Source organism: Patiria miniata, unplaced genomic scaffold (assembly GCF_015706575.1).
Source record: "Patiria miniata isolate m_02_andy unplaced genomic scaffold, ASM1570657v1 HiC_scaffold_6, whole genome shotgun sequence".
Classification (NCBI taxonomy): Eukaryota; Metazoa; Echinodermata; class Asteroidea; order Valvatida; family Asterinidae; genus Patiria; species Patiria miniata.
In genome coordinates, this window is record NW_024037073.1 from 19540540 (window position 1) to 19601487 (window position 60948).

Here is a 60948-nt window from a genome sequence, read left to right on the forward strand (position 1 = left end):
CGGCAAAAACAATTACGCTGCGCTATATCGGCTCTGTTATATGCAACAAAAAATCCTCATGTGTCATCACTCCCAAACGGCGATCAGCCGCCGTCAAACATCCCCGGTACTATCCCCAAAACTAGGCCCAAAAACATGCGAGGTGACTTGTCTCAACGGTCGACTTGTCTTTCCATTTATCGCACATACGGTCGAGTTGTCTCAACGGTCGAGTTGTCTCAACGGTCGACTTGTCCCGAGTCGAGTTGTCTCAACGGTCGACTTGTCTGACCCCCAATTCAACGCTCCACTCAGTAGAGCTAACACCAACCATGCCATGCAAATTGACGGTAGGCCTAAACCGCACACAAAAATTGTAATTTCTAGGCCTACTTAAAAAAAATATACTTTTTAACATAACAAACAAGGTGTCATTAGAATTGAGAGAAGTACGATTTAGGTTTTTAATGATAAAAAATACCCTTGACTCTAGTCTTATTTGGTCGAACCTAGGGATAAAGGGGCCCGCAACTAGGGCTACACGATCACCAATCGCGAATTAGCAACACCGGGAACATACGCATGGTCGAATTCTTATTTATTTATTTATTTATTTCATTTTCCGGGATATTACAAACAGTGAATCATAGACAAAACAATTACATGTACAAATAACACAGAGTAGTAAACATAACAGAAAACATAACAGAAAACAACACCCAAAAAGCTCCCGCAGGATTACCCAAAAGAAACAAGTTTCTGTCGAGGGGCTCTCCAAACTAATTGGATAACAGTGATTAATACATTTAGGATAAAATTCATTAAATAGAATATTTATAAAATTAAGCAGTTAACAAATAAATAAATAAGTAAATAAGTAAATAAATAAATAAATATATAAATAAATTATATAGAATATAAATATAAATGAAAATAAAATAAAATGAAATAAATAGAATAGAATAAAATAAAATAAAATAAAATTAAAATACATGTAAAATGAAATAAAATAAAATAAAATAAAATAATCATAATGCCACTAACCTGTTGTACATGTCAGCCATCATTTCGATTTCCAACTCTGCCAAGAGCTGCATCTGCTGTTGCTGACTCAAACCAGCCATTTTCAATGGTATTTACGGATATTTAATCAAGTTTTAACTCAGTTCCACAACGGAAAATTATCTCACGTGTGGATTTCCAGCTGATGACACACACGGGATAATGGTCTAGTTTGGTTCCTCTATATGATATTGTTTAAACTGGGCACATAGGGAGCGGGTACCATACTTCAGCATGCACTTCTTTTCTGTGTAGACTTGACTCAAGTCGGACTTAACCTTAAAAGAAAAAAAGGAATGGTGTCGCGGAAAAAGTTGAGGGGGGGGGGGGATTCCACCCCAAACCTACGCAAGAAGGAACAAGAGCGCATTCAAGCTTTCCACATGCATCCAGTAGCGTACGGGGCTTGGTAGCAATAGCATTCTGTCTGAAATCTCGAGGAGGCGACCTACTTTTTGGTCATGTTCGGCGCCTCCAAGCTCCTGCCCCAGACCTACTCCTAGAACTATGAGGCTCCGCGTGAGCTCCGCTCACGCGGAGCCTCATATAGTTCTAGGAGTACCCCAGACCCTGCTCGTCTTGCCCTTGATGCTGCCGTACGTCCAGTTCCGTTCCACCTTGGGCAACGGCCTGTCACGTGGACCAGGCCTCGTGGTCGTCCCCTGCTACCTTAAGCAGGTTAAGGTTGCGGAGGCTGCGCAGCTGTCAATCGAGTGCTGGTCCCTTGCCCTTGACTGGGGAGGTTGGTGGCTGGAGACTGTACGACCCACTGATTGTCAAGTGAAAAGAGTGAACAGGGACCTCGGACAACCACGGGGGTCAACATCACAGGCACGTGGCATCAGACAGTACAGCCTACAGGGAGCAGTGGATGACATTGATCCATGATTGATCACATATAGTACGCGATGTCAGATTGTACTTGACGCAAACGCCTATTCGTAGATGATGAAGTGCAACAGTGACGGTGGAGCAGGTGAGTAGCTTTCCTGACTTTTTAGCCTCAAGTCCCCTGCTCCATGCTTGAAGGAATAACTTAATGGCATGGCGAGAAACCAGCAACGCCAGTTTGAATTTTTTGAAGGAAAAAAATGTTGCAACCTGCCGCCACTTTTTTTTTTCAATTTTATATCATCTCAATGTGGGTCATTCATTGCAAAATGATAATTGAATCTGGGACTGATCTTATGAGAAACATTTCCAATTTTATATAAGAAAAACTTAGAACATCAGTTTGGTAAGAAGGTAATTGCAACCTGACGCCACTTTTCTTCTTCATATTTTTCATTGCAAAAATGATGAAAAAACATGAATCTGGGACCGAGATATATTTCCAATTTTATATAAGAAACACTTGAGAAAATTTTCTTGACTCTCCATTGACTTTGTACACAATCACGGAAGTGGCGTCTGCAGGTTGCAACATTTTTACCAAAATGTTCTTGACTCTCCATAGACTTTGTACACAATTGCAAAAGTGGCGTCAGGTTGCCACATTTCCCCCTAAAAACAACTATATTCCTACTCATTTGTTGCATGTCAGATTCGTATAGTGATTTTCCTGAATACTTTTGTTTTAATTGGTGACAAGTTTTTTGATTTAGAAATGGGAGCTGGGGGAGGGAGAGGTTGGGACGTGTTAATAGACCTATATCATGCTTCCGCCATTTTAGTCATGTTCCCTGTATCCAATAACAGTACTGAATGCATGATAATGTTTTTGTGCAAAAAGGAACCAGACTATTTTGCCTTCCAGCTTCGCTTTGGTTACATTGATTTGAATGGGAAAAAAATCAAATGGCTGCAACATGATAATGGTCTATTAGGGTATTTCTGGTGTTACAGGTTGGTACTAATTTGGGGGTTTGGAAATACTAGGCCTGCATTATACAACACATCAGGATGGGCACAAAATTATTTTAGTCAAATTTAGTGAGGTCGTTCCCTGGGGGTGGCTTGGGAGAACATGAAAAATCCTTGACCTACTATGGGCAGAGGGTTTGGTGGTCACTAATGAGGGCCACAGGGCAATGCAGGGTAATATGGCATAATGTTTGTATTTGCCTCAAGGCACCCCTAGCAATTACCCTTTTTCTGTTCTATAAAAGGTTTTATACATGTAGGTCAAAACACCTTAAAACCAGCTCAAGGAAAACATGATTCTTAAACAACTTGACCAAGAAATGCTTCAATCTGGAAAAAGTATGGAATGTTTTTGATGAGTTATATGTTCAAAAAGGTTGTAGCTTCTTGGGCAGGGGTGTGGTGGTTTCCAATCCCTCATGCAAAGACTGCAAGGAAGTCTAACAATTTGTGAGCGCGTCTTTATTTACATGCAAGCATACAGCTTTCACTAAACCTAAATTTGGACAAGCTGTTTTAAATCTCCTGAAAGCACTACATTTCTAATTGTTAAAATATCTCAAAGGACGACTGCAATTACTACAACATGATACTTTCCAATAATTGAGTAAGAAAGATTACACAGTCTTACACAAATGTATTAAAAAGTTTACAAATTAATATAAAGAGTAGACCTGTTTACGGAATTTCTAACAACGACGCAAGTAATTGATTTTCTTCTTTTTTTTAAACATTTTTTGGGCATTTGCATACAAGTTTACAAAAATGCATTACTTGAAACTCTGTACATGTATACCTTTAAATGTACATGTACATTTAAATGTATATGTATGGTCAATGCCATTGCCCTTTTAAGGTTAACGCAGCAAACATTCTGGACAGTTATAGTATATTCTGTATGATAATACTAGTTGCCTTACCAAGCGATCACAATTACATGAAGAAACCGTGATTTCGGTGTTATTTTTTTCAATATCAATCTATATAGTTGGCCCAACTGTACTAGAAATTTACTTCAATTATAAGCAGCTTTCAGAAAAAAAACTATGTAGCCTAGGCTATACCAATTTGAAAATAGGTAGACCCAGTTGAAAATTCCAGACTTCCACTTGAAATCAGCTAAAACAGTTTGATACTTAGTCAGCTAGTTTCAGAATTTTCCCCAGGCTTGATATCTGTACGGTAAGTACAGGTCAGACATAGGCCCTATCCAAATATACTAATTATTAATCAACTATTAACAACATAATTGGCAAGTACAGGCCAGACAAGCTAGCTTTGCTATGAATGGAGAAAAATATTAGCAAGTAAGCTAAACTTTAGATCTGCAACTATTTAAAATCAAAATCAAAACTGATGGCAAGATTGGAAATGCAGCCAGACAAATTTTTGTTTAAAAGAAATTTGTTTAACTTTTGGTATACTATCTCTTGCACTTATACCAGTAAATTTATACCAACATCAAACTGATTAGCTCGGTAAGTACTTGGCTATCAAATGAAACTTAAATTTCCCCTGTATAAAACTACAAACTACAGTATTTTATTTGCTCTAGCTAAATTACATTTCTTTACGTAGGGTGTGCCCAAACAGTTTAAAACTGGCTTCTACTGGGACATTAGAAATTACTACACAAAAAAAACTAATGGGCCTACATTACAACACAATACACTGCAATAAAATAAAAGCAGCAAATATATTATAACTATTGTAAAACCATTACAACTACATACTTTTACTATTACAACTTTAGTAATATATATGTACATTTGAAATATGATACACTGTACAATATACATTATTACATGCAATTTACATTACATTATTACATTTACATGCAAGTTTCCTTGATAAAATTTTACTTTATACATATATGCAAATTCCTCCGCCTATACTTTATCGTACAAAAAAGTTATAAACACTTACTCTAGATAAACATAGAAAATATACATTTCTCCAATGTATAGCATGCACTTCAATCTGGAAACTTGTATCTTCGATATAATACGTACATCACATAATATCTAATACATACTAATGGTTAATATTCTCATGGTTGATAGACAATACATGATGATTCTGATCCACCCATTTTAAACTTTACAGACAAATTTTGAAAGATGAAAAGGAGCACCTCTGACTAGGCCTGAGTTAGGTTATGAACCTTCAACATTCCACCATCTATTTCATATATCCTGGAGTCTGTTCTAATGGGCAAGTGATGGAAGCAATAATAAACTTTGTCGTTTTTGCTCAAAACAATTTCTCATCCAAATGAAATGGTCTGAGCAAGATGACAGGAGGATGCTCTGAATGATGAGATCAAGTACATCTGAGATGTGGGTTGTAAACAATAACCAATCTTCGAGAAGGTCAGTAGGAATTAAGTTGGTTGTCTGGAGCAGATTTCTTACACGTTTCATGTAAGATTCAAACATTTGCAAAAGTTAATCTTTACTCTTTGCCTACGTCTTACATTTACTTTATATACAGTGCTTCTTTTGCTTGACTGAGTTTAGGATATCAAAAGTACAAAATAACTATACATATTTACATACTGGATCATATCTGAAAAGGTAGACACGAGGATTACGAAGCATGTAATATGATGAGCAGGAAGATTGGAGTTAATGTTATAAAAGTTATTTGTCGGGTTTTCAATTTTGTTGTGAACGCTTTCTCTGTCATGTGAGCTCCTCAGAAGACTTACGACGGAAGGTAAGTACGTAGTCAGTCCCAACGAATGCTGAGAATTCAATAATTGGCTTTTGCCCTTCACTGACGTACATTGTTGAATGTACATTACCCCAATGCAAATTCCATCTTGTGAAGCATAGAATGCTGAGAAGTTGGTCCGAAATTTAAGACGAATGAACTTGGCGGAACCGGCGCACAAAAGTTTCTGCATTCAGAACAGCACCTTTGTGTCGGTAATGATCAAGTAGTTTCTTGAAGGTGTCATGAACTTGCAGAAGGCGCTGGTTTCCTGCAGTAAAAAGGTTGAAAATGAAGACTTTGTTACCAAAGCAAGATAAATGCCATTTTGGAATCCCACCCTCATGGTTGCCCTATGTCAGTTTCAACAGCTGTTATATGGTGTAACAAACTTTAAAAATACAATAAAGCGAAAAAGTTAACCAACTTGAGAAACATCCAGTAGGGCAATATGGCGGGGGGGGGGGGGGGCTCACATGGCTTCTTTTCAAATTTGTGTAGAAGTTTGATTTTATTTTTAAAATTTTGCCCAAAATGTTTGACTGCACACAAAAATTTTATTTTTTGTTGTTGGGGGATATGGACTATTTTGACTTTGATGGCACCATTTACAACCCTATACTACTTGAAAATAGGCTACATTCGCAATTGCCACAGTCAAACCATTTGCACCGCAGCACCCCCCCCCCCTCTCCAAGCTATGCCAAGTTTCGTGAAATCGACCATTTATTGTGTAGCTGCGCCATAAATTTGTTGTGTATTTTCTACACATGGTGTAGGTTACGCACTGTTTCATAAAACTGTTAGCTAGTCTGAAGCCAGTTGGATTCTTGCTAGTGTGAAAGGGGTTCCCAAAAAATTCTGTGTCGGACACAGGTCCAAGACATATATTCTGGGTAGTGAAAGGACCTTAAGGTTCACAGTTCATGATAGCACCTATTTTGCCGTCTCGATTTAGCCACTGGACCAGTAGATTTAGGTTCACATCCCCCCTTCCCACTTCCAGTAATGCCCCCTGCTTGAACTCAAACTTGGCTCTTAGTCTTACCAACAATGATCAGACCCTTCCTGGCTCTCGTCAGGGCCACGTTGATCTGGTTGTCATCCATGATGAAGCCCAGGTTACGGCTCTTCCAACCCAGGGTAGGCTTCTCCTCAATCTCTTGCCTCGGCAGTGAACGCACAGTGGAGAACACAACATAGTCTCTCTCCCCACCTGAAAATTCAGAGAGTTAAATGTGAATTTAGATTTTGCACAACAGTACTAGTGTATTAACCAATGAAAAGAAAAGATTGTTATCACTGCAGTGACTTACTATCTCCCTGTGGCGGGAACTATCTTGCTGCAGTGAGAGATAGTATGTCGCAGCAGCGAACTTGCCGCAGTGACTCACCATCTTGCCACGGCAAGTACCTTTTTCGGAAACATGATTAGATATGGCTTGATTGTACTTGCCACTGAGAGATAATAACCTGACTAATTACTATCTTGCCAGGGTGAGATAGTATCTCACTACGTTGGCTTGCCATCTTGTCTGGCGAGATACTATCTCACGGTGGCAAGGTTTTAACTTGCTGAAGCAAGATGGTAAAATGTTGCCAGCGAGATACCATATTGTTATGGACATTTTATATTGCTTGTGGCCCCCCAATGCTTCCAATAAATAAAACAAAAGTATGTATGTCCCATCCATCTGGAATTGCCGTCTATATTATGGTACACCACTCACCACTCGCTACTCACCTTGACTAGTAATGACGGTACTGACCGTCACTTTCTTGAGATCATGCCTGCCGAGTTCTTCTATTCTGTCTCTTATCCTGGTACACTGCAGTCGATACTGGGATAGCACAAGTATCCTTTCCGGCTTTATCTTGCACTTCGTAATCAAGTTGAGAACTATCTGTACCTGAATGAAGAAGATAAAAGGCAGATTTTAACTTTAAAGAAGTCCAATATGCCAAAAAGACCTGGGTCTGTACTTATTTCAAGAAGGTTACAAGGAGGAAAAGAGATTTCTTCTAGAAATAGAGTTTTCCAATCTTGTCTCAAGTTTCTGTAAGGTCCTCTGAAGAGTCGTTAAGTTTGTAATAACTGTACCAAAAATACACAACATATTTGATCATCCACTGAACATCTGAATTATTGTATTGAATAGGCCTACAACTTTGAGATTTTTTTTTAAACGAGTGCCTTTTTTGTCCTCGAGTTTTCTTTATGGAATTTCTCATAACCGCTGGCAAAGTGCTCTGAAAAAGTGCCACCTTGTCCGATAGTGTCCACCGCTTGAACAGTACCCCATAGGAAGATGTTACCCCCCCCCCCCCTGTCCTTTACACAATTTTTTTAACCCCCACCCCATCCCACTCCCAATACAAATGACCTCTTGCCATGGCACTGCCTAGCATACATGTATAATTTGAGGAATTACATACCACATGTTTGACCTCTTGTGGATTTGCCCTGGAATTCTCATTGGCATCTGCTGACTTGACACTCTGTGTTTCCTCCCTGCCGTCAACGTGGCAAAAGACATTCCGGAAGTCTTTCCCTTCGGCCGGCCAGATGCGTTGCACTGCTTTTGGTTCAGGCCGTCTTCGCTTCACCACTTCAGCTGTCTCTAGCTTGCTCTTGTAAAACGTGTCCGACGGGAACTTACAGATGGTCTCGTGCTATACATAATATATCATTACAAAAAAATATATATTAAAAAACAAAGGCAATGTTGATGTTTATTATTTCGTTACTTTTTTTGGGGGGGGGCATGGGTTAATATTTAAAGTGAGCAAAACTTAAAGTTGGTGTTTATCTGCTTTTTGGGTGCGGCACCTTAAAAATAGATTTTCAAATTGATTTGATAATTTTTTAGCATTACATTAGTTACATGTATGACCTTTCCAATGAGACATAGCACACAAAAAAGCGGCCCGAGAAAAGTAATCAATTAGGCTAATTAATTTCAACATTTTAACTCGGAGCGGGATGCTCCTAGTTTGTTGTGGATAGCGTGCGGAATTTCTTAACTGGGCCGTGCAAAGGCCTGCGAAACAAACAAACAAATTTATTTGTTGTAGGACATTATATTCTTTGAAATTTCATAATAAGAATATCAAAATTTTGATAGGTTCAAGATTTGTCTCGAGCAGGGTTTTGAGTTGAGCAGGGTTGTATACATGTATCATTGTTATACTACTGAAGGGAATATGGATTCTTTGTTTGACTTAACAGTTGTTTTGAGTAATCAGAGTTTGGTTTGACTTATCGAAATGTCACTGTATAGGCCTACCAACTTTAAAGGAGCGAAAATGTAGATTTCAAATAATTGATATTAATTAAAACTAGTGCCACTGAATCAAGGCAGACTGCGAGAAGGGGGGGGGGGGCCGGTGGTGCAAAAATGTGACTTGCACAAAAATTACACACATTGTTATTATTATTAAGGCCTTCGTCGGGCTACGTGATTAAATCCTATATATTTTTTCCAATGTCCCTTACCATTCTGTACTGTGTAGTCAGCATGATGGCATGCTTCTCGTACTCCTCCAGCATGGAAATTTTCATTCCGAGCTCCTCTGCTAAGGATGCTGTTATGATTGGCCTGAAAAAAGTAACATATGAAAAAACTATAAATACACAATTAAGTTCAAATATATCTTTATTGTGCTACAAACTGCATGAAAATTATAGCCCAAAATGCTCACTGTAAAAATCAGTTTATTTTTAACTGCATCAAATATGCCCACACTTCATGGAATGAACGGACAGAGCATTGTAACGGATGTGATTAAAGGTAGAGTACATCATTTGTCATTTGTGCTAAGATCTCATTTCAATTCAAAAGTTGCCGAGCCACATTTTAAATTGTGCCTGAAATAGCAACCGCACACATGTGTACTTTGTGTCAACACCTGCGCATACCCATTCACGGCTTCGCCTAATTAAAAACGAACTACTAACGGAATTTTCCATAAATGCGTTGTTATGAAAATAAACTTTTGTTTTCTCCGAAATGACAGCATGCCAGACAGAACAATTTCACAGGGAGTTTAGTGCCATTACTATAATCTTTAAACCAAGTTTGCTTTTCAACAATAACTTTGTCAGTTACTTTTTGGATAGCTGCAAATGATATATACTCTACCTTCAAATAAGTGTAGTCTCAAAACCTAAAGCTAATCGCTGTTGTCGCAAAATGCTTTGAAGCTATAGTCCATCATTTGCAGCCATCCGAAAAGTACAAATGTAACTGGTGTGATTGTTGTTGAAAACATACTTGGTTGGAAGAAAGTAAGGGGACTAAACTCACTGTGAAATTATTCTTTCTGGCAAGCTGTTATTTTGTAGTTATCAACGAAAGAAGGCCTTTCCAACAATGCGTCTTAAGACGCTCCGTAGGAAAATTTAAATTAGTAGTTCGTTTTGTTATTCGGCGAAGCGCGCGCCAGCATTGGCACGACGCGGCTGCTATAATTCGTCGGATCAGTGCCCGATATCACGTATAGCTGCAATCGGCTCAGTGAGAACGCGTCTCGGACTCTGAATTCAGGCCTAATTCAAAACATGATTCAGCAACTTTTGATTTGAAACCGAGATCCTGGAATGCTGTTTTCTCGGAATATACGGCTGAAGCTGAGCTGAAACTTCATCATGGTTAGTTGTTCAGCATCCTTCATTAGATTTTGAACACGTTTGTTGCTTCAAACGAACAAAATGCACAAATTACAAATGATGGACTTTATCTTTAAAACGGCTGCAAACTATTTCGTCACTAACTACAGTATATGTAGAATTTCCATTAGGTTGCCTCTAATTTAAGAAATGTATGCTCACCTGAGCTGCTTGTGGTCACCGATAAGCACAATCTTCTCGGGATTGGTGGCAGTCAGTGGGATGAGTGTCTCTGGCTTGCTGCACATGCCAGCCTCATCAATGATGCACTGCACTGCCTTGACATTATCCTTGATGCGACGGCTCCCAGCGGCATTGCACGTACACAAGATGACGTGGTACTTCCTCAGCTCCTCCTTCTGGAGAAGGCAAAATAGACAATCAGCTCTTGGCTTCAAATTCACATCCAGTTCTTTTTCAGAGTGTTATCCCTCACATGATAATCAGGGAAATGACAGCAATTGTTGAAATCACAAGTTTCAACAATTTTGAGATTCAGAGTTCTTATTGTTGATAGCACTTTAGCATACATGTATATGGCTTTTCGAAATCTAACAGCTGGTTTCATACATCATGCGAATATGATGTCATGAAAAATTCACTGTGAAATCTGCTCAATGTTGAAATGATGTCTTCAACTTTTGCAAATTTGCAATGTGAATACTTACCATGACGTCATAAATTTGCATTAGCTTTCGAAAGGAGTAGGGACTGGCCTTTAGCCTTAGAAACAAAAAGAAATCCCAATCTTTGAGGAAAAAGTGGTCAAAATTTTGTTTTGAACACACACTGCAGAAACAGGGATGAAAGTCTCAATGCAAAAGAAAAGTCTGAAAAATGGATGAAAGGTCTGAAATATGCATTGCTTTTATACTGATAATGTCTTTCTCTCTGATCCAAAAGTCTGATGAAATCATGCCTGAGAATCTCACCTCAGCTTTGGCAATTTCCTGCCTGTAGTTCCGGATTTCTTCCGCGGAGGCCTTGTGATTAGAATCACTGAAGACTCGGTCAAACTCTCTAATCCTCTCGCTGTGGCCGTTGGATTTCTTCCGGATCAGGTGATGCAGGGCAATGTCGTCCAGCCGATGGTCCACCTTGTTCTCTTGGCTCGTTCTGTTCTGAGAGATGGTGGCAGGATCTCCAGGGATGGGGTATGCCAGGCGCTCAATGGTCTCGCTGTAGACGCGCGCCACCTTCGAGTTGAGTATCTTCAGATAACCTGAACATAGAGAGCAGTGTTCAATGACCAGTCCAAGACTCGGACTCCAGTCCATCTCGAGTCACAATTTCAGTGACTCGGCCTCGACTCTAGTCACCTAGGCAAAAGAATTTGACTTGGACACTAGACTCAACCATCATGACTCAGTCTTGACACTAATTATTTGTGACTTGCGAGTCACACATTTTTTAACCCCTCCCCCAAAAAAAACTTTAGAAAAATCTGATGTTTATTTCAGAAAGTCGTGTTAAAGCAGCGCTAAAAACACTAAGAATGGAGCAAGGAGCAGGTCTTAGCTGCTCCTTACTGAGTAAACTTCGATGACAGTTGAGGAAGCAACACATCTTTGATTTTCAGTGTTTGTGAAAACTGGCACTAACTGTTGGCAAACTCAAACTTTTAAACAAGGATTTTTGGTCGTTCAGATTTATCACAGATAATTCAATTCAGCTTAATGCTTCAATACTGACTCACCACCAACCACGTTGACTGACTCGTTTGAGGGTCCACAGTACAGAACCTGAGGTGTTTTGCCTGATGGTGGAGACTGCATATTGATTTCCGCGAAGAGGGACGCCAGTGTGGCTCCAACAATTGTCTTTCCAGTGCCTGTACATACAATGTAGAATATATGTTAATACAAATGGCAATGGTGAATCACATGGTCAGTAGTACAGTAGCAGATACAACTCTGCCCAAATTTTCATAAATTACTATTTTTAACAGTTTAGGCCTACTGGTCGAGAGCCCGTCACGTGTGTGCTTTTAAACCGGTGATAAAAAAAGAAGACTGGTTTTAGACACTTTTTTAAGGCACCTCTGCATTCTGCGCCACATCCCCCGTATGCGCAACGCACACGCCAATCTCCACACAAAGAGATTTTTTGTGCCATACTCGCACAGAGGGGTATTTTACAAAACATATAGTAAAATTGTTGAACAGTGCGTTGGAAATGTATAACTTTGACTTGTTGTGACTTTTTGCCGAAAAGGTATTTATGATGGGAATAGATATATGCTGGACTAGTATTAAAACCCGGCTAGGGGCCTAGTCGCCGATAATAGCGTCCAGACCTCTGGCTAATTTTAAACGTACTTGTTTAATATTGGCCTAGCACTTATTTATTCCCTTATAAATGGACTCGGACTCGACCTTCATGGCTCGGGACTCGACCAAAATTACCACAAAAATCACTCATTTTCTTCAACAATATAATGACAAATTATTTTGAAGACGACCCAAATTTGCAGTTGCACAAGTCCGGAAATAGAAAGAAAGCAAAGTTTTACCTGGAGGCCCCTGGATAGCAGTAAACTGCTGCTGGAGTGCTCGAGAAACTGCAATGTGTTGAGATTTATTCAGCTGACCAAATGGCGTGTCCATAGCCATACTGGACCTCAGATCATCTCCAACAGTCCCCATATCTGTTGGGTAATAGGGTGAAATTTTAAATGTTGGTTAAAACAAGCAAGATAATATGTATTTTCATGAGTATTATTTTTCAACTTTGGCTATAGAGTTATGTGTAATTGTTTTTGTTTATCATGCAGATTAGACTAGTTACTTTAAATCGTTGGTTAGAAAACATTAATAATAGATCATATCGTTAGCAACTTTGAAATACTTGGTGGTTGAGAACATGTGCTGTGACAAATTCATTCAGTCCTTGATACCATTAATTGTAGTACCGATCCTGCAAGCTCAGGTGGTTGAGTCGTTAGATATCTGCACTAGGTCGTGGGTTCGAGTCCAAACCGAGTGATTTTCCCCAACTTTCACTCAGGAGGTGTAACTTACTGAGTATTTATACGTCGGTGAAGAGCAAAACCTAATTATTGAATTAACTGTAGTAATTTAAAAGAATTTGGACTTTAGTCTGGATTATTGTTTTTCTTAGCGTGTTCTCTAGACATAGCTGCCAACATTTCAAAATCCCAATTAGTAATCAACCCGTGCGGTCATTTTCAACTTCTCGTTTTATCGAAAGCTTTACCAACATCGAGTACAGGTACATGGTTTACATGTACACATACATGTGCATACCCTTCTTGTTGTGAATAATAATGTACTGTAGGCCAAAAGATAATAATAAAAAAAATAATAATAAAAAAAAAAAAAAAAAAATTTAAATTAATTTTGTTTTAATGTCTGTATTTGTTCGTTGAAGTCAAATAAATAATAAAATCAATAACATGTGCGCATATTTTTTTGGAGATGCATGCTATCGATGTTGAGTTTCGAGTTCGTATCATGTTTTTACACACAATGATCTATGGCCACCGTATGCAATAGAAATATCCCGCCAACATACCTTGCAAACGCATGCTGATTTATCTTTTCTGTCCGTTGTGACAAACTCAAACTCCATTACCAATTATTCCAACCATACTCTTATTAAATTCCATGATTAAAATCTCGCACTGATGGGTCTCATCCCGGCAATAAGCGACTAAATGTGCTCACGATCGTCACTGAAAAGTACTGACATACAGTACACACAACCACACATCCACGAGATGCACACAAATGACACACCATTGAAAAACATTTTTAGTCTGGTCCTCAAGTACTCCACTGCGCACACTGCATTGATGTCTATCAGGTGCTTGACTGCATTCTTATTAGACTTGTCACCAGTCCATCCATTATCGCGACATTTCGCCAGAAGTTTTCGGTCAAAAACGATACTTTACATTTTTTTTTTCGTTAGGTAGAAAATGGGAAATTCGTAATGTTTTAGTGGCAAATCGTATTTTCGTAATTTAACAAACAATTCGTAATAATTACGAAAAAATCGTACTAGTTGGCAGCTATGTCTACATGATATTTTGTGATGGTCATGTAAGCTTAGGCCAAAAAAAGGCTTCGGTTTCTGGTCTGCGCGCGCATTGTCGTAGCCACATGCACGTCGGCAAAATTAAAATGTTTTTTTTTCAATGCAAGATGATGTCTCAAAACTGCCAAACTCACTGATTTGACTGGAATCTTGCTGCTGCACAATTTTAACGTGTTTTTAGATGGGGTTACGATCGAGTATCAGCTTTATGTGGCCTCTCTGGGCTCCCATATATTTTGCACTAAATTTAGTCATGCACCATTTGCAGTCATCAGCCGACATTATAAGGGAAAAAAGTAAAAAAGCAAATAAAAAAAAATCCGCATCGCGGCACCACCTTTGGGGCAAGCTCCATACCAGAAACCGAAATTTGTATTTAGGAATACCACACCTGATGTTCGCAAAGCAATCACTAGCTGGCCGGGGGACTACATGAACAAATAACACTTTTTTGGTTGAACACTGAAATAAATTAACCCCAAAACGTTCTGTCTTGGATTTGGGTTTCTTAATTTAGAAGGAAAGGCGACACTCGGACAAGTTCAGACAAAATCTAGGAACTATCATGATGATACCGGTAGGTTTCATACCAATAGGTTGTTTCTTCAACAGGCAGATGTTCTGTGTTAATGGGGTGGCCGTGTCCAGATCCCTTACAGCATTCTCAAGTCGCCTACATGTACATTAAAGGGAATATACATCATTTGCTTTTGCTGTAATTTTCAGAAATGGATGGAATTGGGGGGTTGGAAATATAAAGCAAATATAGTTACACTGACTTTTTGGAGGTTTTGGGTTCGAAAATGCTATAAAAACCAAGAAAAACGATCATTTTCCTGTAGTCTGGTTCCCTGACTCCATACAAGAAGAAACAGAACAGTTTACATACATTGGGGAATTGTAAGGTCAGGGAACCAGTCTAGCTGGCTCGTACCCGTTCATAGGTTTGTAATCGATTGCAAACAAGTGCAATGGTCAATTGGGGCCAGTATTTGAAAAAAAGCCAGTTGTTTCCAACGCTGATCGGCCGATCAGCGTTGGAAATTGATATAAAAATACAACTTTTCTTGAAAATGACAGTATACCAGGTGCCATAATTTTACAGGATGCTTTAGACTGTCATTTACCAACATCCTATTAAGGTATTTCGCAAAAACTTGGTAGTTTTACTTTTCGATGTTTGCAAATGTTGTATATTCCCTTTAAAATAAAATGAGTTTATAATTAGCACAAACAATTCTTGACATTCTTGAAAGCATTTGTTTGCTTTGTCTCAATACTCTAAATTAAGAAAAAATCCACCATAATCATTAAAGGACAGCAATTGAAAATGTGACTATAAAACTGCAAACCTTTTGCAACTTGATAAGCCTAAAGAGATGGTTGAAATGTTGGCAGGATAATTTACAAAATGAACGCAAGATGTTTGTAAGTTGAGCACTGTCATCAATGTTTGCAATTTGGGCAAAGCTTGGGGCCATAGTCCTAAAAGTTACTTGCTGCCAGTGATGTCTTAATATCAAGGGTCAAAGTATTTCAATTTTGCTGTGCTTTTAGATAAAAAATACATTTTTTTTAGCTCCACATCAATATCAAGTTTCAAGTAATACTTGGAGAAAGTTATGTCATTTTTTGAAAGATTTTAAATTGTTTAACACTTAAATCATGGATGTCATTTTAAATGGCTTTGAGTCTGAGAAATGCAAGGGCCCTGTTTTTTGACTGATAATTGTCATGGAAATTAAACGCCATGGAAAGTTGACTTGCCTGTCTTGCTCTTGTTTGGGAATCACCTCAACCGTGCAAGCAAACCTCTCAGCAGACTCCAACAGGATCCTTGGGAAGGGTGAGCTCAGCTTCTTCACAGCAAAGTGGACCTCCCGATTGCCTTTGTAGCGTCTCAGATCTGTTACTGTTGCATGGACCGTGAAAGGCATCCTCTCTGGAATGCCAGTACTTTTCTGTGATTGCATGCCTCTTGACTTGCACTCCAGCTCTCTGACAGCTCTCTTTGTCTCATCAGATATCGGCAGATCAGTGTAACGGATGCACAGGTAGTCCAAGTTCATATCAGGGTCCTTGCTCACCTCTTCTTCATCAGACTCATCCAATTCATCTTTATCATCTGATGTGTTGGGAGGGCTGAACCTTATGTGCCACTCCTCACAGAATGAAGATGGGAGATTGATTCGTCCACACCAGGTACCTGGTGATTGTCCGTTGTCCCAATAGATCTTCACCCCTCGAATGAAAAGACTTTCATTGCTGTGGACTGCATTGTGAACACTCATCACTTCCACGATTGGCAGCCAGATCTCTTTGTATTTCTGAATGCTGTTGCATCTGACTGCCCGTTTTGTTGCCACCACGTCAAAACTCTCAACAGGTTTCATCCTGTGCTCAGTACAAAGACCAAATGTTGGAGTCAGACTGACAAGTTGGACACTAGGCTCTATCACACCCTTGACCAGGGATGCATGGAGCTGCACTTGCAAGACATCGCTCTGCTGAAAACCACGTGAGAACTCAGCAAAGGGGGAAGGGCTCCCATCAGAGTCGAGTGTCTGTGATATTTCTGTTACTGGCTGTGAAGTTTCTCCTACTAACTGGCGTACACGTCTGTCTTCCTCTAGCTGTTTGTGACTTTCATAAACCCTTGCAAAGATATGCCGTATAGAATCAAGATCATTGATCTTGATTCTCTGCAGCAGCATCTGCCGATCAGTTGCTGAGATCTTCATGACAAACTGCTCTGTGCAGAGAATCGATTGACCTCTGATATGCGGGATTGGTGGCCTGCTTACATCATATATCCTCAGCTTCCATGTGAGATTGACTTTCATGCTGTCTTCCAGCTCAGGTTTCTTCACAGGGTTCAGGTGCTGAAGGGGAACATTTTGTGTAGCTCTCGGAACAAAACTACGATATGGATACATCAGCTGCAGACCAGATTCCCCAATGGCACCAACATATGCTTGTAGCAACTCTGGTGTCTGTTTCAGCTTGAGAGCAAAGTGAAAGCTTGCACTTTCTTTCTCAAACCGTTTTGCTCTGATGCCTTGATTGGTGCAGTGATGGCAAATCAAGGATAATTCTTCTGCTGAATATGGCTCGTCCCCCGTATTCTGTGATGCAGCTTTGAGCAGCCTTTGAACCACAACATCAAAGTACCGTCGGATTGGTGATGTGAAGTGTGTGTAGGAAGGCTTCTTCAAGGAGTGGTGCTTCATTTTCTGAGTATCTTTATATTCGCTGGAATTACTGTAGGTTGCCTTCTCCTGAATATGGTGTAAATCAGTCAGAGCCACAGCCAACTGGGGATGGTTTTCATCGGAGCACATGATGTCAGTTATCTTTGACATTTTTCCGGATGGCTCCTCAGGCGAATTCATGATACGCATCAACTTCTCCCCGGTGTTTTTCAAGATGAACACATCCTGATGAGATCTTGTGTCCCTTCCTTCACCATCTAAGGTGGGATGACACTGGAGGCAGAAGCTGTTTGGTATGTCCTCTCTGTGGCTGTCGAGCCATGCTTCAACCTTTTCATTGTCAGGCGGAAGCTGGCTTCTGAGAGGGGTAAGCTTTGGATATTGACCAAGGAGGAACTTTGAAACCTCCTCGTTGGCAATCAACATCATTTCTTCTACCATGGAGGATGCTAATGGATGGCAAAGCTCTCCCTCCTTGGAATGGGAGTAAGCATGACAACTGTCAGACATACGAACCTGTCTTCGCTTTTGGGCTAACTGGCTCAGTTGCCAAACCTGCTGCTCTATCGATCCTTCTCGTCCATAACCTTGGGCCATGATCATTTGTTCTGCCTCTTCCAAACTTAGTCTCTTCTTAGATTTTATGACAGACAATTCATACTTAACGTCTGTAATTGATGCATCTTTGTGCATGGTGACTATGACAGAGATGGCGAGCCTGTCTTTGTCAGGAAGTAAACTGCATAGATTTGTGCTCAGATGTGGGGGCAGCATACCAACTGGCTCAGAAAATGATGGATAAAACGACACTGCTCTGTCCCTTGCCTCCTGGTCCAATGTCGAGTCTTTCTGGACAAAATGAGAAACATCAGCAATGTGAATGCCAACTTCATACCCCCCATCCTTCTCTTCTATGCTCAGGGCATCGTCTAGATCCTGTGTCTCAGGATGGTCCACAGTGAAGACTGACTTGCTTCTATAGTCCTTCCGAGATTTCAATTCCTCTTTTGGTATCTGCCAACCTTTTGGACATTTGCTCACAAGATCCCTGATGATGGAGGGTGGGTAATCATCTCTGATGCCATGGGTGTGCTTCAGAATGAGCAAGCCATCTTCTTGGTTGTCACCAACTGGCAGCTCTTCAGTGACGTAACCAACAGGGTAGCGATTTTTTTCATCCCACTTCAGGAACTTCACACAAAAGAGTTTGCTTTGCCTCTCTTTTCTAGGAACTTTCACCATTCTTTCAAAGCCAAAGCCATTGTTTTGTCTCCTTTTCTTGAAAATTGAAATGGGGACATAGTCAGCTGAGACACCATGTTCCTTGTGAACTCTCTTGACACCTTTACCTGAAATAACATACATTTTGGGAAATGTGCGGTCTTTGGGCACCATCAGGTTGTCAGTGTATTTATCCAGGGTACAGACAATTTTCTTCCTTTTGGGGTTGGTGGTTCTTTTCAAGATGCAGATGACCTTGCCATAGGTTTTTTTCTCTGCAGAGGCATCATGGTCATACCTGTCATCATTTTCGAGAATCTCAACTACAACCTCATCAAGGTTCAATGCTTGCCCTCTGTTTTTTCTGCCACTAATGCAGATCTCGTGGGAAGAATTTTCACCCTTTGGGATTGCAAATGTGATTGTAGACTCGAATCTGAATGAACATATCTTGTACTTGTCTGGCTCACTTTCCACATGTCTAAGACCCTCCCTCTGCATTTCCTTATCCATCATTTTGAAATATTCTTCCTGCTCTGTCTCATCTGCAACATCATCATCAAAATCGCTGGCACCCTCAAGATGTGAATGGTCACGTGTATCTACGAAGAATAGGTCCACAAGATGGTCTGCATGTTTCATTCTGAATTTACTCTTACTTCTTCTGGAGGATTTGCCCCCTGGCCTCATGTTGATGTCTGACAACATCTCTTTGTTTGTCGGCTCCTCACCTGAAGCTGTTTGTTGAACAACCATTTTAAAACTGCTGGTTTTGGGCCCAGACCAATGTCCCTTGGGCTGATGTGGATTGGGATTCTCAGTAGTAGGCAGATACTTGCTCTCTTGTGTCGTGTGCGTGTTTACCTTGGCAACGCTCATTTGTCCAGCTACTCCATCTTGTGCCCTTGGCATGTGTACCTTAGCAATGCTCTCTGGTTCAGCTGTACCATCTTGTGCCCTGGGCATGTGTACCTTGGCAACACTCTCTGCCGCAGCTTCTCCATCTTGTGCCCCGTGTGTGTGTATCTTGGCAATGCTCTCTGGTCCAGCTACTCCATCTTGTGCCCAGGGCATGTGTACCTTAGCAATGCTTTCTGGTTCAGCTGTACCATCTTGTTCCCTGGGCATGTGTACCTTGGCAATGCTCTCTGGTCCAGCTACTCCATCTTGTGCCCTAGGCATGTGTACCTTAGCAATGCTCTCTTGGTCAGCCTCTCCATCTTGTGCCATTGGCAGGTGTACTTTGGCAATGCTCTCTGGTTCAGCTGCAACACCTTGTGCCCTTGGCATGTGTACCTTGGCAATGCTCTCTGGTTCAGCTCCAACACCTTGTTTCCTTGGCATGGGTACCTTAGCAATGCTCTCTGGTTCAGCTGCAACATCTTGTGCCCTGGGCATGTGTACTTTGGCAATGCTCTCTGGTTCAGCTGAAACATCTTGTGCCCTTGGCATGTGTATCTTGGCAATGCTCTCTGGTTCAGCTGCAACATCTTGTGCCCTTGGCAGGTGTATCTTGGCAATGCTCTCTGGTTCAGCTGCACCATCTTGTGCCCTAGGCATGTGTATCTTGGCAATGCTCTCTGGTTCAGCTACTCCATCATTTGCTCTCTCTGTTTGTGCTGCCACCTCCCGCCTTTTTTCCTCATCTTCCTCTACCTCCCTCTGAAGCTCAGCGAGCATGTAATCTTCAATTTCGCTGTCGTCATCATCTGTGCACAAAGAGTCTACGTCAGAATTACTCTCCAGATCATCAGGTACTTGCTGGGGTGGGGCACTTGTCCCCTCAAGTGCACTATCCATCACTTGTTGTTGATCCTGATTCTTGGCAGATGTCTGATTTATCTTTCGATGGTTGGCAGGCAGAAAAGGCACGGCATTTGGATTCAGTGTTTGACGAGCCTCTCTGACCTCAGCACGAATGCCAGCTAAGTTGCTTCCCTGTCAAAACAATAAAAAAATAAAAACGTTGCTTAATGAGAATAAGTGGTGTAGCATTTCTTGGGGGAAGGGATATTTCCCCTTTTTTCCGCAACTTTTTTTACAAGTGCCTTTTTACACGAGTGCCCTCTTTTCAATAGTGCCCTTTTTTCATGTCATGCAAACATCAGCAACTATGTCGCCATGAAGAGCATCCCCTATATTGTCCGATAGTGCCCATTATCATATGCTTTTGAAAACACTACCATAGGGGAGATTGTGTTCAGCCCCCTCCTCCCCCCCATCCAAGCAATGTGCGATTGCCTTTAGTCAAATGTTGGTAAAAACTTCATCCCAAAACTTCTTGATCCTGGCTCCCTGATGTGCATTATGATGCATGCTGTTATAGGCATTAACTAGCGATGCAACCGTGACCTGTGGTCTGGTTCAAAATAGCTATTGGAACAAGACCAAAAACATTTTTCCTGTCCCACGCGTGAAAACACGTTCCTTCTCATTTGGCACGAGAGGCAATAATAATAACAATAGGACCGTTCTCACAGGGTAGAATGTGGCAAAAACATTGGATCACCGGGCAGACAGGAACGCTTCATTGTACTGTGCTTTTGTTATGTTCAGTAATGCTCCCCGTCATTCACCGGAGTTTCAGTGTAGATCACAAAACATGCTCATGCACCTGGACTGCGCTATTGTATGGATGAAAAACAGGAATGCATGTGGAATGGGGCCCGTGCGCACGCGGAAGAATTGGAAGATTATGAATAATATTGGTGTTCCTTCCCGTTAGGCCGCATCAGAACGGGAAAAAAGTTTTCGGTCTTGTTCCTAACTAACGTAGTCCAACCGTCCTGTGTTTCAGTTATGTTAGCTGAACTACTGTTGACCTAGTTCTCGCCCAAAACATGCTCTTGGCTGTTGAATGGCTACTCACCAAGGGAAACAGGCTATTGTTGTCCTCACAGACTTTCAGGTACTTCATCCATTTTGTCGAACAGCTACCCAATGAGCACAGAGCTGCTGCATCGCCAACAACGAGCAGCAGCGACTTGGTGCGAGTGAAGGCCGTGTTGAGCACCTTTGGATCAGAGAAAAAGCTGCTGAAGAACTCCTCCTTCTCAACAGAGACTCCTGCACCTGAGCTGGGCTTTTTGAGGGTTTTACGAGTGCGCACTGTAGTGATGATCACAACTCTAAACTGCTTTCCTAATGAACAATTATGAGAGTGCCAAAAAAAATCATAAGTAATCATTATTCATTTGTTTGTTGACTTAATGTTTCAATCCTTTCAGAATATTTAGTTAAAGATTCCACGAGAATCTAAACATCAGGCCATCTAACTTTTGTTTGTATAGGTCAAGTCGATCAAGTTAGCAGTTTTCAGCAGTTTAACTTATTTTCATATGTTGACTTGATCAAACGGTCAATTATCAGAGAATTAAGAACTAACCAACCTTGAACATTGTCCACTGTTTCGACAGTGACATGGCCGAGTCCCTCCTTCCTCAAACTGTCACGACTGACACGGGCCTGCCGGATATTAGAAAGAGTAGATGGGGAAATTTGCAATTAGTCTTAACACACGGAAGATAGTTAATCTCTATGTCATTCAGTAGTACTTTCCGATATGGAATTTAATGTCATCGATGGTACACATCAGAGTAAAACATTTCTATTTTATTAATGATGACGTCACATTTTTTAGACATGACTTTGCTATGAGGTCCTTGCCTATGCTAACTTTATATGATGCGTGACGAAGATGAATGCCCAAAGTAAAAGACAGAAAAACATTGTGTACAAATTAAGTCTATGGGATTTGAGATAGAAGAATAAGATGAAGAAAAAGAATAAGACAGAAAAAAAGAAGAACAAAAAGAAAGGTTTTTCTGCAACTTTGCATTTTTGGAAAAGCCAAATATACAGACACCACTTGCGCAAAACTCAGGATCATTCCCCCGAGGTCTTCCATGAGAGCTATACATTCTTAATAATTTTTTCTGTATATTTTTCCAAGCGAATTCAAGAAATATATGTAAAATTAAATAGACGTGAGTTATTTGCAACTTACCTGCATTATGCATGGAGTGATTACCCCGATACTGTTTGCATCAGTGAAAGATTCCCATTCTCTGGGCCAATCTTGTTTCAACTCTTTCACTCTCCTCACTACCTCAAGAACCTAAAAAAAAAAAAACATTTGTAAAAATATGATTTTACTTTTTATACTCGGTCTCAAATAAGGGAGCATACCCAATAAACTAATCTTCTGTTTTAAGCTTACGCCACAGCCGATACTAATACCAATAGTAATCCAAGAGAAATGAAAACCTTGGTGTGCTTTGAATAACTGTCACAAAATGGCTAATATACGATTCCTGCTAAAAAGCATCTGTACCTGGAGGCAACACTTCTCATTGGCTAGAAGTTTCCCATACCTAATTTGCATATGTGAGACCTTTCATTTTGCATAATTACGCCACATTTAGATGTGCACTAAACCAATGGGAGCTGTTGCAAAGTTTAAGTATGAACAAATTAAGATCTATGATGAAGAAAAAAATGTAAATACTCTATTTTAATTCACCATAAACAATTAAACATATTTAATTTCAATTTTAATTACAAACATTTTTTTCTCTATGACTACACCTCCGTGTTTACCAAAACAATTGATTGTTCCCAGATACCTCACTGAATTATCCCAAATTTTAATTAAGACTTCACTTTCATCATACCTCATGGGTGTTGACATACGACTTCCCTGCTGGCTGATCCGTTCCTTTCACCAGGCTGAACATCAGTGGGTGGAATTTCGCATGCAGAGGTTGAACAACTTGGGCTCGGAAAGTCTGGTTGTAGTAAGTCTTGGCGATGAAATCCAGAATAAGCTGGCACGTCCGATAGTTTGCCGTGAGGAAAATGCTGCAGGCCTTGGCCAGACACAAGCGTTCCAGGAGGGACTTGTTAAATCCTGCATCCCGGATCTTCTCCGAGAAAATCTGCAATCAAAATAGTCAGTTGGAGTTTTTAAAATGTCTGAACCTCTCTGTAAAGCCATTACAATAATGACAAGGAGAGCAAATGTGACTCCTGATAGAACCTCCCCTCCACGAGCGTCCTGGGGGGGGGGGGCAAGGGGGGCAAGGGGGGGGGGCGCAAAGGGGGGGGGGGGGCGCAAAGGGGGGGGGGGCGCTTGCACTAATTAGATCATCCCCTAGATTTTGTCGTAAACAATCTTAACCTTCCTGCACAGGTGACCAATCACGGGGAAATCGGATGGTCATGTGGTACTTTGCAATGTCTTTTACGGCCTTATTTATCAATCCCTCCTGAATTAACTTCATGGGACATTTCTGCACAGTTATCCAGGATTGGCATATTTTTGCAAAAAAATATGTGAACTGATGTAATGAAATACAGAAATTTCTGCTCAACAAAAAAACGTCTGTTAACCTTGGGACACATCTGAATGTGGTCCCCAGCCAAGACAACACACGTGTCTTTGGTTGCCATGGTGAGGGGCATCAGTGCCTCTGCCTCCAAAACCTGGCCAGCCTCGTCGATCAAGATGTGACTGAAGCAACCTCGCAGGTCCTCCTTGACCAGGTGAACTGCCGTGGTGAGTGTTGTCACGACAATTTGCGAGGTTCTTACATCCTCTTCCACAGGGAGCCTAATGTTGCCCGCTTCATCCTTGAGGAGGTAGGGGCGGACGTCTTTCTCGATGGATCCGATGTTACGGTAAGTGGCATAGACGCGGATCATCTTCCCACCAGTTGCCTGCACAAAACTGTGGAGGTAGCTGGTGATGTACCAATCTGCAGCACTGCAAGAGACAATAATGGTGTCACTCTAGTATAAATATATTTTTCAAAGAGTTGCAGACAACATGAAGAGCATTCAGTGAATGTAAGCCAGCTTACAGTGAAATGTTGCAATTACAAAATAACACACCGGCTGTGCTCCCCCCCCCCCCCAAAAAAAACCCCCTGAACTATATACACGTGAGTATAATGTCTTCCTAAGCTAAACTAATAAACATTTACTGGAAACAAAAAATTCTGCAACTCACTTAGTAAACACCATGAACAATTGGATGTGATCATTTCAAAATATAATTCAAACGGAAAATCAACTTAATCAATTTCATAGATTGTGGTTTAACAGTTTTATATGAAACTTTGGCTATATTACAGCATGTTTAGCCTCATATATTATTGACACTGTTGAGCGTTTAAAGATCATGTATTTTTGCTGTGTAGTCTTGCTACAAAAAATTAAACAATATTGATTTTGAAAAAGTTTTACCTGTTTGAGTGAGTGCAAATCAGCACTTTGCACTGCGGCCGCTTGTCCAAGGTCTCCTTCACGGCTGTCGCCAGCGTGAATGTCTTCCCAGTTCCAAAGGGTCCGCAGACGAGCACAGGTCCCACGCCGGGCATCGGAGGGGCTTCCGGACCACCGGAGTTACTGATGAAGTCCACAATTTCTTCCTGTTTTGGGTTTGCCCCCTCGTTAGTCCATGGACGGCAATGATCTGGCAGCCTAAAACAATCGAAAAACAATTAAAGGCCCATATGGTAATTTCTAAACAACTAAATAGTGAATTTGGGTGGCTAATCGTCCTTACTCGCAGTAGAGGCTGAATTGTGAAGGCCGCAGCTACATTACCTAGTCTAAAACCGACAGAATATGTAAAGGTGCCTTAATGGGCAGCTACCAGACGACCCATGTATGACCATGGAACACATCAGCCAGATTGAAAGTTTTTGTTTTTATGCGGAGGGTGGAAAACTGGAGAAGCCAGAGAAAAACCCTTGTGGCACAGAAGAGAATCAACGAACACCTCCACTCACAAGGGAAAAACCCAATATTGGATTTACTAGTCAACTCAGTATACATGCACTAGTCAGTGTAGACACAGCTGACCTGTGTTTGAATGTACCTAACTGTTATCTGCACGATCGATTCAACAGAAGTTGGGATCAACCTTATTAATGTTATAACAATCATCAATACGCAATTGTTTGACAGGTTGTAAACTGTTATGCTTTCTTTTCGTTTGTTGCTTTTGATTGGAAGGGCCCAATCAGGACACACAAAAATCCCCCCAAAAATTGACATATAAGTACCCGGATGTGCTACATTCTTGTAAACTTTTTGCAAGTTTTCAGGTCAACTTTACGCTCTATTCCTGCCAGAAATTGCGTGTCTGTGATATGAGTGGATTTCATTCATCTGGGAATAAGGCACCTATTTATGAATGCCAAAAATGCAAAATCATCAGAAAAATGCCAAGATGCACAAAACAAATTGCATTTCTTCTACTTACCGCTGTGGCTTGTTTGGATCTGGCAACACCATGTCCATATTTTGCAGTTGGTCGACAGCGAAATGCATAAAGCAAAACTGCGTCCTGTCCAGCTGCAGCTGAACTGTGACATCTTTCTCAGACCCGTCAGTCAGGAGCCCCTGATCTCTGACACACTGTCTGCTCAGCTTTACATGGACGGTAGTCTGGGATCCACGTCCAAATGTCTGATTTGGAAGAATGGCTGCTTCATATACCTATCAAATAAAAAATATTTGCTCTCAAGCAAATTCGCTGACAATTTTTCTTGTGCAAACCTGGGGGGGGGGAGGGAGGTGCAGAGGGGGCACCGCACCCCCCCCTCCCACTGGCCATGCCGGCTCTGACCGCAATGTTCTCAAATAGTGAGAGCCCTTTCAGTCCCTCCAAGCGGTAACCCAACTGGATCCCCCAGTGAAAGACATATTTTTTTGCCTAATGCCAAAAACAATTCAAAGACTTATTCTTTGCCAATCTTGCTACACATGGAATACTGCTCATTGGTCATTAAAAAATCCAAATACGAGGTATTCGAAAAGTAATCATACTCAAATAAAGACAATTTTATTGCAATTTGATTCAACTTCTATTAAGAGACTTAATTAACCAGTTCATGCCAGAGTTCACGCAGCGAGCGAGGCCAGAAACGTGAGTGTGCTGCCCGAGGGTGATGGCTTCAACCCACCTGGCTTGAGGTCAAGTGCAAAGTAATTCCACGTCTCGTTCCGTTCCTGTCAAAAAAATCCCGGCCTGAACGGGTTAAATTGCTCGATCTATGACAGGATTCTTTTTTTCTTTTCATATTTTCTCCTGAAGCGATCAGAGCGTAGTGATCGAAATGTCAAGTTTCACAACCATCCGGTTCTTTTGAGAAGCACACATCTTCTCAAAAGAGAGTCTTCCACATTTTATTAGCACAAATCCTCACTACTCTATTTTTATTTTAATTTGCCAGGGGAAGGATGACCTTTTTTAATTGATTTATTACAGTTAAAGCAATTTTTAAGGGTTTTATCCGTTTACCTTGTTTGAGGAACCGAACTTGAGCAGTATGTTCTGAACACTCTTGCTGATAATCTGACTTGTCGTGGAGTCATCCATCAGAGCCTGCTGGAGGTCGATGCTGGCAAACATGTGCCCTTCTAAGGCACAATGCATGCCATCTGGAAGATGCAGATTGGAGCTAACCTTGAGGATGCTGGATGTTGCAAATCTAGGACAATATTTCCAAAAGGACAATATTTCAAACTTTGAAAAAGGATTGCCAAAAAGAGAATTGCAAATTTAACGTATAGGCCAGTTCATCACACAAATGTGAAAAACCATTTGTGGTCAATTGTGCCAAAGTTAGAATGAGACAACATTTTGAGTTCATGGAGACAAAAGTTTCATGACTTGATGATTTGCTTTGTTAGTTTAAAAAAGGTCCAAAATCACTCTAATTTTAGATTGAAATGCTCTTAAACGAACAGTCCTATACAAACTCGTTTTGACTGAATGAATTTCACTCTTAAATTGTCCCGTCCCTAGTTTCAGTTGGACGGAGTGAATTTTCAGTTGTCTAGATAGTGAAACATCACTCTCTGTATTTTCTGACCTGTAAATCTTCTTGTTGCATTCCTTCTCCTCTATGTACAGCACCCTGTGCATGACTTGTCGGTAGTTGTCTCGGGTGAGTGTTTCTGAGATGCTGCTGTCATGGCGTCTGTTCTGCAATGTTGGTGGAGGGTACTGCTTAAGCAGTCGGTCCATCAGCTCCTGTTCTGCTTGTGAGATGGTAGCTGTGCCTGCAGCATCTGTGAACTTGACAATATGGCTGTTGCTGCTGTTCCAGGGTTCAAGAACCACTCTGTCTGGCACGTCAGGGATCTGCAAGTCTCCAGCTCCAACATCAACCTACATTCCATTGCATGAGTAAGAATCTTAAACCTGGGGCCGTATTCACAAAACGACTTAAGTCATAAAAAAGCAAGCACCCCACTTAAATATGCGACTTAGACTGGTTTTACAATTTAAGCAGTATTCACAAAGCATTTTCACTAAGCGCCCCACTTATTTTCATGACTTAAATCTAAGTGTGGTCGGACCTGTCTTAAGTCAAGTTAAGTGGGGCACTAGGGTGTCATGGCGGCTTTATTCCTTTCCGTTGGTTGGTATTTTTAGGCACAAAATTGGACTTTCTAGGGGTAGAGGGAAATATCGTCAATAATGAATGATTGTAAAAGGAAAGCCAAGTTGAAAATAATGTGTGACAACCCTAAGATTGTAGTTCGTCGACATTCCGACAGTCATTTTCGAACGATTTGTTGATTTTTATGTGGGCGGCACGGGTACGATTGACGAAACCAATGTACCACGTGACTGCCGAAAGGCTATTAATTTAAATTAACTGTCTTACCTTCCAGCGCGTATGACATAAATCATCATGACAAATTGTTTCATACTCGATAGTAAATAAAATGAACAATTCACTTGTAGTTTAGTTGTTCAAACGACCGTAAAAACTATGGTAAATAACGACATGCACTGAGAGCATACGATGTGCATGACGAACTAGGTGGACGCGCACGTGACGCAGATAAGTTTTTGTGTATTAAATTGAGCTTGGAAACTGCGTCGCAGAATACGCGCACGCATGATAATGTTAAGGAAGCACGCACATTATTGATTGAACTGCTGCTGCGTAGGAACGTTTATGACGTACATATTTTGTGCATTGAGCAAGAGTGACTGTTTTGAACACTTAAGTTAAGTTGAGCACTAATATAATTGGGGTGCTTAGATCTTTCGTGAATACCATATTAAGCGTCCCACTTAAGTTAGTAGGGTGCTAAGATTTAAGTCTGGCTTAAGTTATCTCTTAAGTTTGAGTTTTGTGAATACGGCCGCTGGTTCTTAATATTTTGAGGGGGGGGGCTGCTGTCTTGCTTTCTTTTCCTCTTTGAATTGTAAAAGATTGCGTAAAGTTGTATTTTTCGATTTGCTCAAACTTATGAAAAAAAAACAATTCACTTCGCTTTTCAGGACCAATTTGTTTCATATCAAAAATGAAGATTCGATGCTAGAAAGTTAGTCTTTGATGTTACGGGCTACAGCTGTTAAAGGAAATTTCGGTTAGAAAAAGATTCATTTGGAGGCACAAACCTGCAGTCTTCGGTACAGCACCGGCTCACCGCCAAAGTTGAACACCACCGACTGGCTGAAAGTTCCCAACATCTGCGTTGTGAAGACGACTTGAACTCGGTATCTGCCACTGCTTCCATCATCAGCCAGGAGACTGCCTGGGCAAACCTGCAGCTTGTCATGGTCCATGGCATTTTTGGACAGGTAGAAACTGACGTGGGGGTCAGGGAAAAGCAAGCCAACTTCCTTCAGAGGTTTCTGATGGGTTAACATCAAACAAAAACAAATTGAAGTGTCTGTCTTGTACTTTCTTTACAAAGCTGATTGTTTGTAAAGCCTCATCAAATCATATACTTAGGGGACTGAACACCACATTATATATTATAATATAATAAGGTGGTGCTTAAATAGTACTTTATATCAAAGGTATCAAAACGCTTCACAATATTTGGGCCCCAATGCACCTCAACCTTGCATCAAAACGGTGCATTTACAGCTTTTGCATTTGCTCCCCATTTTTCAGTGCTATTAGGTCCATAAGTCCAAACACAAAGAGGTTGATCTTTACAAACGTATTCTCTACAGCCAGGGGCGTAAATCCCTGGGGGACGGGGAGGGGGCATATCCCCCCACTTCTTGTCCGGGGCGGGGGAGGGAGGGAGAGAGGGATGGGCCATTGGATCATCCCTCTCTCCCTCCCTCCCCCGCCCCGGTCAAGAAGTGGGGGGATATGCCCCCTCCCCCGTCCCCCAGGGATTTACGCCCCTGGCTGTAGAGAATACGTTTGTAAAGATCAACCTCTTTGTGTACAAAATTTGCATTTTACTTTCTGTTATAATTCAGCAGATCATAGTACACACCCTCGGGATAAGTAGTTTTTTTCACGATCAAGTACAAATATAAAACAAACCTCATATTTGGATTTGATGCTGAACTCCCATCTGAAGGTATGTACACGAGATCCAGGAGTGCTGTCAATTTCAAGATGCTTGTTCAACTCCTCCGAGCAGTCTACATCAACATCGGGTAGTCTGTCTTCAAACTGATTTAAAAAAAAAAAAGGGCAAAAAAAGACACCGGTACTTCTGACATCCTTTTGCTGTTGTCTTACTATTATACTTGGGGGAAAATGCGAAGTTATAACTTGAGGATTACCTGAAGTTTTCTTTGAGGATTTACGAGGTTTGACAGGGTTTTATAGGGTACCTCGGGATTCAACGTCAAGATACTGCATGTTCAATTTTGCATTCATCCCTTATACAAATTGCAGCTTATCCTACCAAAGAATGTTAGGTGCAAGGGCATCAATCACTTCTCAAAAGTGGGGTACTTAGTACTTTGATCAGAACTGATGCAGTGCAAAGTGCGAAACCATAATGGCGTGGGGTTCGGGGCCAAATCAAGAGCCCCTGAAACGTTTGGACTCTAGACACTTTGTGTTTAGCCAAACTTGTTGATGGAGTGATTGACTTTTAGAATCAAATATTCATGTCTATAAGGCTTCTAATTTTGATTCTGGGATGAACGCTTGTTCTAACCCCAAACCCCACCTCTACCCCTGGCCTGGGGCCTGTCAGCAAACCTACCACATCCATTCCAGCTTCGTGCATCGCCAGCAAGTCGCCCATGTAAGAATGAAGCTTCCTGTCCCTGGCTGTCTTGATCTTGGCCATACGATACTGGTGGCGCTCTTTCCATTCGTCCAGCTCTTCGCGACTGTGGGCCTTGGTGCAGCTGTTGTTCTCGGGGGTAGTACTGCTGAACAAACACGTGCCACCCTCAACCCTAGGACAAACCAAAACCATACTTATTTGTTAAAGCCGTGTTCTCCGCACTCTTCAACAAATTCAATTTTTTTTTTATGAATATTTGGACACAAACAGATCTGCTTTGCGAGCAGACTGGCCCCCAAAACGTTGAACAACATTGTTGACATTTTATGAATTCTTGACTTGTTTTGACTTTTTGACCAAAAGGTATTTATGAGTGGGAATAAATGTGTTTGGCCAGTATTAAACAAGTACGAAAACCGGCTATATAGGGCCCTTAATTGACACTGATAATGGCCCTCACCTTTGGCCTGGGCCATTATCAGCAACCAGGCCCCTAGCTGGTTTTAAACATACTTGTTGAAACCCGACATCTGAAATATTTATTCCCTTAATCATTATGAATTGAAATTAATTGAGGAAACCATAACTTCACATTATAGCAAGTTTTTCCCCATGGATTAAGTATTTCGTTGGAGGCTCCCAAAAAATGTGGCTGGCCCTGGCCGCGGCAGGACCATGCGTAAATCAACTACTCATGATACTTAATGTCCAAACACTCATGGAAAATCCCCCAATTAAATCATGTCCCAGCTGCACTTTACAGTATACCTCACACATCTATCACATTGAAAAACTGCTAACTTGCTGTGAAGTCAGAGATATTTTACAAAGTTTTTATATTTTCAAATTTAGTTGAAATATGACCTAAACGGGCCTGTTGGAAGTAAATCAACATGTACTTACACTTCACATAGCCGATAGTTTCCATCCTCAACATTCCAGGGGGGTTTGCGATGCTTCCAATCTTTCTCTCTGTCAGAATCGACCCTTGCCCTGTGGCCGACAGTTTGCAGATGCTGTTTCAGCTCAACCATTTGCTCGAAGTGCTGACTGCAATAGGAGCAGCAGTACGGCTGAATCTTGGATGTGATGGACATGACTTCCTCCAATGTCCCGACTGCATACCCAAAGAAAATAAAATATTTAGAAAATACTCCCAATACTTGAAAGATTTTAATTCCTGTATCCTTTCATTTGACTTTTGCTAATTAGGTGCAATATACTTCATGAGGCTTGTCTTTCATTTATGTAAAGGTATAAGCAATTTGACAATAAACCACCTTAAGTTTCAAGTTTCATTCACTTTTCCTATTTCATTTTATCTAACTAGATTTTCAAAGTGTTTAAAGTACCATGAACCGGTCCTTTCTGCTATTGTGCTGGCACTTCCTCTGCATATGCACATCATGAAGGTACGTATACAAGATAATAAATTACCCTCTTAACCCAAGCTAATGAGTCGCTCAATGGATAAAGTGTTAGTCCACGGGCCCGACGACCTGAATTCGAGACACAGCCATGCATGGATTCAACAAAAATACAAAATTCCCCTGTTTTTCCTAAAGCACAAGTTTTCTTCCTTTATTGTTTAAAATCAAGGCCTGTTGCAGAATATTCCTTCTTCTGTGTCTGATTTGTGGCACAGGTCGAGGATTTTTTTTTTAAAGGGAAGGAAATTCCAAAATTGCTATAGGTCTGTAATGTAAACGAGGCCAAGGCGAACATTCGTCATGGTAAAAATTTCTATAAAGATCAGTGCATGCAGTGCTGATACGAGAGAGAAAAACTATTCGGAACAGGTTCATGGTCAAATATTCACCGGCAAAGCCATGCCAGAAATACCAATCCAACACATTCAAGAACTGCCAATGTGGGGGGAGGCCGGTGTGCTAAATGTTATACTTTAATAGTCTTTACTTGTGACATTTTTTCTCATAAAAATCGTCAACCCAAACTCACGGTTGTGCTTTCCCATGTAAGTCCACAGCTCAACTTCTTCGGGAAAGTGTGGATGTGTGCAGGAATCGTTGTCACAACGATCCCGCTTTCTACAAAGAACGGGTAAGGTCTGTCTTTTGAGAGAGGGATGGCGCCCTTGAGCAATACGCCACACTTTTGTCCTTTCTGAGTATAAAACAACTTGACGTGATGATTCGTGTGCTTGATCTTCTTCAGCATACTGTATTCTGTGGGCGAATGCTGGTGCGCCGAGTTTCACGATCACGTCTTGCCTGACAGGGCATTTCCACACATCAATTTCAACCTGTATGATTCCAAACAGAAGAATTAAAAGCCACGTAGGATTATTTGCAACTACCCAGAAAAGTACCTTCTAATATTTAGTTTGAAACTTTGCTCAAATTGAAGAAAGGGCCGGCAGGCAAATACCCTGTGAAATTACCCTTCTTGAGAGGGTATTTTGCCAAAGTAAATCAACATTGCATGTGGTTTCAACAAAAAAGTATGCAGGCGGGCACACTTTTTACGTGCATTAATTAGCAATGGAGCCTGAAAATTGTACATCCATGTTTTCTCAAACTGTAACATGTACAGGCCACTGTATGAGCCAACAAAGAAATCAACAGGTTATTTGTAATGCAGCCTATATGCTCGAGCAGAGAGTTGAGTGTTGGAGAAAACCTTGAGAACATATCACAAATATTGACTTTTGATATTAGGCCGAGTACATTTTTCTTTCAATTGTGTTAACGTAATATGAGCAAATAGGCACAATTCATCTGCTTATTATTTAAAGGAAAAGTTATGTACCTCATTGTGGGCATAACTGCACGAGTCACCCAGCCAGCATCCAAAGCGTTTTACGATGTGACGGCAAAGACGGGCACCGCGATGTGATCCTGTCCGTATCTTCAGGTACTGCTGTTCTCCCTTTGTAATCAGAGCGTGCACCATTACCTCGCTCCAGGGATGCTTCTCTTCGCCGTTGCAGTGTTTCCCTTCTGCAGATCTTTCACTCATGACCGGAGGGGAACTATCAAAGCACTTCTCGCAAAGATTCAAGAAACGGCCCCCGACCTTTGACATCAAATCTCTGTAGGCTTTCCTGTCTTTGTCAGTGATGATCGCTGATCTCTTGCGTTCTGCAAATTGGCTGACAGTTTGTTTCTTGTTTCTTGTTTGAGAGTCATTGCTTTGGGGAGCATCTTGACTGTCAACGCTAGCTGATTCCGAACACTTTCGCTTTTTATTTCGGACAATTTGAAATCCCTCATTAGTGGAAGGTTGTGGTAGCTGCCTTGGAAGATTATGTGGAAGATTCTGGGAATGGCGCAGGTACCTGCAAATCTCTCTTCGAGCAAACCGTCCACCTCGTTCAGCATTCCATATGTTCTGTTCTTCTTCACTGTGACAGTACGAACAAAGTTCTCTCTTTAAACAATGGTTTGTAGTTTCGATACTCTTGCACATCTTGTAGAATCCTTGATAGTATGGATTAGTTCTCTGACGGATGACACCCCAAACCTGCACAAAACCAAGATGTTTTTGCAACAAAGTTGAGTTTCAGATAAGTATCAAATCTCTATGACCATGGTACCCTAGCTTCTACAGTTTTCACAGAGTTACAAGAAACGTCCGAGAATAAAATAGATCTCAGACATAATGACATCATGCTTTGTTTACATGTGCGACGACTGGCTGGCTTCTCCCCACCTGGCTTCAATAGGAAAGTGCACATGTAAACAAAACGAGAGTCATTATGTCCTAGGTCTACTACAGAAGATTTTGAACGTCATCTCCTAATGATGTGCAAGTTATGGTCAGGTCCTCACATAATCAATCAAGTTTCAATTGCCTGATGATTCACATGAGCCATGACAAAGATGTTTCCTTGTATAAGACTGTTTAAAAATGTTTCCTTGTAAATACCGTTTAAATCCTACTTGCGACTTTGGTGGTGTACATGGCAAATGATTTGGCCTATTGATGTGACTCCTGATGAACTGCAATGCAGATAGTGTACAAAATAAATTGCAGAAAACTACCAACTTTGCATTATTGTGTACCTTAAGCTTTTCCATGTTAATTTTAAAAGGCCAACTGTATAACCATTGGCGGAGGGGGGGGGGCCTATGGCCCCTACCAAACAAAACATTACTATTTAGTCGGAGGAGAGAATTAGACACCTTTTTGTCTTATTCAGGAAACAAATTAAAATGTTACGTATCTTCCTCGCAAGCCATCACCTACACATAATCCTGCAAATAGTGCAAGATACTTACGCATCATTCCCTCACCCTTCTGAAAATAAAATACTCAAGCCTTCTAATGGCCCCCCCTCCAAAAAAAAATAATAATAAAATGTTTTGAAAAATTTGGTGCAGGATCTGCTCCTGACTGAAACTACCTATATTTTTTAAAGGAACTCTTTCATCTGACCTTATTCCTTTGAAGGTAACAAAGAAGCAAATCTCCCTGGCATGAATGCCTCCCTCTGGGCTGATGTCTATAGCAATTCCAGCAGGCCAACCTATCACACATTCAAAGAAACAGAAATACTCAGTGTTGTAGTTGAGTACTTTTTGCCAAGTACCGAGTATTGCCTAGTACGAGTACTTGTACCTCCGAGTACAAGTACAGGTCTCCGAGTACGAGTACTTGTACGTTCGAGTGCGAGTACTTGTACTTCCGAATACGGCCATACGGCAATTAAATGGTTCATTGTGCACAATCGGCCCAGGCCCAGTCAGACTGATATACAGATCCACTCACAGCTAGCTGTTGCATGTGTTTGTCCGGACATGCACAGAGGAAAATCAGGAACTTTGATTTCTCTGCAAGCCAATCAACCATTTAAACTGAAAGTATTGATAAAATAAGGCTGTGGTAAGTCAAGCTAGCTCTCCAGTAATTTAATATAACTCTAGGGACTGATGTCTATATTTCATATGTTTGGATGTGGAAAACAGAAAAAGAAAAAAAACTTAAGCACACCTTAAATTGAATGTTTCCAAAAAATGGCGGCTTTCATATGACAAATATGGGGGCGTCACAGACGAGGTCGCAGTTTCACCGTTGCCCCTGTTGGAAAACGTCCGGCTTCTACTTCCTACCCTCTGTGATGCTGGGCTGTTGCGTTGTGCACGTGGCTGGCAGGGCTGTGACTGCAGCGGCCTGGGAGCATTTTGCGTTGAAGAAGGCTCTTCGGAGGAAACGTCCTCCGACAAGGCACTGAATTGGTTGCTGGTAGGCACGGCTGGATGAACTGTTATCAAGAAACAAATTTCAAATACATTTTTGAAAATAAACATATCTCTTGCTGATGTCTTCATTCAATACTCCAGTGGCCATTAGACCATAAAATAATGGATATCTGGATTTTAAAGGTCCATCATTTTACTTTAAATTTTAATTTTTTACTTGCCATTTTACATTTGATGTCGTCATGTGTACATTCATCGCCTCATTATTTTTATATATAGTATAAGGTATTAGGTTTTTAGAGAAGTTTTACACCGATTTTAATCGAGAAGTACATGTTGTTTGTGATTGTTTTAAATTTTATACATTTACTTGACTTGTAATCTACTTAGTGTTTTTAATGAGCTGTCCAACCATATGCAATTGCCTTTTTAAGGATAAATAAAGTATTTTGAATTGAATTGAATTGAATTGAATTCATTGATCGATCAAAGCCCAACCACCTTCGCACGTGAGAAACAACACATGCACATTCAAAATGCCACACAGCATGTTCCAGCTGCACGCATCGAGTGAATGTGCATGCATATCAGACATAAATATTTATATCAGGCTTCCAGTGGTCAAAATAAATCAGCGTATTGAATGCTTTTGTAAAACTTGCCCAGATGACAGCAATATTGTCAGTAAATATACCCGGGTTGCGGACAATATTACTTTTGATATTGTCCGGGGCACCCTCATCCAGGCTTTTTGGCTGGTTCCCGCAAGATCAAGAGCGTAGAAACTTACAGTTGTCAACCACTCATCAGAGCGTAGTGCGCGGTACCGTCGAACATGGATGCCCACGCAGCAAGCAGCAGGCCAGGTATACGCGCACGGATGTCAATAAGCACAATGGCATGCAGCTCCTTATAGTTTGACGAAATTGAAGAAAATGACAGTGCCTTGAATTGTATTTTTTGCGAATCAAGTCAGCCTGATATAAATAATAATAAAATTGGATGGCTTTTTCCAGGGGATACAAGAATATATTGCACTCGCTATGACAATATTGCACTCATCTTTGACTCGTACAATATTGTCATAGCTCGTGCAGTATATTTTTGTATCCACCTCAAAGCCTTCCAATATTTTATAATTAACTATGGTTTTGATTGGTCAAATTGCCATGAGGCTGGGTTTACGGGATCAGTGTATTGATTGATTTTTGAGAAATAAATTCCTTTTTCAAAGATAATCTCCATACAGCGACGAACAATGAAATTTAAAAAAAAAGATCAATAACCAGAGCAATTAAAAAAACCCAGTCAAGCCACGAAAAGCTTTCTGAAGTTATAGAACTTTAACACCTTGCCTTAATTTTAAACATTTTGAGCCGGCATTATATTATAATAACCGGACCCAGGCGCGGGATTGTTTTTCACAAATTTAACTCAATGCTAGACGGGTTCAGGCCATCATCTGCGTGTAGCACACCCTTATATTTCTGGCCTCACTTGCTGCGAGCGGGTCGCAGACAGATATTTCAAGCCTCGCACGTTGCATGTTTATCTGCATCCGCTCCGAATACCGGAAAAACCTTATTGCGAGTATGTATCATCCAACACGAACTGGTTAAAAAAGAGTTGAATTTTGCTGAGGTATCAAGACCAGTCTTTTCTGAGAATTTGAACGCATGCTTAGTAATGAACATACAGACGTGGGCACTACGTCTTCTTTTGATAAAGACTTGTAGAAATGATTACTTACTGTCATTGCTGCGCAACGGTTGATTGACTGTTGAGTCTGTCTCATCCACCTGACAAGCACAACAAAGTTAAGAATCAGTGTGGTGTATTTAAAGTTTTCAATTTTTGTTTTGTTAAATAACTGGTCTGCCAGATGATTTTTGTTCCAAGAAACGAATTAAGTGACAGCCTAAATCTGACTAAATGGAATTGATCGCCCTAAAACATTGCGTAAAATAATTATTCTCACCTCTGTTGAAGGAGCATCTGCCTCATCATTTCTATTAGCCATCCCCGGTGGTGAGTCCGTTTGTCTTGATGAACGGTCGTTGATGGTAACTGTTCCATCTTCTGTTGGTGCCGATGTTGGGACCTCGTTGGACGCGGCTGAGCCCGATGGTCCACCCTCGGTGGTCTGATTGCTCCCCATCTTGCTCGGCATCTTGGAAAATTGGGCGATTGGGCGTAGTGTAGAGGAGTGGGAAGAGGGGCATGCAAATCAAGCAATGTGATTTCTGCCTGACAAATATTAAAAAATAAATAAATAAAATGATGATAACAATGACTCATGTGTAATGAATTAGAAAGCAGATGCTGGTCTAAAATGCTGGTCACTGTTATAGCTTTTGAATGTACGCTAACCCTGCTGTTATTGTTTTTGTTTTGTTATGTGTTGTTTCTTTTTGCAATGTTCACTGCAACTTGAGTTCTATGCCCCATCCCCCACTAAAGGGGTGTTCCCCCCCCCCCCCCCCACAAGAGGTCTGTGCACTCCCACACTCCCCCTTCTCCCTCTCCCTTCACAAATTTGGGAGTATAACAAAGTTAGTGAGCTTTGTATGTTAACACCCATTGAGTGCCCCAATGAGGGGGGGGGGGGGCCCAATGCTTGAAGGTTTTAACCAAAGCCCCCCCCCCCTCCCCAAATAAGAAAACAACAACAAGACTTTTCCTCCTTACATTTTCACCAACAAAATACAAAATTGGGCCCAAAAATTCATCTTCAAATGTTTCTGTCAAATTTAGTCAAACGTTCAGACAAGTGCCAAGAAGCTAGAAGTAATCCCTCCAAATTTTTCCAAAAACAGCCTTGATATTTTTTCATTCAGAAAACGAAATTGAAAAATAAAGGTGTGGGGGGGGGAGGGATTACTGCTAGTACAAGTTGTGAGGGTCTGGCGCTTCTATTACTCAGGCGCGGTTCTAGAACCAATATTTTTGGGGGGCTAGCACGGTGGATCCAGAATTTTTTTTAGGGAGGCGTGCTGAAATGTAGACCGGTTATTTTTTCCAGACACTTAGGCCTCCAAAAATCAATAGGTGGGTGGGGGGGGGGGGGGGAGGGCTCATGCCATATTTTCAATGGGGAGCGCCTATAAAATCCTAAAATCATTCACACTATATTAACTAATGCACCCTTGTCACGGCTATTTCTTCTTTAGGGGCAGACCGTTCGCATGTCAACAAAATCCTTCTTTTTGCTAATGCAATTTTTTTTTTACGGAATTTATTTTTGGGGGCTACAGCCCCCCCTAGCCACCCCCCCCCCCCCCCCCCCCCCCCCCCCCCGTAGAACCGTGCCTGCTATTACTGGTACCTTTAGAAATAAAAACAAGTGTTAAAATGTCAACCATCCCCCTTGCTGGACATGTCACTGGAGCACCCTTCCCAAAATTCAGCCAACACCCCTCTTAGGCCAACAAAAAAAGTCTCCGGTTTCTGGTATGCGCGCGCGTCGCCGTAGCCATGCGCGTAGGCAAAATGAAAAAGTTATTATGACTTGAATTCTGCTGCTGCACGATTTTAACGTGTTTTTAGATGGGGTGACGATCGAGAATAAGCTTTATGTGGCCTCTCTGGACTCCCATATAATTGCGCTAAAGTTTAGTCGGGCACCATTTGCAGTCATCAGCCGACATTATAAGCAAAAAAATCGGGTAAAAAAAAAAAAAGCCGCGTCGCCGCACCACTTTTTGGGCAAGCTCCATACCAGAAACCGGAGACTTAATTTTTTTTGGCCTTACTCTCCCCTTTGCTTATTGGGCCCCTGTTATGTTTGAAGCAATTAACGTGGGAGAAAAAAACAATTACAAATATAGATGTACAGTTAGTTTACAAGTAAAAGCAAGGGGATATTTATTAACATATTTCAATGCACATCGGCCTATACGTGTTGTTCATGCTACACAACAAACTTGACTCGATTCCCACATATCAGGAAAAACAAAGTCTCAATCTTGATGCAAAGTTCGATTAACACATCAAATGTATGCCCTGAAACTTACCACCTTCACTGAAACACCCCGAAGACTCTAATTCACGACCTCATATCCCTTAGAAAACTGTTCCGATTCGATTTAAATCCCCGACGATCGACTATGCCAGAACACCAATGACGAAATGTCTGTTGACAATGGGTGTTTTCTGTACGCACGGTTAATTTCACATACGCCACACGTACATTGCGTGGAAAGGGGATTTCCCACATCATTATGTACGGGGAATTCCCAGCATGAATGGCGCAATCGCAGCCTCATGCAAGTGGTAAATCACGGTTACGTCATTGTGCGGGCTATATATAGCTCTGGTGGAAATGTCAGGTGTCAGGTTATATTACTGTCCACCTTACTCTAAATAGGAAAGTGCACATGTAAACAAAGCGTGACGTCTTAGGCCTATTTGGGATCATTCTCTTACTTATGGATGCAGTGAGGCACTCAGTGGGTTTGATCACTCTTTTTTAGCTTGATTCTTATTTTCTTCTCCAAGTTCCGTGCTTGAGGAAATAATTGGGGGCGGGGGCACCAGCATTTAATTGGGGGTCGATCCCGAACCAAATTTTCCGGTGGCTGACGGGCCGCTGCTACTTTAAAGGGGGTGGGTGGACATAATTTCTTTTCCCCTGTTTCTTACCTACTATAAATTTTATATTTCACAAATCTGTTGGGGGAAGGGCAATAGGCTTTATTGACGTGTCGGCCATATTAAATTGAAAGCGAGGTAAAATCTTCAGTTTTGGAACTTGCAAATATAGAAATGAATGCAATGAAATAAAGTAAATTACAAATTAATATCAGTCTGCTCAGACAAATAATTAAACATTTATGATTAAACATACTGTAATGTTTTAAACCACATAAAACAAAATTGAAAGTGAGTCTTGGAACGCATAAATAGTCTGGTACCATCCCATTCAACAAGTTACAATTTATAAAATACATTAAGTGGCCACTATCAAAAATGGCTTCCGCGATAATAAGGTCTATAAAATTTATTTCAGATGAGTTGTCTACACTCCTCTTCTGATTTAAGTACTAAACAAAAACCAACAAAAACCCCACAAAATAATTAATAAAAATTAATTATCTCTTCAAACTGTAATATCCGCAATTTTTATGGGGGCACTTGCCCCCCCCCCCCCCCCCATCTCCCCCATGGCTATGGAACTTGGGAGAGGCATGTCCCCTTGCTCCTCTTTGTTAAAGGGAATATACAACATTTGCAAACAACGAAAAATAAAACTATCAAGTTTTTGCGAAATACCTTAACAGGATGTTGGTAAATGACAGTCTAAAGCATCCTGTAAAATTATGGCACCTGGTATACTGTCATTTTCAAGAAAAGTGGTATTTTTGTATCAATTTCCAACGCTGATCGGCCGATCAGCGTTGGAAACAACTGGCTTTTTATCAAATACTGGCCCCAATTGACCATTGCACTTGTTTGCAATCGATTACAAACCTATAAACGGGTACGAGCCAGCTAAACTGGTTCCCTGACCTTACAATTCCCCAATGTATGTAAACTGCTCTGTTTCTTCTTATATGGAGTCAGGGAACCAGACTACAGGAAAATGATCGTTTTTCTTGGTTTTTATAGCATTTTCGAACCCAAAACCTCCAAAAAGTTAGTGTAACTATATTTGCTTTATATTTCCGACCCCCCAATTCCACCCATTTCTGAAAATTACAGCAAAAGCAAATGATGTATATTCCCTTTAATGGTTAGATCCCATTCGAACAGTGCCCTCAGGATATTTTATAGGTGAAAATTCCATCTTCCCATTTGATATTATGACTCCCACTCAATAAAAATTCATTGATAATGAAATGTAGCAATTGATCAAGTAAAAAAAAATCCAACCTTTCTGTTTAAATGAAATTATTTGGTTGATTATGTGGCTTATTTTGGATTTCTGATAGTGATAGTCTTAGTACAACTTTCAGACATTGAAATATGTAATTTGCTATCTCTAAATACCTTTTTTTCTAGTTCTTCAAATTTTAGCTCAGTGAAAAGAATTGACACAATCAGAATGCAAAATGTACATCATTTTGAGCAAACATCAATCTTCAATATTCACCAGAAAACATCTCTCACCTTATGTAAACCGTATTCTAGAGAATGTCCAAAAAAGTGTCCGTCTGACTATTTTTTGAAATAACTACAAAACCATGAAGTCAAATTTGTTTATATTGTGCAGATACTCCTTAATCCTTGGCCCAAACCCAGTATGAGTTTCATTGAATTTCAGTCACGCATCACTGCACAATTGTGGATTGATCACAACAACATATTTTTGACCAAGTTTGTTGCCTTCAATAGACGCACAATCAAACATTTTCAAAATTGACTTCATGGTTTTGTAGTTATTTAAAAAATAGATGGACACTTTTTGGGGACATACTGTATTTGAGACAAGGAGAGAAAAAAAACTTTTTGGGGGGCGGGCAAAGTTTTAAAGTACAAAGCAGGTTGAATTGCCACAATTGCTAACAGTAGTGCACCAACGTGTAACGTGTAAGCCATACTACAGAAACAAAATACAAAAATACAGTCGGTATGTAACATGAACCACAGACATGCAACTAAAAGGAGAAGTTCAGTGGCACAAATAGACGTCTTCCCGCGTCTTCACTTACCTACTACCCAGAGCAACCTTCGAAGACTTAATTCACGACCTTATTCAACAAGGAAATGCTTGAGTTCGATTTAAATGTCCCAATGCCGTTCAATGATGTTGTTTTTTAAATACACGTAGTGACGTACGTATCTTTTTCTACATACGCATCATAAGCAGGGTGACCGTAAGGTCATGCCCAAATTCTGCTAAATGCACTTCAAAAATCTGCCAAATTCCCTAGAATCAGTCGAATTACACCATAAATACCTAAAATCACATGAAGATGTTGTAGTATTGCCTTAATTAAGATTCAAATTATATTATAAACAATCTCTCGTCACATAAAGATGTCATGAATGTGAGAAAAAAAATAAGGCAAAATGCGGTTGCTTCAAGACGAAGATCCGGTTCCCATAGCCCGACTGCGTCTGGCCGTACAGTACTATCGCAAGCTCTGTAGTACGGCCAGACGCTGAATGCTTCCAAAAAGACTGAATTTTTTTGGCCGCTGATGTAGCGATTTTGCTACATCTTTTGATCGAGATTATCTTTTCATCCAGGACAAAAATTTCCACAGTTAAGGTTCTTAGTCGTAGAGCAACTCATACCTTTTCGAAAAAACGTTCTTTGGTCTCAATATTTTCATCCATCTGGCCAAAAGACGACTTTCAGTCATCATCTTCCACAAATATCGTCCCGAAAATGCTCCCCCATGCGATTTCAAAATGGCGGCCGCGCTGTAACTCATGAATATGCATGAAAAGTTTGTGACGTATGACCTCGTGTTTTTGGAAGTGCGTGCGGCGGCGCCGTACGTACATATGTACATGTACATTACTTGTAGACAACAGCCCAGTACGTGCATGCACACCGCCGCGCGGACGTACGTGTGCATGCACGTACTGGGCTGTTGTCTACAAGTAATGTACATGTACATATGTACGTACGGCGCCGCCGCACGCACGTCCAAAAACACGAGGTGTACGTCACAAACTTCATGCATATTCATGAGTTACAGCGCGGCCGCCATTTTGAAATCGCATGGGGGAGCATTTTCGGGACGATATTTGTGGAAGATGATGACTGAAAGTCGTCTTTTGGCCAGATGGATGAAAATATTGAGACCAAAGAACGTTTTTTCGAAAAGGTATGAGTTGCTCTACGACTAAGAACCTTAACTGTGGAAATGTTTGTCCTGGATGAAAAGATAATCTCGATCAAAAGATGTAGCAAAATCGCTACATCAGCGGCCAAAAAAATTCAGTCTTTTTGGAGGCATTCAGCGTCTGGCCGTACTACAGAGCTTGCGATAGTACTGTACGGCCAGACGCAGTCGGGCTACGGTTCCCAGTGAACCTCAGCAGCTAGACCAGGCAACCTGGCCCATTATACAGGTTATTGCTTTAAACGATTGAAGGTTTTTTTTTTTTAAACAAATGTACCCATTTTTTTTCAAATTTGCTATGTTTTTTTTCTGTCAAATAACCATTTTGCAGAAATCTGCCCCCCCCTACAATCAATTCTGTCAAATTTTCTGTCAAACTCGTTCTTTTACGAACAATTCTGTCAAATTTAGCCGAAATTCGGCTAAAACGGTCACCCTGAAAAATAATATTGCGTGCGAGGGAATTCCCCGTTGCGTCAGGTGACGTCTGGGCGGGGATTCCCAGATGTCGCAATCACATTAAAGCGTAGCAAGTGACACCCGAGCCCCTCGCTTTTTTTATCATCATTAATAAAAGTTCTGTCGCGCTTTTGCCACACGGAAATGAATTACATTCGACACGTCAGAAGCACGACGTTTGACGCAGGCCTAACCCTCGGGTGTAAAAAAAACTGCCCTGGACTACAATAGACCACCACAACAAGCAAATTGATTCGGGGGCACGAGCGGGTCTACGGTTTAGGTTTTTTAAAGGATTGAGCAGAGGTGTTCGTACACAAGGTCATTTTTAGGGGGATCGGGAGGGGGTTAGATAACAAAAAGGGCACTCCTCATCAGTGCTGAAAGGTAGATCGTTGGAGTTGGGGGAGGAAAGGGGGGGGGGGGTGGACACCAGTGGCGTAGCCAGGAATTTTTCAGTGGGGGGGGGGGGGGGGGGGCTGGGGGGCTGGAACATTTCATGGGGGGGGGGGGCGTCATGTAGATCAATGATAACTTTTTTAGAAACTCAAAATCTCAGGGGGGGGGGGGCGACTGGGGGGGGGGGGGGGACGACAAGGTTACATGGGGGGGGGGGGGGCGAGGTTTCATGGGGGGGGGGGGGCTGTGGGAACCCCCCCCCCCGTGGCCACGCCACTGGTGGACACCATCTTCCTATGGAGTGCTGTAAAAAGCGGATTATGTGCACTACCGGACGACGTGGCGCTTTTCAAAGAGGCAAAATAATAAATTGCAGACGTTTGCACGACCTAAAAAAAAGGCGCTCTTGAAAAAATGGCACTTTGGAAAAAAAACGTGCTCATTTACAATATGGGGGAGGGGAGGGGCGTAAATACCCCCCCCCCCGGGTGTTGGGTGAATTTGGACTTTGAATATGGATTCCTGGTTGCATTGCGCATGCCTCAGTGGACCGAATTACAATAGTCACGTGCATGGGCGTCGCGAGGGCCTGGGGCAAGGGGTGGAGCGCTTGCCCCCGGGAAAAGAAACCAAAAAAAAAGGGAAAAAGGAGGGACAAACAGAAAAAAAATGAAAGAAAAGAGGTGCGAAGTTATTTTGCTGTTAATTTAATGGGTTGGGGTTCAACATGTCCTTGCCCATCCTCGAAAAATGATAAATCGAGAACATGCTGAAAAAGTACAGGGATTTCGGGGGGGGTGTGCTTTGCCCTCCTCTAGAAAAAAATCATGGCGACGCCCTTGGTCACGTGTGAGGGATTAATAGTCCAGATCACATTGCAGTTGAGTGCAAGTTCCACATGACACCGGTAAATCAGTAACCAATAATTGCACATTACGACAAATGGGGCCACAATTTTTGGTGGGTAACTCAATTGATTCCAAACAATATAAAACATCTCCGTTGTTTTGCGATTTTTGCTTGCGTTTATTTTCATAGTTTCTTTTCATAACTTTATAAGAAATCTTGCATATATACTAATTCTAATGATAAAGTGCATTTAACATTGAATGTTTTTGTTGGAAATAGTGTTTTCTGAAATGATCGAACGAGATTGGCCTATAGTAATGGTTGTTAAAAAGTCATCTACGTAAATGTTATTGAGAACATGAATTATTGCAGTATCTCTGATCATTCCTATATATACGCGTTTAAAATGTATAGTTTTTAGAGTTTCATGGTGTATTTCATTATATTTCTCATATTATAATGGTACAAATGCACTGACTGTATCAGCCTTTGAAGAACTACGCGGATCTTATAAATTATGCATTTATAATGATCTAATAAATCTATTTAAAATCTATTTTTAAAAGAATGATCATGAAACCAGCGCTTATGCAGAATAACATTGGACGAAATCAAATACATCACGCAAAACTTTACTATCTGAAGAAATCTGCTTCAATAAAGTCAGTATACACACACAGGGGAAAAAACAATTGCAGAAGATGCTACAGCCTGCTCTAAAAATTTCAGTATTTCAAGGTTGTCAAATATCCAAATGCTAAATAAGACGAATGAACTACTAGCAAGCTTAATCATGTGATTAATGGAAAGCGAATGTAATGTATGAATAGTCAAATACGATGGTGCTTTCTGAATTAACTAAATTAGTGCTTTCTTTAAAAAAATAAAAAAGGAGAAAAATCCTATAGGGAACTGTCCTTTCTCTGTATTTTAAAGTATTTTTTTTCTCGCGCTGTTTTAGTTTCTTGATTACCAGCTTGTCGCTTTTACTTTTTTTTAATATCAAAGTGTATAATTTCACTCTATAGCATAGGCTTATTTGTTCCGAAAGGAACATCACGTCCTGGAATTCCCTAATTTGGCTACAAAACGCATTTTGAATAAATGTTATTTTTGCGAGAGCCATGCAAGAGCGGATTCCGGGGGTTAACAATTCGACACTTAACAAACCGAGCTTTTGGTTGCTATACACTCGACCACAAAAGAAAGTCCCTCCCCCCCCTTCCAATACTTTTGTCTAACTCAGAAACTAATGATCACCCCTCGCTCAAATAACGGCTAATCAGTACAGAAATCCTTAACAATCCAGCCATACTCTCTATTTGGCCCAAAACAGTGATAATTATGTACGAATTTATGCAATTCATGACAAATGATACCGAAAACAGTTGCACATTATTTTTTGTATATACTTGCAAGTTGTGGTTCACACAAGGAATTTCTGTACTGATCAGTCTTATTTTGAGCAAGATGTGCCCAGTAGTTTTCGAGTTAGACAAAAAAGTTTTGAGGGGGGGTTCTTTCTTTTTTGGTTTAGTGTACACGTAGTTGTGAATGATGCCACACAGTACATCGCATTCTGCAGACGTGCGCGAGATTTCAGTCATTTCAAAAATATCAAAATGCTAAATAAGACAAAAGCATATAGGCCTACATCACTACATTATGGTTAAGTTGAAAGCTAAATCAGACGCTTAATGAAATCCAATGTGAATATACACATTCGGTGCTTTACCGTAAAAAAAATATTGTCTTTGGCATTTCTAAGTATTTTGCTCACGCTATTTAAGTTTTTGTTACTAGCTTGCTTTTACTTCTGTTTACATAAAGTGCTTATTTCAGTTCAAGGCCTATTGGATCTTAACACACTACGAATTTCTCTTAATGATTTAGCAAGAGCAATTACGGTTGGAATCGGCGCTTCGATTTGTTTTTACGGCCAGTTGACGTCTACTGCTTCTTGAAAGCAGGCAGCATCACGGAGTTGAAGATGGAGGCCAGCTGCATGGCCTCCTTGTGATCATCGGAGATCGGAAGCGGGGAGCGTTGGAATCTGCCGATCCCTCTCTGTGTGCCAAGACATAAAAAAATAATGCATCACTTGAATGAACAGACTTATCATGCGAGTGACATTATAGGCGTCGCAACTCTTGCGCATGTCGCACGCGCGCTGAAGCCCCGCCCAATGCACACGTGACGTGGTCACGTGGAGATCAACGGTGGACAACGATTTGAACATGCATGTCGGACATTATTTTATCCCGACTGGCTGTGATTAGTCTAAACATTGCCATACCTACTGATGAACAAAGCAACTGCCCCACGATGGATTAACTTGACAATAACTGACACAATGCTTTCGCCATTGAAGGGGGCCATCGTGGGTGTACAGTGTGCTGAGAACGGTTAACATGCAGGCCTACCTGTTGGCAGATGGAAGGTACGTTGAACCACCTCCCTGGATCGCTGATTCCCTTCGTGAAGTTGTAGAATCCAGTGGAGCTGACCATCGGAATTGCTGTCGGCAAAATATCCTTCATGTAAATGTGTTGTTTTCCTATCGATTTGAAATGCTTTTTACTAAAGCATTTGGATTTGTGTAGGGGAGTGACAATACTCCCGAGGTATAATGACGTCACAAATTGTGAATGTGCCAACTTATGGCCATTTGTCAAATGCCGGCTTCGTTTCCGGTTTGGCTTAATCATTAAAAGTTTGTTGAAAAGTGTTTTGAAATGTTAAGTTAAAAATAAATCACTTGCTTTATATAATTATTATCATACAGTTTTATATTTCTGAAAGAAAACATTGAATAATGTTTAGCTGGAATCTTCAAAGTTAGGCTACCCAAATAGCAGGCGAGACAGACAGTTTCCCGCAAATGAGCCTTTAATAACGATTCCCTTACGTTGAGGCGTCTGGGTTGCCGCGCCCATCACCGAAACGCCGGTCAGGACGCAGCCCGAGTGGGTGGCTGATAAGGAGACGTTCCCACTGAAAGTCTTCGGCACATCATCGTAGTACGAGTATGTGTCTATCAGCAGCTCCTTGTCCCCCAGGTAGGCGCTAGCATCGAAGTGGACAGTCTCTGAAGATGTATACAAAATGAAGCTTTTTCTAAAAATGAAACTTTAACCTGCCGAGATGAAAAACTGTGGTGCTGTGCAGCAATATAGTTATCTGCCTCTACAGCCAAAATGGCGGCTGATGCCTCCAAAGCGAACAAACGCATCGACAGCTGAATGGCTAGATACCAATGTAAAATGAATGCAGTGCTTTTCCTTAATGGCGGGAAATGGCCTTTGCTTGTCTTTGCTTTCAACCTTTGCGCCCTTTTCCCATTACGTGCTGTTGGGTATGTTCATGCTTATGGAATGAAAGTATATTATTACGAAAGCCCGTTAGTGCCGACACTTTTTCTTTCGAGAGCATTGTTTTTTTCCTGAGCAGTTATTTTCTAGAGCATTGTTTTCTTTTTCCTGAGCAGTTATTATTTTTCCTGAGCAGTTATTTTTTTTAGAGAGCAGTTATTTTTTCACTGAGCAGTTACTATCAGCATTTCCTTGTCCCCAAGCTAGCATCGAAGTGGACAGTCGCTACATACAGATTTACAAAATGAAGATTTTTAAAATCCCTTTCTGTTCTCTTTTGTCAAGTCAAGTTGAAAATGACACCCAGAATATGCACAATGTGGGCCTATAGCTACAGCTGTAAGTGACCGGTTCAAGTCTTGATAACTTCCGCTTTTCACTATTTTTTTTCTGGAATGCTAAAAGAAGTCCAGATCGGTTATTTAAAGAATATTTTTTTCGGACAGAAACTCGGGATTCATTTTCTTTTGTTTGCACGGTTCCCAACCCAAATAGGCTATATTTGGTTCGGATGTCCCTAAATGCAGGTCTCGTTGTGTGCATGTACACTTTGCCACATTGGCTCGGGATTCTCTAGCCTACGTCAATACGCAGAGTCTTGTCGGATTGCAGAAGGTTGTGAGTTTTCAGGGGTGCTGCATGAAACACTCAAACCAACTCTTATTGCTTTTACTTCAACTGCAAACCTTCACATCTTATTAACTCACTTGGAATGCACTGCTGGAAGTCTCCACGCGCTTCCGACTTGGTGCAATTTTGGCCGATGATGGTGTACATCACATTCTAGAACGACACCCAAAAAGTATACTTTTATATACATGTCAAGTTTTAAAGGAAAAATCACAACATTGGCCGGAGCTTTGGCAGTTTATCGAAAGAAGAGCGTCTAATGATCCCGATTCGACAATGCAAGCCATGCCTTCCCATAATGACCTTCATATTGTAACCAATCAGCGGGCGTCTACTGATGGTGACTCCTGTAGCTGACAGCAATCGACCAATAAACAACCTTTATAAGCCATGCACACAATCGGCGTTCTTTCTGAGCGTTGCCCAGGCGAACTGCTGATACAGGGAAACAAATTAATATTGATTGCCATCGGCTATACGTCCTTTGATATCTAACTTGAATTGTACTATTATTGTCGAGGCCACGCAGAAGTGTTGAAAGGATTTGGGTTATTATGAGTTTGGCAAAACCTATGACAGGTACGGGGTCGGAAGATTGAGAGGTGACCAACACCAGTACCTTCATACGCCCCGCCCGCGAATCTTTTTTCCCAAACGACATCCGATTTCCATCTTCTGATTGGTTTATTACATGCATGTCTAATGCCTTGTTCCCCATAACACAAACCCAAAATAGGCTTTACGTCTTGTGAGAAATGGCCCTTCATCACTTTACTTATTTAAAAGGTAAAATGAGAATTGAAAAATGCTCACTGAGATTCGAACTCGGATCACCTGATTAGAAGTCAGGAATTCTTCCAACGTCCACGAATGGGCTGCCAATCATTGGTGGTTGAAACACTATTATTCCTTGTTATATAACTTATTCTCAAATTTCCCTGGACATCATGAATATGCATACCGCAGAGCGCCCTCTTTTGATATTGTCCGATCTCGTTTGTGAAAAGAAATTTCACGCCCCGCCCACTTATGCTTTTGTACATCTTTGGGACCGAGTTAATGTGGTCACCTGACCAACAGTCGTGATCTGTTTGGTCATGTGCTTAGGTGGCATGACGGGACCATCGTCTAGATATAGGGTAACCAATGGATTTTTTTCTAGGGAGGGGATTGATTAGAGAAGTCTAATACGAACGTTCTTGTAGTCAATGATGATTTTCAGCTTTGTCAGCCTTCCTAAAGTAAAAGAGTTGATTTCCTCTCCAACTCTGTTATTTGTGAAGTCTGCGGCCATGTCAATGGTGTTCAGCTGGGCAATTCCTTGGCCGGAGGGTAACTGGAGACCCTGGATCTGGCCTGAAATATGGAACAACAGATTGATTAACAGATGATGTGGCCGGTCATCACGCTTCTGAACTTTTTTTTTACCATTTCCTGTTTCTCTCATTGTTATATTCTGTCAAAAAAAATATGGAACCGGCCTTAAAAAACGAAAGTTGCTTTAAAATGGGTAATGGCCTAAAACTTTGTTCGTAGTACGTCCAGGCCCCCGTCCAAAAATAATTGTGTGTAGCACCCCAAAATAAATTCCATACAAAATGGCAGTAGGAATTTTTAGACGTTGACGTCACATGCCAATTGTCTCACCCCCCCAAAAAAAAGTCGTGAGAGAAGGGAGCATTTGTTTTGTACACTATTAGGTCATTATAGTGTGCATGATTGTAGGATTTTATCAGCGCTCCCCATTGAAAATGTGTATACTGGTACACCGGTGTAGCGAATCTCCGTTTCATGAAGCGCTGGGTATGCTACAGTGATGGTGGTGGTGGGGTATAGACCGCTTGCAGACGCGATCGATAATTGACGCGCGAAGGTGCACGACGCCATGTTATGGGACAAAATGTGCATGGGTAGATATACGCCTGTCCCACAACATGGCGTCGCGCGCCTTCGCGCGTCGATTATCGAACGCATCTGCAAGCGGTCTATAGAGTATGTGTTACATACAGCGTGTCCCCCAAAAAAATGTCCCTCTGATAGACTGCTAAATTAATTCAAACATCAAGTATTATTCTCAATTTAGTGTTCAGATTAAAAAAGCCCATTTAATTTTGTAACTTCTGTGAAAATTTCATTGGTCTCGCTTCATTGGTTTTGAATACACAGTCTATTATGTAACAGCAGTGCTTTTAAGCCCATTCCAAGTTTGCAGGTGGAAGGATGTGCAGGAGGACAATAAAGGTTTACAAGCTGGACATTGAAGAACAAACCATAAGTGGAACACACCCTGTGAAAGCAAACACGACCAGTGGAACTGAACTTTGATTAGTTTTCATACAAAAAGTAAATGAACTTGCCTTAGTTACTTAATAACAAAAACAAGAACACAGTTGTTGAAATAAAAGTGAAGCACGAAAAAAGGTATGGTATGTCTGTAGTGTGCATTTCTTTTTATCAAACTTGGAATGGGCCGGAAAGCACTGCTGTTACATAAAAGCCTGTGTATTCAAAACCAATGAAGCGACACCTTTGAAATTTTCACAGGAACTACAAAATTAAGTGGGCTTTCTAAATATGTAAACTTAATTGAGTATAAAACTTGATTTTGGTAATTATTCTGTGGTCTGTGAGAGGGACATTTTTTTGGGACACGCTGTATAGCCTACCCTGTGTGGTAACAGACCTAAACATGAACGTTCAAAATGGAACATTACCTGCCGAGATGACAAACTGCGGTGCTTGGCAGCAATAGTTATCTGCTTCTACAGCCAAGATGGCGGCGGCTGCCACCAAAGCGAACAAACGGAGAACGGAGCTGGGCCTCATCTTGTTGGTAACACTCAACATCGACAACTGAAAATAACTAGATACCAATGTAAAATGCATGCAGTGCTTTTCCTCATCAACAGGAAATGGCCATTGTTTGCTTTTGCTTTCAACCTTTGTGCTTTCTTTTATCCAGCTTTCATTATAGTAACGTACGTGCTGTTAGTTGTGTTCATGGTCACGAGATGAAACTAAAAGTATATGACTAAGCTTAACCATGGAGGAATAAAAAAACACGACGTGTGATTCAGGCCTACGTGTGTTTTTTTTAAGTTGTTGAAGCGATACATCACGTGTTACACTGGTTTTCTGTCAGTGCTGGTAACTGCATGTTGTGACCATCACTGATATCAATAATAATAGAGATCAGTGGTGGCCATAGAGTATCATAAACGTTTCAGACATTCATTAATGGGGTACTATGTATTAAAAATTAATTTCCAGAGGAGATCAAAGATAATTATCCGGATGGATGTTACAGGGGGGGGGGGGGCAACTTCATCCATGCTTAAAGCATTGAGCAAGAAGGTGGACAGAGTTTTTTTTTCACCGGACACTCGACTTCTGTAAAATTAGATCCGGGGGGGGGGGACACCATCTGGGGGCGCTGTTCAAAACAGATATCGTGATAATTGGTAAATGCCAGACAATATACCGACATTTTCTTGCCACGGGACGTTCAAATAAACAGCCACTCGCCAAAAAAAAAGGATTCGGTGACTAAATCCAAAAAAAATCGTGGAAACGGGCACTTTATGTTCAACCAGCTAATCATGGTAACTCATAGGACTGTGCATTCCTGCCGGTTGAAAATTTTCTAGTGGGGGGGGGGGGGAACGACATGGGGGCGCGGATTTTGTTTATGGGGGCGTGCCCCCAGGCCGCCCCCCCCCCCACCCGGAGCTACGCCGCTGCTCATTGGGCAAAATCACTACAGTTACAAGTTATAGTCCATCAAGGTGAAACAAATCAAATTGTATGGAGTGCAAATTTCATATGACACCGGTACAATAATTGCACATTATGACAAATGGGGCCACTTCTTGTGGGTTACTCAATGGTTCAAAACAATTCTTAAAAGCCAACTGTTTTGCAATTATTGCTTTCCTTTATTTGCATACACTATTTTCAGAACTTTATGGAATCTTGCATATCATACGAATTCTAAAAATTATCTAACATGAATGTTTCAATATATTTTTCAATTTCATGACATTTACGTATCAACCCATTGTTTTTGGATTACCCTTTTCTAACACATCTACTCATTTTCCATCTTCTAATGGTATTCACTGAATACATGAGTCTATAAAAAAATTAATCTGTTTATAATGACCTTATAAGTCTATTTTAAAATCATCAAATCACTTTTAATGAATAAAAGCAGAGCTTATGGATACTAAAATTGTACATAAGCAAACACACTACATCACACAACACTTTACTAAATCGAACGAAACATTTTTATGAATTATTATTCTTATATACTTGATTGAAGAAAAAAATGCAGAACGCTACAGCCTGGTCTGAAAGTTTCATTCATTTCACGGTTGTCAAGATATCCAAATGTTAAATAAGACAAAAGCCTAGGTTTAAATCAGCTACATTATTAAGTTGAAATCTAAATCATGCGCTTATTGGAAGCTTTCCTAAAAAAAATTCCCTCAGCATTTCTTAGTATTTTGCTCACGCTATTTTAGTTTCTTGGTTACCAGCGTGTCGCATTTACTTCTCTTTATATCATAATTATTTCAGTCTATATAGGCCTTGTGGATCTAAAACTTTTAACACACTACGAATTTCTCTCAAAGATTAAGCAAGGGCAATTATTCGTGGAATGGGCGCTTCAGGTTTTTTTTGTCATTTTAGTGTCATTGACGTCTACTGCTTCTTGAAAGCAGGCAGCATCACGGAGTTGAAGATGGAGACCAGCTGCATGACTTCCTTGTGATTATCGGAGATCGGAAGTGGGGAACGTTGGAATCTGCCGATCCCTCTCTGTGTGCCAAGACATAAAAGAGAATGCATCACTTGAATGAAGAAACTCATCCTGTGAGTTATATTATAGGCGGCGCGCGCAACCTCATGTCGCGCGCGCTCTTTAGCCCCGCCCACTGCACAAACCTCCAATGCCACGCCACACTAATTGTTACAGACGCGCGCGTCATACGAACATTTCGTGCACGCGTGTCAGACTTTAAACACGGCTGTGATTGGTCAAAACATTATGGGGCGGAGCTTAGTGGATTTGAAGCGCGAATGTGATTAATTTTTGTTCGAGCGTGGACCTTGTGCACTAACTTCAGTTAGTGGTTATTATTTTGATCGTCAGATAAGTCAATAAGATTTTCCCGTATATGCATATCCTTGATAAAATCAAGTGAACTTCGTATTACTTTGTACGTCAGGCCCACTGAAATGAGTTATTGCCAAAGTATTACACAGACATTAGGTTCTTTTGAATTCTTTTTTACATTACCGTGCCTGTGCTGATCACACAGCTGTGTTGTGTTTGAACACTACACTGTTAAAACTGCATTGTTAAATTACACCGTGGGGGATCTTTCTTGAATTGAATCTCTCGTCTATAGACACATTGATGTTTTTTTAATCAATTTTGATATTTTGCCACTAGATAGCTACCTTTAACTGAGAATGATATGGGTGTACAGTGATACTGATAGTGTGCTGAGAACGGTTAACATGCAGGCCTACCTGTTGGCAGATGGAAGGTACGTTGAACCACCTCCCTGGATCGCTGATTCCCTTCGTGAAGTTGTAGAATCCGCTGGAACTGACCAACGGGATTGCTGTCGGCACAACAAAAAAAATCATTTGTTTCTGTCAAAATTTGCAGTGCTTTTACAGCAGCATTTGTGTGGAGGAGTGACTCATAATGACGGCACACATTGTTTACGTGTTGGGAGTAGGTCGGGGGCGAGAGCCACCAACGTCATTTCGAAGCATCTTCTGGCACGAAGAGACGAGCAACCCTCCCCCCCCCCAAAAAAAAAAAAAAAAAAAATAAGGCTGTTGAACTCAGCAGTGCGCCTTAATTCATGTTTCTGCCGGGAATTGTCAACGACATTTTGTTTTTCTACATACGTCTTTTACGTTTTCGTTTTAACCTAACTCCCGAGGCCTTTTTGCTAAGATGTAGCCTCAATCCTGCAAAATCCTGCAATACTGGCATCATGCATGGAAAAATAGCATATAGCCTCAATCCTGCGAATTCCTCCATTATTTCTTGAATATGGTCCGTGGAGGGGTGACCACTGCCTGAATCCTGCAAAATCCTGCGGCAGTGATTTCAAGCATAATCCAGGCCTATGCATGGCTGAGCAAAAACAACACAAGGTCCGGCCTATTAAGACCTTGACAAAGTGCATCCTACGAAATCAGTAATGCACTTTTGCCATGTAACCTCAATCCTCCAAATTCCTCCACTTTGGCAAAGCGGATTTCAGGGCGGTTAGGGTTAAAGGCATGATCGTTTGCGTTTCGTGCATTTTAGTGTTTACATGAACTTGACCCAATTGCTCAAAATCTTTAGTATATGGTGCTTTTGATCCTACGTGGCTTTAATGATTCACTTACGTGGAGAGGTCTGGGTTGCTGTGCCTATCAGCGCAACGCCCACCGGGACGCAGCCCATGTGGGTGACGGACAAAGAGGCATTGCCAGTGAAAACCATGGGCACATTCTCGAAGAACGAATAGGAGTCTATCATCAGATCCTTGTCTCCAATGTAGGAGGTACCATCGAAGCGGGCAGTCTCTGCAGATGTGCACAAAATGAAGGTATTTCTTCCTTACTTGTTTTCTTTCTTTTCATTCAAGTTGAGAAAGAAAATGACACCCATCACGGTATCTCTACAAATTACCCGATGTCGGCAAGTGCTTATATACATGTACACTCTGCTTTTCGGCTCAGTTTCCTTGAATTTTTATTTTTTGAAGGAAACACAAGGTGGGCTCACATTTTCTCTTGCCTCATTTCCAACCCCTACCTAGCGCTAGCCCCATAAATGTGGCCAGTTTACTGGACTACCGTCGTAAATAAAGGCCACACTTCCACCATGTACAAAAACATGTCGAACTTTGTCAAATTTTGATTTTCACATTTAGGCTTAGTTTGTAGTTTCTTTTTTCTTTAGAAGCATACTCACCCTCTTTATAGGCTAATCAGAAAGTGCTGCCTAGTTCAGATGTCTATTTTTTTGTGAAATTTCCAGATTCGTTTGCACACGTTTGCGTATCAAAATGTCAACATGAAATTTCACGAAAATTAGACATCTGAAAAAGGCAGCACTTTCCGATTAGCCCATAAAGAGGGTGAGTATTCTTCTAAAGCAAAAATAAACCACAAACTAAGCCTAAATGTGAAAATCAAAATTTGACAAAGTTCTACATGTTTTTGTACATGGTAGAAGTGTGGCCTTTATTTACGGAGGTAGTCCAGTAAATTGGCCACATTTATGGGGCTAACCCCTACCGGTATCGCCAGCTTATACATTTTGCCACATTGAATCTGGAATCCGTAGGCACATGGTCTATAGAGTCTTGTCCTTTTGAGACTGCAGCAGTTGGATATTCAAGGGTGCTGTGTGAAACACTTGGACTCACCTACCCTCACCTAAACGAGAATTCTTATTACACGGTGCAATATACCGCAACGTGACCCCTATTGCTTACTTCACAACGCAATTCCTTCAAATCTTATTAACTCACTTGGAATGCACTGTATGAAGTCACCACGTGCTTCAGACTTGGTGCAGTTCTGGCCAATGATGGTGTACATGACATTCTAGAATCGAATGACAAAAAAGAGAGAGTACATTGAATGTATATATTTGAATGTCAAGTTTCAACAAATCACGACATTAGCCGAAGCTTAATTTCGGAGGTTTATGGAAAGACGATTGCATATAATCCTAAATCAACAATGCAAGCCCCCCCCCCCCCCCCCCCATGGCCTTCACCAATCAGAGAGCAAGAGACCGCGTCGCGTCAATTTTGCATGCACACATCAGACGTTTGTTCGGAGCGGCGCGCGCACGCAACAGTTTCCTGCACTCGGGAGTATAGCAAGAGTAACACGCTCGAACGCAACCATCCAATGACAGGTCGAGGATTGGACAGGTGACCAACACCCCTTTAATTTACTTCATTAGCCCCGTCCACTTTTGGTTTTGTACATTTTTGACCGAGCTACCTTTGTCACCTGACCAACAGCCGTGATCTGATTGGTCAATGCGTAGTCTTGTTCCCTAGACCTGACAATTATTCCCGACGCTCACGTAGGTCAGGCAGCCTCCGTGGCTAAAAATAAACATGACGACATTGGCGGCTCTTTTTCAAAGCTCGGCTTAGTTTCCGATTTCGCTTCATATCTTTTAATGTTCTGATCAAATTTGTAAATAAATCACTTGCTTCGTAATATCATACAGTTATGATAATACAGTTTGCTATTTCTGTAAGATAACATTGACTAATGTTGATCTGGAATCTTCAAAATTAGCACCCAAATAGCACTGTTAGCAGGCGGAGTCGAATGAAGACTGAGTTTTGAAAAATCTCGGTAACGGTCGTTAATTTCAAAATAGTACATGACGCAACCTCGTCCCCAGGGTGTCGAGCAGTCCGTGCCCATCACTAAACGAGGTTGAAAATATAGTAAGCACTGGGGACGAGGTTGCACATGACGCAGCAAAAAGTTCGCCCATACGATCCGAGTATACTTGATGCTCGAAATCGTCTATGAATTTCAAGTTTTCTTAATGAAAGCAATTAATATTAATTATCAACTCATTTTCAAAAGTTTTTAATAATTATTTAGCAGTTAATTAAACCTATACTATACTCGGAAATACTTGGGCACTATCCGATCGTCGACGAGATGAACTCGGCAAACTTCGGACATTTTCGTAAAAAGGAGGAATTCCTCCCGTTTTAGTCACGTGACGTTAATTGTAATACAATGCATTACTGGAAGCTACCTGACCTAAGATTCATCAGGAATAGTCAGAATCTTTTGGTCTGGGAACCAGACTAGTCAATGCGCAGCTTGCATGACAAGGAAGGGTCCATTGTCCAAAAAAGGCTAATCAATGGAATAATAATATTCTAGGGAGGGGATGGATTTGAGAATTGTAATACGAACGTTCTTGTAGTCAATGATGATTTTTATCTTGGTGGACGTTCCGAAACTGAAAGATGTGATTTCCTCGCCAGCTCTGTTATTTGTGAAGTCTGCAGCCATGTCAATGGTGTTCAGCTGGGCAACTCCTTGGCCGGAGGGTAACGAGAGACCCTGGATCTGGCCTGAAATATGTGACAACGGAAATTAGTTGAGGTGATGTGGTGATGTGGGTTTCTGAACCTCTTTTACTACGTCACATCCGGTATGTTGTAAAACATATGGAACCAGCCTTGAAAAAAAAATAACCTCACATTGGGGAAGCCTCGTATAGTACAACCTTCCCTACAGCGTCTGTGCAATGGTAGAGACCGTGATCCGGGCACGCCATGAATTCTATCACGAAGGACCCCTTCGAAGGCGAAAGCAGTCAATGCAAATTATACAACAATCTGATATTGAAATAGACTGATATAAAAATGCATCAGTGAACCTTTAGTGCATTCATCGTTCCTGAATTAACATTAAAAAAAATGCCCGCTAACATGGCCGCTACCTAGGTCACTCTGGTGGCGGTCGTGGTAGCTAGTAATCGGACGCTTCCATGCGCTGAGCGCCAATCGCAAGTGCATGTTGAAATACCAACGCAACATTTGGAGTGTCCCAGCAATGGTAAAAAGCCAGCCCAATCGAACTTTACTTAATCACAAAAAGAGGGCAACTTGGATGGGTCTGTATAGGATCTAGGACTACGGTCATCATGTGCGCCCTTTGTCGCCTTTCAAAAGGGCTTTGACTCGTAGCACGGCGTACTTGGCAATGGTGAAAAGCCAGCCCAATCGAACTTTACTTAATCACAAAAAGAGGGCAACTTGGATGGGTCTGTATAGGATCTAGGACTACTAACGTCATCATGTGCGCCCTTTGTCGCCTTTCCAAAGGGATTTGACTCGTAGCACGGCGTACTTGGTACCAGCAAATACGAGACGTGGGCAAAGTTTATCACAACCAATGCTTTTCGTTTTACAAAGTAGACTGTGCAGAGCTTATCAGCCTGTGTGTGTGTGTACCACATGCCATGTACATATCAAGGACGGTTCCAGAACACAATTTTTCTTGAGGATGCCAAAAAAACACACCAATTTCCCCCCGAAACTGTGTGTCCACTTAGTTGGGTGGTAGGTGTGGGGTGGTTGGATGGTGGGTGGTGTGGTTGTTGGTGGGTGGTTGTGTGGTGGGGTGCGTGTGCCATGGTGGTGGTTTGGAGATGGTGGTGGGGATGGTTGGGTGGTGGGGTGATGGGAGTGGTTGGAGGTGGTTGGAATATTAAACTAAAATGACGTCAAATATTGAACTTTACCCAACGAGGCTACATACTGCGGTGCTGTGCAGCAATAGTTATCTGCCTCTACAGCCAAGATGGCGGCGGCTGCCACCAAAGCGAACAAACGGAGAACGGAGCTAGGACTCATCTTTCACGAACTTCAGTACCGACCAACAACTCGACTTGCAACCGCTGAATTAATAACGTCGATGTCCCTCTACCCAGCAATGTAAAATGAATGCAGTGAACCTCAACGACAGCAATGGCCTTTGTTTGCTTTTGTTATCGATCGACCTTTGTGCCTTCTTTCAATTTTGTACAGTCTGATCTGCAAAATCATTGTACAGATCATGGTCACGAGATGATAAAAGTTGAACTTGCGTACGCACGTGCGAATTCACGTGATGTTTTGTTCTTGTTGTTGAAGCGATACATCACGTGTTATATAAGATATACTGGTAGACTGGTCTACTGCAAGACAGACTTGCATGGCAGGCATATAGACCGCTTGCAGACACGTTCGATAATCGACGCGCGCCGCGCGCGACGCCATGTTGTGGGACAGGCGTATATCTATCCACGCACATTTTGTCCCATAACATGGCGTCGCTCACCTTAGCGCGTCAATTATCGAACGCGTCTGCAAGAGGTCTATTCACTGGGGCACTACATAATCCCCGTGATTTTTTCATATTTTGGATTTAATTTTTCGAAGGAATTTACAAAGATTCAATATGGTTTCTGTGAACGAATACATTAGTCGTTAGCATTTATAGGCAATTATTTGTTTATAAACAAAAAGCCTTGTTCGTATGTTAATTGCCCGAGTCGTGAGGGAGGGGGGGGGGGACCGTCCACGGTGCCCTCAAAAGTGGTAAAAACGCGACCTCTTGTCGGTGCAAAGAGCCCGTAACAATCATATTTGAACATGGCCTGTTAAACTCTTCAGACAGCCATTCTCATTTAGTTGACACCGTGGTTGACACAAGGTTTCCTATAAATATATTAGGCATTACCGGTGGTCTTTAACCAAGTGTTGGCCTACTTTGTCCTGTGTGATCTAGAAACTTATATATTTAACCGCACGTGCCGCTATAATTACGTGCTTGACCCAGATCTGTTTATAGCCTGACCACCCCTATTTATTGTAATAATACTTACTAGTTTCTCTATATTATCATGTTGATGCG

At 41.2% G+C, this 60948-nt stretch overlaps 3 protein-coding genes across 9 annotated transcripts in view; all 3 read right to left on the reverse strand.

Annotated features, from left to right (window-relative positions):
* LOC119742479 (mitochondrial import inner membrane translocase subunit Tim10-like) overlaps positions 1-1224 on the reverse strand; it is a 3619-nt gene extending 2395 nt beyond the window's left edge. The window contains exon 1 of the mRNA XM_038218414.1: positions 1024-1224. Coding sequence (XP_038074342.1) covers positions 1024-1103 — 80 coding nt within the window. The 5' untranslated portion in view covers positions 1104-1224. The remainder of the gene's footprint in view (positions 1-1023) is intronic.
* A 2126-nt stretch (positions 1225-3350) lies between these two features.
* Positions 3351-42748, reverse strand: LOC119742480. 5 transcript variants are annotated; one of them, XM_038218419.1, is made up of 32 exons: positions 42617-42748; positions 37945-38213; positions 37717-37765; positions 35758-36028; positions 35203-35293; positions 33574-34287; positions 32764-33067; positions 31708-31921; positions 30778-30976; positions 30102-30233; positions 29213-29449; positions 27666-27964; positions 27092-27281; positions 26051-26286; positions 25027-25263; positions 24172-24544; positions 23454-23717; positions 22787-22897; positions 22170-22245; positions 21650-21921; positions 20131-20718; positions 16115-19860; positions 14938-15020; positions 12801-12935; positions 11985-12119; positions 11221-11510; positions 10451-10647; positions 9116-9218; positions 8056-8292; positions 7364-7529; positions 6668-6835; positions 3351-5890 (listed from the first exon to the last, which is right to left on the reverse strand). In XM_038218419.1, the coding sequence occupies exons 2-32, from the start codon at positions 38134-38136 to the stop codon at positions 5766-5768; spliced, it is 10434 nt and encodes a 3477-aa protein (XP_038074347.1). In that variant the 5' UTR covers positions 38137-38213; positions 42617-42748; the 3' UTR covers positions 3351-5765. The 5 variants fall into 5 exon arrangements, with proteins under 5 accessions (XP_038074347.1, XP_038074345.1, XP_038074346.1 ...); XM_038218417.1 differs by having other exon boundaries at positions 16115-20000; positions 20055-20718; XM_038218418.1 differs by having other exon boundaries at positions 16115-19806; positions 19915-20718.
* A 4163-nt stretch (positions 42749-46911) lies between these two features.
* Positions 46912-60149, reverse strand: LOC119742481 (development-specific protein LVN1.2-like). 3 transcript variants are annotated; one of them, XM_038218420.1, is made up of 6 exons: positions 52185-52595; positions 50666-50826; positions 49548-49623; positions 48378-48557; positions 47893-47987; positions 46912-47536 (listed from the first exon to the last, which is right to left on the reverse strand). In XM_038218420.1, exons 1-6 carry the CDS (start codon positions 52354-52356, stop codon positions 47420-47422), a joined length of 801 nt encoding a protein of 266 aa, XP_038074348.1. In that variant the 5' UTR covers positions 52357-52595; the 3' UTR covers positions 46912-47419. The 3 variants fall into 3 exon arrangements, with proteins under 3 accessions (XP_038074348.1, XP_038074350.1, XP_038074349.1); XM_038218422.1 differs by lacking the exon at positions 52185-52595 and adding an exon at positions 59795-60149 and having other exon boundaries at positions 46915-47536; XM_038218421.1 differs by lacking the exons at positions 46912-47536; positions 47893-47987; positions 48378-48557; ... (1 more) ...; positions 50666-50826; positions 52185-52595 and adding exons at positions 53371-54294; positions 55012-55106; positions 55894-56073; ... (1 more) ...; positions 58459-58619; positions 59795-60112.
* Positions 60150-60948: the final 799 nt, after the last annotated feature.

Coding starts and splice junctions, on each gene's coding strand:
- LOC119742480 (XM_038218415.1), bottom strand. CDS start 38,136: ATGCCGAGCAAGATGGGGAGCAATCAGACCACCGAGGGTGGACCATCG. Junction 21,922..22,169: donor AACAGTGGACAATGTTCAAG/GTTGGTTAGTTC, acceptor ATTGTTCATTAG/GAAAGCAGTTTAGAGTTGTG. Junction 12,120..12,800: donor TGCTATCCAGGGGCCTCCAG/GTAAAACTTTGC, acceptor TTGTATGTACAG/GCACTGGAAAGACAATTGTT.
- LOC119742481 (XM_038218420.1), bottom strand. CDS start 52,356: ATGCATTTTACATTGGTATCTAGTTATTTTCAGTTGTCGATGTTGAGT. Junction 49,624..50,665: donor TCATCATTGACTACAAGAAC/GTTCGTATTAGA, acceptor GTGTCGTTCTAG/AATGTGATGTACACCATCAT. Junction 47,988..48,377: donor GGCAACCCAGACGCCTCAAC/GTAAGGGAATCG, acceptor TTTTGCCGACAG/CAATTCCGATGGTCAGCTCC.